Below are 58,972 nucleotides of genomic sequence, written 5' to 3' on the forward strand. Positions count from 1 at the left end.
ATGTCTTTGGAAAAATGTCTATTCATGTCTTCTGCCCATTTTTTAACAGGATTATTCGGTTTTGGGTGTTGAGTTTTATTAGCTGAGGAAATTTTAAAAAATTTAATGTTTATTTCTTTTTGAGAGAGAGAGACACACACACACAGAGTGTGAGCAGGGGAGGGGCAGGGAGAGAGGGAGACAGAATCCGAAGCAGGTTCCAAGCTGTCAGCACAGAGCCCGATGCAGGGCTTGAACTCAGAAACCGTGAGATTGTGACCTGAGCCGAGGTCGGTCACTCAACCGACTGAGCCACCCAGGCACCCCTGGTTGAGGAAATTTTTAAGCAAAGTGTTGAAGGTGCAGCCTGGTTTTTACTTGCTGCTTATAGTAAAAAGTGAGAGGAGAGAAAATGAAGGAAGAACTACTAAGTAAAAAGGAGCCAGCACTTGATGATTTAGGAAATCCTCAGCCTATCAAGATTGCAGAAGGTGCTAAAATTAGGAGATTCACTGTCAGGAAAGCATGTTCTGGAGATGGGGCCAAGGGTGTGGCCATAGAACCTTCTGCTATTACTGAAGAGATTAAGCATGTGATTCATGGAGCCCCTCAACCTTCACAGCAGAAGCCAGGAGTAGAGAGGGGATTAATGAAGAAAAACCTGTGGACGTTCCTCTTCTCTAATGATGTGAATCCCTGTGACATACACGGGAGACCTGCAAGGTTTTTGAGAATGTTAGACCGTCAGAAACACTGCCAGTGTGGACCAAAAGGGACAAAGATAGAATAACGTGAAGAAAGGCTGTCAGAGTCCTAAAACCAAAAAACAGTTATAAAACTACTCAGCTTATTTTTTTAATGTTTGTTTGTTTTTGAGAGGGAGAGACAGAGCGTGAGTAGGGGAGGGGCAGAAGGAGAGGGAGATGCAGAATTGGAGGCAGGCTCCAGGCTTCGAGAGATCAGCACAGAGCCTGACATGGGGCTCGAACTCGTGAACCATGAGATCATGGCCTGAGCCAAAATTTGGACTCTTGCTTTGGCTCAGGTCATGATCCCACAGTCATAGGATCGAGTCCTACCTATGTCGGGCTCTGCGCTCAGTGTGGAGCTTGCTTGAGATTGTGTGTGTGTGTGTGTGTGTGTCTCTCTCTCTCTGCCTCTCTCCCCAGCTTGCACACACACACACACACACACTCTCTCTCTCTCTCTCTCTCTCTCCCCCCCTCTCTCTCAAATAAAAAAAATTAAAAAGAAGATGATTCTAGAAATGCTAGTATGGTTTAATATTTGTAAGTCGGTCAACATAATTCATTACATCAATACTTTAGAAAAGCTATATAATGCTATTAATATTTCAAAAGTATATGGTACAATTCAGTGGCCATTACATGAATGATTAAAAACTCAAAATAGCAATAGAAGGAAACTACTTAAAATTAACACAACCATTTTCCAAAAATCACCTGAAAACTTTATACTAAATGGTAAAATGTTTAAATTATTTCCATTAAAATTGGCAACAAGATAGGGATGTTCTCTACTACATGTATTATTCAACATTATTTTGGGTTTGTTTTTGTTTTCTTAATTTTTTTATTTTTTATTTTTTTAGCATTTATTCATTTTTGAAAGGCAGAAAGAGACAGAGTGCAAATGGGGGAGGGGCAGAGAGAGAGAGGGCGACACAGACTCTGAAGCAGCCACGGACCGTGAGATCATGACCTGAGCCAAATTTGGCCGCTTAACAGACGGAGCAACCCAGGCGCCCCTGTTTTCTTAATTTTTGTTTAATGTTTATTTATTTTTGAGAGAGAGAGAGAGAGAGAGAGACAGAGAGAGACAGAGTGCAAGTGGGAGAGGGCCAGAGAGAGAGGGAGATACAGAATCTGAAGAAGGATCCAGGCTCTGGTCTATCAGCACAGAACCCAATGCAGAGCTTGAACCCACAAACCATGAGATCATGACCTGAGCCAATATCGGATGCTTAACCGACCGATCCACCCAGGCGCCCCTCAACATTATTTTGAAGGCTGTATTTCAGCATTGTCCAATACCACTGTCCAGAAATGTTTTATATTTAGTGCTGCCCAAGACAGTAGCCACTAGCCATATGTAGCTATTGAACATCTGAAATGTGGCTAGGTAACTAAGAAACTGAATTTTAATTTATTTGGCTTAAATAAATTTAAATTTATTTGTTTGTTTATCTATTTATTTAGGCTTTTAAAGTTTTTATTTTAATTCCAGTTAGTTAACATAGAGTGTTATATTAGTTTCAGGTGATTCAACACTCCCATACATCACCCGGCAGTCATCATGACAAGTGCACTCCTTAATCCCCATCACCTATTTAACTCATCCCCCACCCCTTCCCCTCTGGTAATCATCAGTTTGTTCTCTATAATTAAGAGTCTGTTTCCTAATGAATTTAAAGAGCCACATGAGCCACACGAGCTACTGTGCTGAAAAAAGAAGAAATAATCACACCAAATATTGGATAAAAGAGAGAATATTATCTGTATCTGATATCACTGTACAATTAGAAAACTTTAGCAACTATACTAAGAAGCTACCAGAATTGGTAGGTAGTTTTGGTAAGGGGATGGATACAAGATAAAATTATAAAAATAGGTATTTTCATCCTATACTAACAGTATGCAGATAGGATTAGCCAACATAAGCCTTGACAATTACAACGAAGGTATAGTAAATACCTAAGAACAAATTTAACCAAAAAAGACGATGGACTTATAAGAAGACTACAAAATGTCATTGCAGTATATAAGACATAATCAAATAGAGACACATGAAATAAAAAACAGTAACTCTTCCCAAACTATTATATTAGGGTAATAAGCTCCAATCAGAATCCCAATAGTTTTGTATTGTTTATTTATTTTGAGAGAGAGAGAGAGAGAATCCCAAGCAGACTCTGGGTTGTCAGCACAGAGCCCGATGTAGGGTTTGCATACACGAACCATGAGATCATGACCTGAACAGAAACGAAGAGTCGGACGCTTAATGGACTGAGCCCCCCAGGCACCCCAACATTCATTTTGAAACTCCATCTCAAACTTCAGAGAGTTCTTAGAAAAATAAATTCGCAAGAAACAAAAATCCTTTGAAATTCGGTTACAGACACAACAGAGTTCAGATCAAGCAAAACATACTTACAATGTTGTATGACAAAAGTGATATTTCATTCAGTGGATACAGGGCAGTGTGTCCCATGAACAGTGCCAGCTGATACTGCTGAATTTTTTTAATATCTTTTTTATTTTATTTTTTTAATGTTTATCTATTTTTGAGAGAGAGTGAGTGAGACAGAGTGCAAGCAGGAGAGGGGCAGAGAGAGAGTGAGACACAGAATCCGAAGCAGGCTCCGGGCTCTGAGCTGTCAGCACAGAGCCCGACGTGGGGCTCGAACTCACAAACCGTGAGATCATGACCTGAGCCGAAGCCAGACGCTCAACCAACTGAGCCTCCCAGGGGCTCCTACTGCTGAATTTTACCTGAACCTTGTGATCCTGGAAAACAGCTTACTGCAAAGAACGCCCCTTCCCTACGTGACTTAGGACTCATGGATGCTCCTGTTGTTTACCTATGACAAGGACAGACACCTTCCAAATTCCCATTCCTTGCCTCAGAAACACTGATTTAATCAGAACAAGATGCTGGTAGCCAAACTTCAGTTGAGCTCCTCTCTTTCCTACAGGCTCCTGAACTCTGCTCGTCCCCGCCCCTGAGAAAACACAAGAACATGTGGAGCACTGCTCCCTCTTCTCAGCCTCTCCTGGGTGGGAATCCATTGACCACAGTGGGCACTTTCCAGTCAGATTCTACTGGCCATTCCCCTGCTTAAGCAGCTTCTCCTCTTACAGATTCTGCTTAGCTCGGCTTGCCTCCCCCTTGCCCTATCTATAAAGGAGAAGCCTTTTTGTTTGGTTTGGAGATAATTGCAGATTTCTGAAATGGAAGCTTTCTCCCTTTTTGGAACAGTCTTTATAATTAATATCTCCCAATCTAAGTCACGACTTGTTTTTGACGCAGCAAAAACAAAGCTTGACCTTGACCTCATACCGTAGGCCACAGTAAATTCCAACTAGATTAAAGGTTTAAGTAGAAACAATTAAAGCAATACAAATCAAATAAATGTTAAGACTATCTTTTTAAGCCTACCTGGAACGGAGGAGGAGGACCACGCTAGACAGGAAATAGAGAAGCCAGGAAGGAAAGCGTAGACATTTCTGATGAGAGAATACATTTTTCTAATTACATATCAAAGGACACCTATAAAATGCAAAGGAGAAAAAGAGTGAAGGGGGAAATACTACAATGCAACTCACAAAGGGTTGATATCCCTAATGCACAAAGAGTTTCTACAAACGGATAAGAAAACCACAAATCAAAGTAAATTGGACAAAGGATATGAAGACTTACAGAAGAGAAAATCTAAGTGGTCAACAAACAGGAAAAGATCCTCAGTTGCACTAGTAATCAGGAAAAAGCAAATTAAAGCAAATTAAATACTACTAGCCCCCAGACTGGCAAACATTAAAGACAGCATCAACATCCAGGGCTGAGAAAATTTGCCTCTGTGAACTCATATGTTGCTGGTGGGAGTAGGAATGGTACAGTCTTTTGGGAAAGTGATTTGGCTGTATCTATTCGACAACAAAATATCCTTACCTAAATTTAATAATAAACTTCAAAATATAGGGAGCAAAAATTGACTAGCACAATGAAAACCTGACTTAGCAATACAGTGGGAGAATCTCTCTCCTTTCTAGGAACTCAGCGCACAAAGAAGAAAGTCATCAGGAAGGAAATAACACATTTTTAAAAAGTATTTATTTATTTTTGAGAGAGAGAGAGTAAGTGCATGTGCACTCATGTGCACACAGGGGAGGGAGAGAATCCCAAGCAGGCTCCATGCTGTGGGCTCCATCACAGGACCATCTGGAACCCTGAGATCGTGACCTGATCGGAAATCAAGAGTGAGAGGCTCAACGGACTAAGCCACCCAGGTGAACAAAATAACACATTTTTAAAGACCCAACTAACAAGCTTGAGCCAACAAACACATACGCTAAATGCCACAACTGGAAAATAGCCATTTTTTCTTAAAAAAAATTTTTTTTATGTTTATTCATTTTTTGAAAGACAGAAAGAGAGTGCAAGCAGGGGAGGGGCAGAAAGAGAAGGAGACACAGAATCCAAGGCAGGCTCCAGGCTATGAGCTGTCAGCACCGGGCCATACACTGGGCTCAAACTCACAAACCATGAGATCGTGAGCTGAGTCAAAGTCGGAGCCACCCAGGCGCCCCAAAATAACCGTCTTTTCAATGAAGAGATGAAACATTTTTGAAAACTGGGCCCATACTTGAGCCTTAAGACAAGTTTCAACAAATTTCAAACACTCAACATCATACAGACAATGTTCGCAGATCACAATGCAATTAGGTTAGAAATCAGTAACATTGGATTATCCTGGTGTTTGGGAAAATGAAAAACGGTGTAAGGAACTGTAAAATTTGCTGCACTCCCTCTAAATCCGCCGTGGAGTCATTAAATTTTTAGAGGAGTATGTGACAGACTGAGATGAGTCAAATCGCAAACAGCTCCTTCCGGGCAGCATTTCTTTCAACACGTGTGGACCAAAGCCCACCATACGTGCAGCTGGCACTCAGCCGCTTTTGTTTCCTTCCTCTTATAAAACTCCCAAGGCTCCAGGAAACTCTGGGCTGGGCTGTTCTCCCTGTGGGCAGCAGTCTAAATAAAGTACCCATTCCGTTACCCTGTGTGTCCTGAAGTTTTGCAAGTTGGACAATGGACTTCTCAATAATTCATGGATTAAAAGGGGGGAGGGATTTACAAATGAGCACTTGAAACCGAACACGGATGGAAATAAATCAAAACTCGGATCTTTGGTACTTTTTAGCCTTAATGCTTATATAAGGAGGCCAGGAAGGTCGATGCCTCGATTTTTTTAAACTGGAGGAAATGCCCCACCACTGATGTCACAGGTCCCGCAATTAGTCGCTCCGCAGACACTTGGTCCCTGGCGCTAAATCACCTCCGCTCCCCGCGCCCAGAGTGGTTAAACTCTCGCTGCGGGCGACTTCCGCTTCCTGGCCTAAATCTGACACGTACTATTCCCCCCACCCCGTGGGAACCACCCAGGGTCGGTGACAGTCGAGGAGCCCGGCGATGCCCTCAGCCGACGGGGCGGACAGAAGCGCCGGCAGGTGGGCATGTCGCGGCGCCCCGGGCCGTCCGGGGCCTTTTCCGTTCCCCCGAGCGGGGGAGCCGGGGAGGAGGCCGGGGCGGGGGCGGGCCGATCTCTGGGCCTGCCGCTCCGCGGTGTCTTGCCAGCGAGGACCGGGCGGCGGGAGACGGAGGGCGGCCCAGCGGCTTTTGAAGACGCCGCGGCTCCCCCCCTCCCCGCCCCCGGGGGGATGCGGCCCGAGGGCGGGGCCCCCTGAGCGCTGGGCAGGGCCTGCGCCCGGGCGGCCGCCGGGGAGGATGCGGCCCCGCGGCGGGAGGAGTCCCGGCGGCCCAGCGCGCGCTCCGGCCGGCTCGCTCTCCCCGGCAGATCTCGCAGGGGTGGATCGGGCCTGGGACCCGGCGGCCCCGCGACCGAAATGACCACCCTTCCAAGATGGCGACTCCCGTAGAGACACTCCCGAGGGGACAGCCATGTTAGTTGCCTGACAAAGTCACTAAAGAACACTTGAAAGCCCGCCTCTCCTCCGACACGCGCACACGCGCTGGCACCTCGCGAGTGCACCCCGTGGGGTTGCGGGCGGCCGGCCGCTCCCAAGCTGACACTGAGCATGTGCACGGGGAAGTCCAGACACGGAAGAGTCCCTCAGAGGTAGTTTCAACACTTAGGGGCCCGGGACGGAGTGTAACAGAGGCGGCACAGTTGGGCCAGTAAAGCAATTGATATGATTATGAGGCTGTTACGACATGGATTTCGTACGCAGTGATGGTACTCTTTAGGGCCAGTGATGATGAGGCTTCTCTGAGGTCCCTAGGGAGGAGGTGTGTAGAGGGAGTGACAAGGGTTTGGGGGTGAGTGATGGGGTCAACGGGGAAAATGGGTAGTCTGTGGGATGAGTGATGGGAGAACTGTGGGGTGACTATTGGCAGGTCTATGAGGTGAGCGATGAGGAGTCTACGGGGTGAGTGGTGACGACTCTCACAGGTCACTGAGGGGGTCTGTAGAGTAAGTGATGGAGGTCTGTGGAACAATGATGGGAGTTCTGAGGGGTAAGTCATAGCGGGTTGGTGGGGTAAGTGATAGGGGGTCTGCAAGATGACTGATTGGAGTTCAGTGGGTGAGTGATGAGGGCCTTTAAGGAGTAATGAAATGGTCTGTGGAGTAAATGGTGGAGAGTTTGTGGGGTGAGTATTGAAGAATCAATGAATGAATGAATGATTCCGACCGTGAGGTGAGTGTTGCATGGTCTATGAGGTGCGTGATGGGATTTATTGAGTGGATGGTCAAGGTTTCTGTGGTGTCATTGATGCATTTATTTGGGACTAGTGACAGAGGGGCCAAGGGAATCAGATATGATGCTTCATGGAGTCAGTCAGTGATAGGTGGTCTGAAACTGACATGGGATTGTTTCAGAACCCCACTTTGACTTTGTTGGGCCTCCTGTATCTTTTTCTTCTAAGTCATTAATGTCTCCCCTTGGTTTCATTATTTATCTTCTTTGGGGTTTTTTTTTTTTTCTTTCACGCGTCTTTTTATTTTTTTTATTTTTTTCAACGTTTTTTATTTTTTATTTTTGGGACAGAGAGAGACAGAGCATGAACGGGGGAGGGGCAGAGAGAGAGGGAGACACAGAATCGGAAACAGGCTCCAGGCTCCGAGCCATCAGCCCAGAGCCCGACGCGGGGCTCGAACTCACGGACCGCGAGATCGTGACCTGGCTGAAGTCGGACGCTCAACCGACTGCGCCACCCAGGCGCCCCCACGCGTCTTTTTAAATTCCTGACTTGAATGCTTATCTCGTTAACGTTCAATCATTTTCTTTTATAATATAAGCATTAAGTTGATGAATTTTCCCCTAAGAACACTTTAGCTCCATGTAACGCATTTTGATGTGTAACAGTTTCACTGTAGTTTACTTCTAACGTTTTCTGATTTGTGTTGCAGTTTTCTCTCTGACCCTCATATTTAGATAGGAGATTTCAGTTTCCCCAAGAGTTGACATTTTGGTTATTGATTTCTAAACTATACTCAAAGGGCTCATTCTAATATCGTCTCCTACACTGAATATTGCTGCTTTTCTTCATTTTCCCCATTCTGAGGGCCAAACAGAATGGTATTTGTCTTTAGTTTCGTAAAGTAAATGGTACCTAGTATCTTATTTTACTTTGATGTGCATTTTCCTGGCAACTAGTGGTTGAATATCTTCTCGTATTTATTGGCCATTGAAATGTATTTTTTAATGTTGTGTTTGTTTTTTTTTTTTTTTTGAGAGAAAGACAGAGAGTTAGTGGGGAAGGGGCAGAAAGAAAGGGAGAGAGAACCCAAGCAGGGTCCATGCCATCAGCACAGAGCCCGATGCAGGACCCCATCCCACCAACTGTGACATCATGACTTGAGCCAGAATCAAGACTCAGATGCTTAACTGACTGAGCCACCCAGGTGCCCCAAAATCTATTTTTTTAAAGTTTTCATATTCCTTGCTCTTTTTTCCCTTCAGGTGGTTTGTCTTTCTAATTTGTGAATATTAACCTTCTGTTATTTACTGTGATTTTTTTCCCCTTGATCTCTCTTTATATCTTGATTTTTGAAAGATGTCTTCACATAGAAAAAAATAATCATCTGATTAGAGCTCTCTTTTTCCTTTTCATATTATGAGTATCTTGTCTTGCCTACTGAGTTCTTCCTGCTTTGTGCTTCCATAAATACATGCCTTAAAAAAATAAATATATATATGCCTTAAATTTAACATTTTTATTGTTTTAATTTTTAAAGTTAAATTTCAATCAAACTGAAATTTACTCTGGTGTGTGATGTGAGATGAGATCAGTGTTTGTATCTTCCATTTGGATAGGAAATTTGCCAGCACCAATCATTAAAGGAATATACTTTTCTAACTCAATTAAATGCCTCTTTTGTCACAAATTTTTTTTTATTTTTTAAAATAATTTATTATTATTATTTTAATGTTTATTTGTTTTTGAGACAGAGAGGCAGAGCATGAGCAGGGGAGGGACAGAGAGAGAGAGAGAGAGAGAGAGAGAGAGACACAGAATCCGAAGCAGGCTCCAGGCTCCGAGCTGTCAGCACAGAGCCTGACGTGGGGCTCGAACCCATGAACCACAGGATCATGACCTGAACGGAAGTCAGACGCCCAACCGACTGAGCCACCCAGGTGCCCCTGTCACAAAAACTTTTAAATGTATATCACTGTTTCTGAGCTCTATTTTTCCTTCTGATATATGTATCTATTCCCTTTCAAAAAATTGTATTGACTTTAGAAATACTTTAATAGCCAACAGTGCTAGTCCCCTCACTGTTCTTTTTCTTTCTTTCTTTTTTGGTTGTTTTCTTTAGTATTCTTAGCATTTATTCTTCTATTTGAATGTTAAGACCATTTTATTTTGTTTCAAAATGACCATTAAAGCTATAGTATTTTATAGTTTTCTTCTTATAGACCCAGCACCTTTTTCTTAAAAAAAAAAAAATTACATTCTTAGATATTTTACATTTGTTTTTGTCACCAGGGTGAAGAGCATATTTTTTCTATTTCCGTAGGGAAAAAAAAATTCTGTCAATTTTTCTTTTTCTTTTTTGTATTTTATTTCTTATCCAATGCAATCATTAGATTCTCATGTGAATTCTAGTTGCTTTTTATAGTCTCTTCGTTTTCCTAGATAGAATATCAGTCCATCCAATTAACAATGATACTCTCTCTTCCTTCCAAATATTTATGCAGATTACCTTGCCTTCTCTTACACTAGCCAGAGCTTTTGGAACAATGTTAAATGATACTTGATAGAGGGAATCCCTATTTTGTTACTAATTTGAAAGTGAAAGGTGTTCATTCATTCATTTATTCATTCACTCAACAGTTATTGAGTACACATTTGTGTACAAGTTTTTGTGTGGACATACATTTTCATGTCTCTTGGGAGTGGAACTCATTAAGTGTTGAGTGAATGAATGGGAGTGGCATTGCCAAACTGTTTTTCAAAATGGCTGTGCCATTTTACACCCCACTGGGAATGTATGAAGGTTCCAATTAGTCTCACCCTCACCAACACTTGTTACTGTATTCTTTTATTCTACTGTTTTTTTTTTTAAGATTTATTTATTTTTGAGAGAGAGCACACGTTGGGAAGGGGCAGAGAGCGAGGGGGACAGAAGATCTGAAGTAGGCTCTGTGCTGACAGCAGTGAGCCCGATGTGGGGCTTGAACTCACGAACCGTGAGATCATGACCTGAGCTGGAGTCAGATGCTCAACCTACTGAGCCACCCAGGCACCCCTTTCTTCTTTTATTCTAGCCATCCTAGTGGGTGTGAAGTGGTATCTCATTGTGGTTTTGATTTCTATGTCTCTAATGACTACTGATATTGAATGCCTTTTCGTGTGTGCAATGGACTGAATGTTTGGGTCCCCCCCAAAACTCATATGTTGAAATCCTAATTCCCAATGTGATGGTATTAGGAGATTAGGCCTTTGGGAAATGATTAGGTCATAAGGGTGGAGCTCTCATGATGGGATTAGCACCCTTATAAAAGAGACCCCAGAGAGTCCTTTCCCCCTTTTTGCCACGTGAGGACACAGCAAGAAGATGGCCATCTATGAACCAAGAAGCAGTTCTCACCAGATACCAGATCTACTGATGCTTTGATCTTGGACTTCCCCATCTCCAGCACTGTGAGAAATGTTTGTTGTTTAAACTGCCCAGTCTGTGGTAGTTCATTATAGCAGCCCGTAATCACTGACCATGTGTTTTTTGCCCATTTGTGTATCTTCTTTGAAGGAATATCAGTTCAAAACCTTTACCTATTAGTAATTGAGTGATTTGATCTTTTTTATTATTGAGTTGTAAGCCTTCTTTATATATTCTGGATGCAAGTCCCTTGTCAGCTATGTGACTTGCATTTGTTTTCTCCCATCTTGTGGGTATCTTTTCACTTTCTTGGTGGTTGACTTTGTAGCACGAATTATTTAATTATATTGGGGCGCTCGTCTAAAATCAATTGACTGTAAATATAAGGGTTTATTTCTGAATTCCCAATTCCCTTTCATTTATTTATATGTCTACCCTTCTGCCAATACCACACTGTATTGATTTGTGTAGCTTTGTAGTAAGATTTTTTTAAATGTTTTATTTATCTTTAAGAGAGCAAAAGCAGAGGAGGTGCAGAGAGAGAGGGAGACAGAGGATTTGAAGTGGGCTCTGTGCTGAACAGGAGATCATGACCTGAGCCAAAGTCGGACGCTCAACGGACTAAGCCACCCAGGCGCTCCTTTAGTAAGTTTTGAGATAGGGAAATGTGTGTCCTCCAATTATGTTCTTATTCAATATTTTGGCTATTCAGGGTCCCTTGCATTTCCATATGAATTTTAAGATCCACTTATCACCCTCTGTACAAATTCCAGCTTGGATTTTGACAGGGGCCATGTTGTACCTGAACATCGTTTTGAAGAATATTACCATCCTAATGATATTAAGTCTTATGATCTGGGCATTCTTTAGCCTAATGTTTTCTGGTGACTTTTTGGTAGCCATTATAATATTTAAGTAGCTTTTTATGTTCCCATTTTAATTTGTATTTTTATTAGGAATGGCTCCCGAATTGTGTCAGATGCTTTTTTTAAAAATGTTTTTTTTCTTTTTTTTTTTTAATTTTTTTTTTTAACGTTTATTTATTTTTGAGACAGAGAGAGACAGAGCATGAACGGGGGAGGGTCAGAGAGAGGGAGACACAGAATCTGAAACGGGCTCCCGGCTCTGAGCTGTCAGCACAGAGCCCCACGCGGGGCTCGAACTCATGGACCGCGAGATCATGACCTGAGCTGAAGTCAGCCGCTTAACCGACTGAGCCACCCAGGCGCCCCTAAAAATGTTTTTTTAAATGTTTATTCTTGTGAGAGAGAGACAGCATGAGCAGGGGAAGGGCAGAGAGAGAGAGAGGAGACACAGAATCCGAAGCAGGCTCCAGGCTCGGACCTGTCAGCACAGAGCCCGACGCAGGGCTTGAACTCACCACGAGATCATGACCTGGGCTGAAGTTGGACGCTTAACTGACTGAACCACCCCAGGCGCGCCCAGATGCTTTTTGATGTTACTAGTCTTATGGTGTTGTTCTCTTTAATTGACTGTTGTAATGAATTATACTGATATGTAGTGTGGCCCCATCTTTGACTTCCTGGGATAATTCTGTTCGGTTAGGAGGAATTTTTCTTATGAGACATGGTTGGATTTGAGTTAGTAATATTTTATTTAAAAATTTTGCCACTAGAAGAAAACTGTTTATACTTTTCTTGTCTTTGTACTATATTTGCATGTGTCGATATTAAGGTTCTGCCACTTTTTAACAAGAATCCAAGAGATTTATATCTTTTTATATGTTAAAATGGCATAGAGATTATTTTCTTTAAGATTCAGCCATTTTCTTTGTCCATTCATCCATGCATGGACACGTGGGTTGCTTCCATATCTTGGCTATCGTAAATAATGCTTCAGTAAACATAGGGGTGCATATATCTTTTTGAATGAGTGTTTTCATTTTCTTTGAGTATATACCCAGTAGTGGAATTACCAAATCATATGGTATTTCTGTTTTTCAGTTTTTTGAGGAATCTCCATACTGTTACCACAGTGACTGCACCAATATACATTCAGCACTGGTCTTTTAAAATCCGAAAATTGTAATTATTTTCTTTTCTCTGGTTACTGGTCTTAACAGCCTTTGGGGGCGGGGGGATTAATTTCGGTAGTTTATGTTTGCTGGGGATTTTATATTCTCATAGAGCTGCGTGCGATACTCACATTATTTTGTTCACTCCCACCTTATTCTTCTCCATTAATACTGCTTTCGCTATTCTAGGGGCTGTGCCTTTCCATAGAAATTCTAGAATATGCTTGTCTGTGGATGTTGAACATATTCTCTGGTGCTTATTTGTGCCCCCTATATCGTGTTTGGTGAAATCTCTTCATGTCTTTGGCCCATTTTCTAACTGGATTGTTTTGTTCCTTTGGTATTGAATTTTGAGAATCCTTCATACGTTGCAGTTATGAGTCTTTGCCAGATACTTTCTCAAAGTCTGTAGCTTGTCATTTCATCCTCCTCACAGTGTCTTTTGCTACAGTTTTTAATCTGGTGAAATCAAATATATGTGCATTTTCTCTTATTGATCATGTTTTTGGTGTCGTATCTAAGACGTCTCACTAAGCCTTAAGTCCTGATGATTTCCCCCCACGTTGTCTTTTAACACATTGACAGTTTTACATTGTGCATTTGAATCTATGATCCATTTCAGGTTAATTTTTTATGAAGTGTGACATTTCAATCGAGATTCATTTTGTTTTTTCCTTATGAATGATCCAGTTACTCTGGCACCATTTGTTGAAAAGACCTTCCTTCATCCATTGAATTGTTTCTGCGCCTTTGTAAAAAAAAAAAAAAGTTGGCTCTACTTGTGTGGGGCTATTTCTGGGTTCTCTCTTCAGTTTCACTGATGTGTGTGTCTGCCCTTCATCAGTACCACATTGTCTTGAATCCTGTAGTTAAATAAAATGTCTTGAAATCAGGTAGATTGATTTCTCCTGTTTCTTTGTCAGAAATGTTTTAGCTATTGTAGATCCTTTGTCCTCCCACATAAATTTTTTTTTTAATTTTTTTTTTTAACGTTTATTTATTTTTCAGACAGAGAGAGACAGAGCATGAACGGGGGAGGGGCAGAGAGAGAGGGAGACACAGAATCGGAAGCAGGCTCCAGGCTCTGAGCCATCAGCCCAGACCCCGACGCGGGGCTCGAACTCACGGACCGCGAGATCGTGACCTGAGCTGAAGTCGGACGCTCAACCGACTGAGCCACCCAGGCGCCCCGTGTCCTCCCACATAAATTTAAGAATACCTTTGCCCAGGGGCTCCTGGGTGTCTCAGTCAGTTGAGCGTCTGACTCTTGGTTTTGGCTCGGGTCGTGATGTCATGGTTTGTGGGTTCGAGCCCCACGTTGCGCTCTGTGCTCACAGTGCAGAGCCTGGTTGGGGTTCTTTCTCCCCCTCTCTCTCTCCCCCTCCCCCGCTTGTGCTCGCTCTCTGTCTCTCTCAAAATAAATAAATAAACATTTTTTAAAAAGAGGGGCTCCTGGGTGGCTCAGTCAGTGAAGCATTCATCTTTGGCTCAGGCCTTGATCTCACGTTTTGTGAGTTCGAGCCCCACATTGGGCTCTGTGCTGACAGCTTGGAGCCTAGAGCCTGCTTCGGATACTGTGTCTCCCTCTCTCTCTATCCCTCTCCTGCTCACACTCTGTTTCTCTGTCTCAAAAATAAATAAATGTTAAAAAATTTTTAAAAGAAAACAATAACTTTGCCTATGTCTACAAAAACTTCTTGTCGAGATTTTAATAGGAATTCTATTAAGTCTGTATGTCAACTTGTGGAGAATTGATATTTTTACTATGTTAAGGCTGCCAAACCATAAACACAGTAGCTCTCTCCATTTATTTAGATCTCTGTTGATTTCTTACATCAACATTCTCTAGTTTTCAGCATGCGAGCCCTATACATGTTTTGTTACATTTACACCTAAATATTTCATTTTCTGAGTGATGTAAATTATTGTATTTGTTTCATCATGTTCATTTGTAGTATATAAAAGTACAGCTGATTTTTGTGTATTGTTCTTGTGTCCCATAACCTTGTTGAAGTCATTACTTCTAGAAGTTTTTGTGTAAGTTCCTAGGGATTTTCTATCAGGACCATCATATTATCTGCAAATAGGGTCAGTATTATTTCTTCCTTTTCAATCCGTATGCCTTTTATTCCTTTTTCTTGCTTTATTGCACTGGCTAGAATTTTCATTACTATATTGAATAAGAGTGGTGAGGGGCACCTGGGTGGCTCAATCAGTTGAGCATCCGACTTCAGCTCAGGTCATGATCTCATAGTTCATGAGTTTGAGCTCCTCATTGGGCTCTGTGCTGATAGCTCAGAGCCTGGAGCCTGCTTCAGATTCGGTGTCTCCCTGTCTCTCTGCCCCTCCCCTACTCACACTCTGTCTCTCTCTCTCTCTCAAAAATAAACAGAAAAAAATTTTTAATTAAAAACAAAAGTGGTAATAGTCAACATATTTGCATTGTTCCTGATATTAGGGGACATTCGGTCTCTCACTATTAAATATGATGTTAGTTATAGTTTTTTTTGTAGGTCTTTTTTTATCAAGTTGACAAAGTTTCCTTTTATTCCAAGGTTCTAAGAGTTTTTCTTTTTTTTTTTTTGTCATGAATGGGTGTTAGATTTTGTCAAAATCTTTTTCGGCATTGATATGATCATGTGATTTTTTCTTCTTTGGCTTGTTAATATGGTAGATTACATTGATTAATTTTCAAATATTGAGTTCATCTTGCATTCCTGCAATACCCCCCCTTGGTCACGGTGTACAATTCTCTTTGTATATCGCTGAATTATATTTGCTAATATTTTGTTAAGAATTTTTGCATCTGTGTTCATGAAGGATATTGGTCTGTAGTTTTTTTTAAGACTTTTTTGGTTAGGTAATAGAATAATTCATCAAGAAACATCCTATTTTCAAATACAGCTGATGACAGAATGCAAAATTTGCTATGCAAACCAGGTATAAACCCAGTGGGAAAACATTAACACATCAACAGTGTCTTTTTTGTACTCTTTGTCTCATTTTGGTATCAGGCTTTAGGGAATGAGTTAAGAATTCTCTCTTCTATTTTCTGGAAGAGATGGAGTGGGACTGATGTTAATTCTTCTTGAGAAGTTTGTGGAAATCTCCAGTGAAACCATTTTAGCCTAGACGTTTCTTTTTTCTTTTTAATTTTTTTATTTTTGAGAGAGAGAGCGCACGAGCAAGGGAGAGAGAGAGAGAGACAGAGACAGAGAAATAGAGAATCTTAGGCAGGCTCCACACATGTGGAGCCTGATGTGGGGCTCAATCCCACAACCCTGGCATCATGACCTGAGCTGAAATCGAGAGTCGGATGCTCAACTAAGTGAGCCACCCAGGCACCCCAGGTACCTATTTCAAGCATTATTTTTAAAATCACAAATTCAGTTTCCTTAATAGTTACGAGGCTATTCAAATGAACTATTTCATAGTGGAAGAGTTGTGGTAGTTTGTACTTTCCGAGGAATTAGTCCATTTCATATAAGTTGTCAAATTTATTATTGTATTTCTTTATTATTCTTTTGATGTCTTCAGGGTCTATAGTGATATCCCCTATTTCCTTCCTAATATTAATCATTTGTGTCTCTGACTTTTTCATTATCAATATTAATAGAGGTTTGTTTATTTTATTATTCTTTTTGGAAAACCAGCCCTATGATTGATTGTTTTTCTCTATTGTTTTTCTGTTTTCAGTGTCCTTGATTCCTGCTCCTATTTTATTATTTCTTTTCTGCTGTTGGCTTTGGGTTTGCTTTGTTCTTCTTTTCTAATTTCTTTTTTTTTTTTTTTCGGATTTTATTTCTGAGTACTCTCTACACCCAACATGGGGCTCTAACTCACGACCCTGAGCTCAAGAGTTGCATGCTCTACCGACTGAGCCAGCCAGGCACCCCTTCTTTTCTAATTTCTTGAGATGAGGGTTTAGATTACTGACTTGAGGCTTTTTCTCTTTTTACTTGTAAACATTTAGTGCCATAAATTTCACTTACAGCACTCCTTTAGTTTATGGAGCAGTGTCTTGGGCACTGGTTATCAATCCCAGGGGAGGACTCCAAACACTTCTGCCCACTGCACTTTGGTATCAGAGTCACCAAGGAAAACACAACACAGTCAAGCATGGAATGGAACAATGCTTTACTCACACGGAGAAGAGACAGAGCGAGATCAGCATCAGGAGTGTGCATTCTTTTCTCATAGCTAGCAGGTCCCCTCGCAGCCAAACGGCAAATAAGCATCGGAAGAGATCCTTCACTCCATTAGTTAGCAAGGAAATAGAAATTAAACTAAACTTAGATACAATTCACACACCTCTCATGTCACAGTGGAAGCACCTCACCCCCTCCCTTGCAGAGTCTGAAATACTGAAAGCTGGGGGCCATTGATGTACAAAAGTTCAGCAGAAAGAAATAGCACACACTGGGGCACCTGGGTGGCTCAATCAGTTGGGACTTTGGCTCAGGTCATGATCTCACCGTTGTGGGTTGGAGTCCCGCATCGGGCTCTCTGTGCTGACAGCTCGGAGCCTGGACCCTGCTTCGGATTCTGTGTCTCAGTCTCTCTCTGCCCGTCCCCTGCTCATGCTCTGTCTCTTGTCTCTCTTTCTCTCAAAAATAAACAAACATATAAAAAATTTTTAAAAAAGGAACAGCACACACTCAGTCTGAAGTAGGGAAAAATATTCCCACACAAGGCAATAAACCCAACACAGGCTATGTGAGCTCTTTGTCTTTTGGGAAGGAAGTGTTCTAGGCCCAAGGTCAATGCTTAGGTCATCAAGTAGGGATTAAAAGATTATATGCCTGAGATTGTATCCTACAAATTTTGATATGTGGTATTTTCATTTTTATTTAGTCCCATGTATTTTTTTCTTTCTTTTTTTTTTTTTAAATTTAATGTTTATTTAATTTTGAGAGAGAGAGAGACAGAGCATGAACGGGGGGGAGGGCCAGAGAGAGGGAGACACAGAATCTGAAGCGGGCTCCAGGCTCTGAGCTGTCAGCCCAGAGCCCGACGCGGGGCTTGAACTCACGAACCGCGAGATCATGACCTGAGCCGAAGTCGGCCGCTCAACTGACTGAGCCACCCAGGCGCCCCCCATGTATTTTTTAAAAATTTCCCTTGAGACAGGGCACCTGAGTGACTCAGTCGGTTAAGCGTCCAGCTTCGGCTCAGGTCGTGATCTCACGGTTCATGAGTTCGAGCCCTGCGTCGGGCTCTGGGCTGACAGCTCAGAGCCTGGAGCCCGCTTCAGATTCTGTGTCTCCCTCTGTCTGCCCCTCTGCTGCTTGCACTCTGTCTCTCGCATTGTCTCAAAAATAAATAAACATTAAAAATTTTTTTTTTTTAAGTTTCCCTTGAGACTTCCTCTTTGGCCTGTGGTTTATTTAGAAGATGTTGTTGAGTTTCTGAGTGTTTGGGGATTTTCCTGTTCCTTTTTGTTTTGATTACTGGTTTCACTCCATTGTTGTCAGTGAGCATACTATGTGTGATTTCAATTCTTCTACAGTTGTTGAGGTTTGTCATGTTGTCTAGGATATGGTCTTTATGGTCTATTTTCTGTGGACATTTAAAAAGAATGTATATTCTGCTACTGTTGGGTGGAATGTTCTATAAATGTTGCTCAGATCCTGTCGGTTGATGGTGTTCATGAATTCTTTTTTTAACCTTGCTGATTTTCTGTCCAGTTGTTCTGTCAGTTGCCGAAGGAAGGGTATTGAAGCCTCCAACTATAATTGTGACTTTTGTCTATTTCTCCTTTCAGTTTCATCAAATTTTGCTTCATATATTTTGCAATTCTATTGCATGGTGTATACACACTTAAAATTGCTATGTCTTCTTGGCGGATTGACCCTTTTATCGTTATGTAATGTCTCTGTATGTCCCTGGTAATTTTCTTTACTCTGAAGTCTACTACTCTATCCAATATTAATAAGTTCACTCCTGCTTCCTTTTAATCAATGTTTGCATGATACAGCTTTCCTTTTCAATTTTTATTATTTTATTTTTTTTCAAATTTTTATTTAAACTCTAGTTAGTTCAACCTACATATATCATCATATTTGAAGCACATTTCTTGTAGGCAGTACATAATTGGGTCACGATTTTTTATTTTTTATTTTTTTATTTTAGAGAGAGAGAGAAAGAGCTCCACACTCAGCATGGAGCCCAATACGGAGCTTGATCCCACAGCACTGGGATCATGACCTGAGCCTGAGCTGAAATCAAGAGTCGAACACTCCACTGACTGAGCCACCCAGGTGCCCCTGGATCATGATTTTTTAAATTGAATCTGCCAATTTCTGTCTCTAATTAGTGCATTTATACCATTTACACTTTATATAACTATTTATATGTTAAGGTTGGAGCCTGTCATATTTTGTGTTTTCTGTTTGTTCTCTCTGTTTTTGTTTTCTCCTTTATTTTTCCCCTTTCTTTGGGGTATATGGGCATTTTGAAGAATTCCATTTTGATTATCTAGTATTTTCAGGAGGATCTCCTTATGGAGCTTTTTTTTTTTGCCAGATGTTTTATGTATTGTGTAATATATACACAACTTATCAATGTCTATTGGTATCATTTTACCACTTTCAGCGAAGTGTGGAGATCTTCCTTACCCCTTTTCTCTTTATCCTCCCCTATTCATTGTCTTAATATAATTGTCTTATATATTTCCTTTATATGCATTGAGCACCACATTAGATGGGGTTATAATGTTTGCTTCAACTGTCAAACCTATTTTAGAAAACTTAAGAGAAGGAAAGCATATTATATTTACCTATATTTTTTGCTCTTTCCATATTCTTTCTTCCTTACTGATGGTCCATTTTCTTTTATCATTTCCTTTCTGGTTAGAGAACTTCCTATAGCCATTCTTTTTTGGTAAGCCTGCTGGTAATAAATTCCTACTTTTCCTTGACCTGAAAATGTCTCAATACTTCTTTCATTCCTGAAGTATCTTCTATGGGCATGGGATGCTAGGCTAACAAGTCTTTCCTTTTAGCACTTGAAACATGTTGTTCGGGGCGCCTGGGTAGCTCAGTCGGTTGGGCATCTGACTTCAGCTCCCGTCATGATCTTGTGGTTTGTGGGTTCAAGCCCCACATCAGGCTCTGTGCTGACAGCTCGGAGCCTGGAGCCTGCTTCTGATTCGGTGTCTCCCTCTGTCTCTCTGCCCCTTCCCCACTCATGCTCTGTCTCTGTTTGTCTCTGTCTGTCTTTCTCTCTCTCTCTGAAAATAAATAAACATTAAAAAAATTTTTTTTTAAAGGAAAGATGTTGTGCCATTTACTTCTGGTCCTAAATGGCACCTTCTTCCAATAGAGGGTTGTTTCGTCTACATTGAAAATCTACTGTTTAGTGTGGCCACCTTCCTTATCTGAGCTAGAGCTTCTGGATAATTTGCTGCAGCTTCTATATCAGCACCCACTGCTTTGCCTACACTTGTATGTTATGGAGGTGGCTTCCTTCCTTAAAATGCATGAACCGACCTCTGCCAGCATCAAACTTTTTTTCTGCAACTTCCTCACCTCTCTCAGCCTTCAGAGAATTGAAAGGAGTGAGTGCCTTGCTGGGGATTAGGCTTTGGCTTGAGGGAATGTTGTGGCTGGTTATATGGAGGTGGCTTGCGGCACCCCAAAACCATTATTATAATAGTAACGTCCAAGGTCACTGGCCACAGGTCACCACAATAAATATAAGAATAGTGCAAAGGTTTGAAATATTACGAGAACTATATTACCAAAACGTGACACAGAGACACGAAGTGAGCAAATGCCTATATTTCTTCGCTGAGGTTTTCTATTGTCTCATTTGTGTTAGGCATTCTTCATAATTGCCCAGTGAAGTGTGTTTACGATGGCTGCTCTAAAATCCTTGTCAGGCAGTTCCGGCATCTGTTGGGGTTTCAGTGTTGGCATCTGCTCAGTAATCTTTCCTCCTTCCAGCTGAGGTGTTCCCGGTTCTTGGTATGACATCTGATGTTTCATCGTGTCTAGGACATGTGGGTATTAAATTAAGAGGCTCTGGAATTCATTTAACTCTCATGTTTTCACAGGCGTCCTTTGACAGACCTCCGTTGGGTGAAGGGAGATGTCAGCTCATTACTCCACTTGGCTTCTTTGCGGTAGGCGGGGGGTGTCTCTTATATTGCCCGGTTGGGGTAGGAGTTCATGCTTCCCCCTAGGCCTCTGCTGATGCCACCCTGACTGGGAGGGAGATAGGTGCCTTGTCACTGCTTCCCATTTGATGCCCCTTGACATTGTTGGCAGAAGTGGCCTAGTTACTGCTGAGCCTTGGTGACAGCTCTAGTAGGCCTCCTCTGACATCACTCAGTGGGGAGAAGGGAGGACACTGTGTTAGCTCTGGGTGAGGATGGGAGCCCAGACTCCTCACATTGTCTCCACTGTCACCAACGGGTGGGAGAGGAAGAGGCAGTGGTTATTATTGCCCAGCAAGGCAGAAAGCTCCAGCACCCTAATGGGCTTTCTCTGATACCGCCTTGGCAGGGGGCAAGGGTTGTTGGGCTGGGGGTACTGTAAGAAGTTACAGTTTGTCAAGGGTGGGAATATGGGCTCTCCACTTGGCCTTTGCTGTTAGTGATGGTGGTGGGACCCCAGTGTTTTCTGTGGTGCTTGGCTTGAGTAGAGCCATCATTGTCTGAAAGTTTTCTATCTTCCTAGACTGCCTCTTCCCTGGTCCTTTGACTAGAGAGAGCAGGCTTTTCTTTGGGCACTTTTTGTCTGCACCCATTGGCCTTTCTAGGTTGCTGGCTTCTCTAGCACCAAGTCTAGGATATCTGAGGCTAAAAGAAAACCCCGTACTGCCACATCGTTTTTGGGGTCTCAGGATCCCTAGCCAATATGCCTTCTTCATTTCTTTCAGAATCTTCCTATGTTTTATATATGATGTCCACACTTGTTAGTTGTATGTAGCAGAAAAAACAGTTAAACATATCTACTCCATCTCCACAAGAGGAAGTCTCCATAATTATGATTTTTAAGACTTCATGTGGTTTTGGGGTACCTGGGTGGCTCAGTTGGTTGAGCATCCGACTCTTGATTTTGGCTCAGATCATGATCCCAGGATTGTAGGATTGAGCCCCGCATTGGGCTCTGTGCTGACTGAGCATGGAACCTGCTTGGGATTCTCTCCCTCCCTCTCCCTCTGCCCCTCTCTCTGACTCGTGCTCTCTCTCTAAAAAAAAAAAAAAAAAAAAAAAGACTTCATGTGAGTTCATGCATCTGTGCTAGTTTTATTTGTATATATTGAATGACCACTAAAGGTTTATGCAAAGGTTTACATCCTTCTTTATTGTATATTTTATTATTAAAAATGGCCCCCTTTGTTAATGTATTGAGCACTTTGGGCTTAATTTCCACCTCAATCATCATATTTCTAGATGTGCTTGCATTTTCTTGCACTTGCCTGGTGTGTCATATGTTTTTTAAATGTTTAATTATAATACAGAAAACTGCACAGATTATGCACATTTAGCTTGATGATTTTTTAACAGACTGAGTGAACACGCACAACCACCACCTAGATTAAGAAATAGAACGTGACTAGCACCCAGAAGACACCCCCTTGTGTTCCTTTCCAATCCCCAACCTCCTCCCAACAGGGGACCAATATCCTGCCTTCTAGCGGCAATAGAATGGTTTTACATGTTTTCGAAAGTTATATAAACACAATCGTACAGTGTTGACTCATAGCTCTTTTGGGTCTGGCTTCTTTGGCCGATGCATCAGATGAGATTCATGTGTGTTGTCTGTAGTCACTTGTTCATTCCTGTTGCTGTATAGTACTTCCTTGTATGACTGTAAGACCACTTATTTATCTAGTCTGATGTTGATGGGCGTTTGCCTAATTTTCAGGTTTGAATAAAGCCATCCTGAACATATCCTGTCTTTCAGTGAACATGTGTTCGCATTTCTCGGGAGTACACTCCTAGGAGGATATTGCCTATGTTCAGCTTTCGTAGATAATACCACACCCAACAGCTCTGCAAAGTGTTTGTACTCTTTTGTGCTCCTTAAAAACAACTTACGGGTTTCCGCCCCTCGTATCCTCACCGGGTCTCTTGGTTATTTGCCATCGTTTTCGTTTTAGCCATTTCTGGTGGGCATGAAGGCATGTCTGATTGCAGTTTATATTTCCTTGCTAACTAATGAAGTTGAGCATCTTTTCCTCGGCTTACTCGCCACTCGGGTATCTTCTTCGGGAAGTTCCTGTTCCTTTTGCTCTTTTCCTCTGGCTCCTATTGGTTTCTAGGAATTCCTGATACATTTGAGACATGAATTGTTTGTCAGATACAGGTATTGCAGTTAACTTCCCCCACTGTGGGATTTGCCTTTACACTCAAAGTTTTGGGGTTTTTTAAAATTTTTATTTATTTTTGAGAGAGAGAGACTATGTGTGAGCAGGGGAGGAGCAGAAAGAGAAGGAGACACAGAATCCGAAGCAGGCTCCAGGCTCCGAGCCATCAGCACAGAGCCCGACGCAGGGCTGGAACTCACGAACCGCGAGATCATGACCTGAGCCGAAGTCGGACGCTCAACCGACTGAGCCACCCAGGCGCCCCTACACTCTTAATTTCATCTTCTGATGAACAGAGGTCTTTAATGTTAGTGTAGTCTAATTTAATAACCTCTTATTCTACCAGATAGCAAAACCTGATATGAGGCACATTAATTAAGACACGGTAGTGCTGTTCCAAGAATAGACAAATAGACCAATGGAAATACAGAGTTCAGGAATGAACCTCCACATATACAGTCACAGAGCAACATTGCAGAGCAGTGGAGAAAGGGTAGTCTTTTCAATAAGCCATGCTGGATCACCTTGATATCCATGTGGAAGAAATGAATCTTGACCCTAACACATACCAGGCACCAAAACCCTTCCCGAGAGGACTATAAATCTAAATGTGAAAGAACAATAAAAATTAAGAAAACATGGGACATCTTTATGACCCTGAGGTAGGCAAAGCTTTCCTAACTAAGACATAATGAGTGCTGACCATAACAGAAAGAATGATAAATAGCACGGCATGTTTCTGTCCAGTGCTTCATCTCACATCTTTGTCTTTTTTATTTAGATGTGTGGCGACTGTATTTTTGTTTTGTTAACCGGTCCCATCGTCTTTACCTTTTATGGCAGGATTCAGCTCATTCAGTTTAGTTGAATTGTAACGTATTAAATTTCAGGGCGCCTGGGTGGCTCAGTCAGTTAAGTGTCCAGCTCTTGGTCTCGGCTCAGGTCATGATCCCACGGTTTGTGAATCTGAGCCCTACATCGGGCTCTGTGCTGATGGTATGGAGCCTGCTTCAGATTCTGTCTGTCCTTCTCTCTTCCCCTACCCTGCCTGTGCTCACTCTCTCTCTCTCTCAAATTAAAAAAAAAATAATTTGGGGCGCCTGGGTGGCTCAGTCAGTTGAGCATCCTATTTTGGCTCAGGTCATGATCTCACCGCTTGCGAGTTCGAGCCCCATGTCGGGCTCTGTGCTGACAGCTCAGAGCCTGGAGCCTGCTTCGGATTCTGTGTCTCCGTCCCTCTCTGCCCCTCTCCTGCTCGCACTCTGTCTCCCTCTCTCAAAAATAAATAAATATTTAAAAAAATTTAATAAAAAATAATTTTTAAAAGGTCTTAATATCTTGGGCTTCTGATAGTTTGGAGTTTTGATTATTTTTATCAATTTCTGCTAGTAGTTGCCTTCACCTCTCTTACAGGTATGATGATCTATATTTTCTCTATTACTAGATCCGATAATGTTGTACTAGTATTTGGATCTACTAATAGAGGTATGTGATTGATTGGCCTTCCCCTCCTCATTTCACTCAGTAGATTTTTCCAGGGTATTTTAAAATTTCCAGTTAGTAATGATCTTATTTATTCAAAATGCCCAATTACATTATTTTTCTTTATTCAGATATAACTGTGTATTATGAGAATCATTTCTCAAGACTGCTTTCCTCTGATTTTGAGGTTTCTGCTACTATTCAGTTTATAATTGTTTAGACTACTCCCTGGAGTATTCTCCTGAGATAGGAATATTGGCATAATGCTGTAGATGCTTTTGTGTCTAAAATCGTCTTTTGCGCTGACAGAAGAATGGTATTGAACTAGGATGGGTTTAAAATTCTCGGATCTCAGCCCTTTTCTCTCAATAATTTGTAGATGTTTTCTTCTAATATGATTCCTATTGGTGCCAATAAAAAGTCTAGTGCCATTGTGAGCCCTTTCCGTTGTAAATAATGTGTTGTTTCTTCCTGGAAGTGTTTTGGGTTTGCTTTTTATCCTTTAAATTCAGTGCCAAATCAGATATGGGGTTGATTTGGTTCCTCTGGGAGTCCAGGATTGGGGGGATTTCTGTGGGGGAGGATCAATGAGTTAGGGTCCATTAGGATTAGATAATCTAAAGCCTATAGATGTGATTCATATTGGAGCAGTGAGTGACAATCGGGAAATTCTTGAGGTTTTATAAGAGTTGGAGATGTAAATATCTGAAGGCATCGATTAGCCCATGCGAGTTATTGATTGGAACGTGGAGGTGGTGAATGATTGATTGCAAGCCTGGGGTTACAAATCGTCGGGAGTCAGTTTCGGTGGCCCTATAGGAGTCATTGATTGGGACCTGTGGATATCTCTAAATGCAGGACTGTGCGAGTTAGTATGTGAAGGACTGTTATTGAAGGTTTGATGGGAGTCCCTCATTCTATATATGGGCTGTGAGTTATGGGGTCCTCTAGGAGGTCAGGTTTGGCCCTCAAAGGGCATTGAGTAGATCAGTGATTGGTTTTCTACTGAGGGTCAATTGCCTGTATTGGTGATTATTTGAGGAGCCTATGGAAACCAGTTGATGGTGCCATCTGGGACACGGTTTTGTCAAGCAGTGGGGGTTACAGATTTAGGAGCCTATGCAGACATGCTGGTTTTCTGGACCCAGGTGGGAGCTGGGGAAGGGAGGCAATGAGTTTATGTTTTCATCTATGGCAGAAGAGGGTGGGCTTTATAAGTTGCCCAGAACATACACTGAATTATACAGAAACTCAGTTTATACACATGTGACATGATCATCCCCTAGCCAGAGCACTTTAAGGGCAGCAGGAAATGGGAATCATGTTTTTTATGACTCTGCCATGTACAGAACACCATCTGGCATGGTAGTTAAGAAAATGTACTGTAGAGCCCGGCGTACCTGGCTTCGAGTCCCTGTCCTTCCCCCTAATCTGAGTGATCTTGGGGCAGATTTCTTGATATTTCTGAACACCTCTATCTGATGATAAATGGGAATAATAATAGCAGAATTACCTAGTTCCCAGGATGAGTTTGAAAATTAAATGAGGTACCTGATAAAACATGCCTTGCAACCTTGTAATAATAGCAATATTTAATATCACTGGAATATGTTCCAGGTAGCAAGCAGGGGTGAGTGCTTTAGAGGCTTTATACCATTTATCTCTAACATCCCTATGAGACCAGTGTTTTCATCCTCAATTTTAAGATGAAGGAACTCAGACCAAAGTGACTTGCCCCAGATTCTAGCTAGAACATAGAAGACCTGGAATTCAAAGCCTCATTCATTTTATACCAAATCCTATGAGTATTTTTTTTTCATGTTATATGCTAACGCTTGGTGTCGGTTTTACTAAACTTCTCTCTTTCACAGTATCCAGCACAGAGAGCTGCCCGCCTTGGTGCCCCCAGGAGGCATCTGTGGGGTGGCTGCTGATTGACGGACTGTGTGGACACTGTCTTTCTAGGGTTTCTTGGAGTCTCTGAGGAGCCCCTGGGCCAGACCCCGCAGTGAAGGCTGCAGGACCCACCTCCCGGCCCCAGCAGCTCTGATTGAGTCCACAGGTGTCTACCTGACTTCAAGCTCCTGGGAAGAGTGGAGTCGTCAGCAAGAGAGCCTGAGAGCTGAGGCCCGGCGGGAACATGCCAGCTGACCAGAGTTCTCCCCGGTGGTCCTCGGTCCTAGCTCCAGAGGGACATGGCAGCTCGTGTGAGGTGAGCAGGCAGAGGACCCCAGGGGCAGGAATTCATTCAGTGAGGACACAGCCCAGCCTGTCAGCAGGCCCTCAGGGAAGGGGCAGAGGGGCCACAGAAGTGGCAGATTCTAGGCTATCAGATCACCATCCACCTGCTGTCCCACATCCAGAGCCCTGTGTGTTTCAATGGACCTGTGATGTGGCTGATGGAGGAGAGGTGGGATGGGAGGGCCACCCTACATCTGGGGTCCTAGCCAGAGAGAGACGCTTCCCCCGCCGACCCCTGACACAGGCCCTGCCCTCTCCATTGGCTCTTCGCCGATGCTCAGCTGATCCACACTAGACCCTCCTTTTCCCTTTGTGTCTGGAGATTTGCTGATTTCTCCTCTATCCTGATCTAGGCAGAAAAATCCCTTTTCTTTGGAACTGAGAGGATGGCAGGGAAATAGGGTGACAACATTCTCCAGGGTCCTTCTAGGTCTTCCTCCTCTTTTCGAAGATGGTAATGGCCTGAGAAGGGACATGACTTGCCCCAGCCTCCCAGATTGTGAGTGACAGCACTGGACTGGGACCAGGTCTCCTGAATGTGTCCTCCACCCTTGCTGCACTACAGCCAAACCAAGTTTCCCACTAAAAGTTCCCCCTTGAGGGGCGCCTGGGTGGCTCCGTCGGTTAGGCGTCCAACTTCGGCTCAGGTCATGATCTCACGGTCCGTGAGTTCGAGCCCCGCGTCAGGCTCTGTGCTGACAGCTCAGAGCCTGGAGCCTGCTTCACATTCTGTGTCTCCCTCTCTCTCTGCCCCTTCCCTGCTCATGCTCTGTCTCTCTCTGTCTCAAAAATAAATAAACATTAAAAAAAAATTAAAAAAAAAAAAGCTCCCCCTTGAGAATCTGTAAACAGGGGAATGTGATGAAAGAGCCAGACCCTGCCCGACAGCCCCCTCCTTCGGACCTTCCTGGATGCTGTCACCTCTGGGACAGGCTCCTTGTCACAGGGGCTCAGGGTCATATGGTCATTAGGATCATAGTAAACATTAAAAAATTATTTTGGTTTTATTATTTCACAACTTCACTATTTCCCAATAAAACGTCAGAAAATGCAGGTAAACAAAAAAAAGAGAATAAAACATTACTTGTAATTCCAGCATTACCCAAAGTAAACCATTGTTAATATTAAGCTATATTTCCTTTCAGTTGATTTTTCCTTTGTATGCGCATACGTGCACGTATATGGGTATATGTGTGGGGCTGTGAGTGTGCATACGTACCATATACATATGCATTATATAGCTCAAGTTTGAAAATGGAATCACAGCATTTGGTTGCCTCCTTTCTATTTATTTTTATTTTTTATTTTTAAGTTTATGTATTTATTTTGAGAGGGAGCAAGAGAGAGTGCGTGAGCATGGGGAGGGCAGAGAAAGAGGGGGGGAGGGCGCCTGGGTGGCTCAGTCGGTTAAGCATCCGACTTCGGCTGAGGTCATGATCTCACGGTCCGTGAGTTCGAGCCCCGCGTCGGGCTCTGTGCTGACAGCTCAGAGCCTGGAGCCCGTTTCAGATTCTGTGTCTCCCTCTCTCTCTCTGACCCTCCCCCGTTCATCCTCTGTCTCTCTCTGTCTCAAGAGTAAATAAATGTTAAAAAAAAAAACTTTTTTTTAAAATAAAATAAAATAAGAAAGAGGGGGGGAGACAGAGAGAGAATCCCAAGCAGGCTCCACACTGTTAGTACGAAACCCACCCAACCAAGGGCTTGATTTCACGAACTGTGAGATCATGACCTGAGCCAAAACCAAGAGTTGGATGCTTAACTGACTCAGCCACCCAGGCGCCCAGTTGCCTGGTTTTTAATTTGACAGTTTAACATAATTTTCTAGGCACTAAATACTTTTGTCTTCACGTACACATAACACACCGCATTATGTCCTTTGGATAAACTTTAATTTAACCCCTCCACTGTGTGTGCATTTAGGGTGTTTCACGTTTTCTGTTGTGATTAACACTGCTGTGGTAAAATTCCTACGCTTAAATCTTTTTGCCCGAGTCACCAAAATTATATTTGGGTCAAAGGAATAAGGGCGTTGAATGGCAAATGAAATGCTGCCTAACTGCAGTGCACTTGTACCCGTGGAGGCGTTTAGGTTCTGCTCCGTCATCTCCATCACAGACCCACAGTTTGGGGCCACAACAACGTGGTCCTCCCCAGTCTTTCTACAAGTGGCCTCTTGGCCAGCAGGTGTGTGGGAATTTCTAGATGAATGATTCTGGGCTGTACGAGGCACATTTCTCCACTCATCTCTTCCTTCCCAAGAACAGGACCAGGAAATAGTGGCTGGAGCTGGAAAAACAGGCAGAAGGGTCAGTGAGAGAAAGAGGGATGCGGAATAGCCCCAGGCACCTGCTGAGGGAACCATGGTGCACTTGCTGGAGACAGAGGATCGCCAAGGGGCCCCGGGCACAATTGAGAACGCAGTGGAACAAACAGGGGAAATGGGAAACAGAAGCCCAGAAGCCAGGGGCAGCAGAGAAACCAAGAAACAGTCACTGGGGCTGGAGAAATGGAGAGCAAGGAAAAGGAAGCTGGTCCGAGAACAGTAAGAGGGGGCTCCAAATAGGAGCAGGGATCAGAACGTAAAGGAACCAGGTAGCAGCCACAGGGAGCAGGGACCATCCAGAGGGATGAGAAAACAGAAGATTTGGCTCTAAAATGGAAAAAAAGCAGGTGGGTATGGTGTTCTGGGCAAGAGCCTGTGAGACAAGCAACTTCTCAAGGCACCAGGGTTTAGGGGGGAATCTGAGGGGATGGGGAAAGGCAGAGGTACCAGGGAACAAGGAATAGGAAAGAATGGGAAGGGACTAGATAGCAGCCAGAGGAAGCAGGGACCAGCTGCTGAGGCTGCAGAACAGGTGGAGGGGTGGGGAAGGGACTGACCCATGGGACAGTTGGAAGGACAAAGAAAGGCCTCCCAGGCTGAGGAGTAGCTGAGGAAACCAGGAGCCACATGGAACAAGGAATAGTCTCTGAGGTTGGGGAACAGCCAGAGGGAACAGGAAAGCTGTGCTGGGCACTGGGTGTCTACTAAGAAGTCCCAGGGGCTAACCAGAGGACAGAGACACAACGAAGTGGGCATTCAAAGTTTACCTGGTGTTGGAGAGCGACTCGAGTGACCAGAGAGCAGCAAGAGGGACTAGAGAACAGCTGAAAGGCATAGTAGCCATTCCTGAAGCTAGTTGCCAGCCAGAGGCCCCACGCAACAGGCACTGGGGTGAAGGGACAGTTGCAGAAGCTGGAGAGAGGCTGAGGAACCACCAGAGTTCCCTGGAATAAGGTGACAGGGATTTCCTGGGACGTGGGACTTCACTGCTAAAACAGAGGAAGTCCTAGACAACTGGAACAGTTGGTCACCCTACCCAGGAGGCAACCAGAGGAACCAGCAAATAGTCAGACATGATGGAAACGATGGACAAGGTGAAAGTACAGAATCAAGCATGGTGCAGAGTGCACAGAACCAGTAGACTTTGGTGGTCAAGAGCCTAGGCCAGGAGCCAGGTCGACCAGCTCTCCGCAAAGTGTGGTCCCCGAACCAGATGTGGGAGCATCAAGTGAGGGTGTCTGAGAAATGCATTCCAGGACTGCGCAAGGCACAGGAAAGAATTGGGACTGGGCGGCAGTCAGAGGGCTCAAAGGGCAGTCAATCTGTGTCAAACAGAAGGAACAAGTAAGGCTCATCAGGACCAGGGAACAGCCAGATTGACTAGGGCACAATCAGAAGAAATGTACCACAGACTAAGGATCAGCTCAAGGGAAAACTGTCCAAGGAAAACACAGAACAGTCGGGGGCAGCAGGAAGCAGTCAAAGGGAAGAAGAAACAGGAGGCGTGGAACAGTTAGAGGAATCCAGGGGCAATCAGGAAAGAGGCCAGGGACAACCTACATTAAGAGGGAACAGGAAACAGAGGGACCAAGGAAGAGTCAGATGGGGACTATGCAGACAGAATAAGGACCAGCAGAGGGAGCAGCAGGGAGAAGTGAGGCACAGTAGTGGGCAGGAGAAGCAGGGGAAAGCCAGAGGGAGGAGCATAGGGGCACCAGGGAACGGGAATAGCCAGAGGGAGCAGAAAGGATCCGAACAACCCCCGCCAAGGGCAGACATACAGAGAGGCTGGGTATCTGCCCTCTAGGGAGGGCACAGTGAGCCAAGAAGTCACCGCACACTTTCAGCCGGCTCAGCGAACATGCTGGAAGCCCTTCTGCTAGGCTGGGACAGGGTGTAGAAAGGCAAGATCATATATCACAGGAGGTGATACAGAAATGTTCTCGGGCACGAGTGAGGGCAGCCCCCAAAGTGGGAGGACCCAGCCCTAAGCCAGCTGCAGGGTGGGACAGAGAAGGTGGCAGGGACACAGTGGGTAGTGAGCGGGCAATCCCGGCAGCCCAGCACGCCCTGGGGATGAGAGCGCACAGTGTGCCGGTTCCAGTGATCCCGAAGGGAGACATTGCTGTGTGGGTCGCTGGAGAGCCATGAGGAGCTGGAGTGGGGACCCTCACCTAGGATGAAGAAGTCCTTGTAGGGGTCCTGGTGGTGATAGGGACACATGCCATCCTCCATGGTAGAAATGGGCCAGAAAATCAAACCTTCTCATATGTGGCAGATGAGAATGGAATCTGGGTGAATCTGTACCAGCTACTTTCTACCCAAATTCCTAGTACCAAAATGCCCCCTCCCAAAGCTTCTATTTTAGTGGGGAAAGGATCAAAGAGGGGCAGCTGTGGGCAGCGTACCTTGCGTGTATTCATCTTGTGTCAATGCTCGTAATGCCTATCATGGTCTTTGTACACTTTCCCTGAGAATGTGGCCTTAGTGACTCCCAGGGAGGGGAGAGAGAGATGAGGGTGGTCTTTCATCCACCAGCTTGGGCCACTGGAGTTGTTAAAATGTTTGAGAGTGTAAAATGATGGAACATCTTCATTCATTCCTACTGGTGGGTAAATAGCCACTCCTGTCCTGCTGCTTGAGGCTCTTCCCCTGTGTTACCCACACACCTGTGGGCCTGTCCTGGGTAGCCGGCAAGCTGGTGGGTTGGATGGGCAGGCAAAATGAGAGCTTCGCTCAAGCCTGACCCCAGGGCTCTCCCTGGTTGACTGCTCTTGGGTGAAGAAGGGGGCACAAGTCAGGGGGTGTTGCTAGGGGCCCAAGTGGAGGTCCTGCTCTCAGTAACCCTCAGGGCCGTGCTCAGGAGAGCTGGTGGGTGGAGAAGTGCTGGGCATGTTCTGGTGCTTACGGATCTGCCTCCAGGAGCTATTGGTGGTGGAGAACGTACTGTGAGTTCCCTGCCTGCTTGGTGCCCCTGAACATTCACCAACAAAGGGAGGGTGACCCAGGCCCCCAAAGTGAATAAAGGCTCCTCATTTCCTCATAGTCAAATCATTGGATCTCTTCTTTGATACTTAGCATGGTTTCTGTCTTGTTTAGGACATCCTCACCTACCCCAAGGCCTGAACAAACATTTACCTAAATTTTATTTATTTATTTATTTATTTATTTATTTATTTCTGTTTTAGAGAGAGAGCACGCAAGCAGGGGAGAGGGGCAGAGAGAGAGAGAGAGAGAGAGAGAGAGAATCTTAAGTATATTCCACATTCAGTGCGGAGCCCAACTCAGGGCTCGATCCCACGACCCTGGGATCATGACCTGAGCCAAAATCAAGAGTCGGATGTGCAACCGACTGAGCCGCCCAGGTGCCCCTCACTTACATTTTCTACTAGGAGTTTCAAAGCTTGGATTTTCTTGAAACTTTTGATTCTTTTGAAATCATTTTAAAATTAAGAGAAGTTACAAGAATAGTAACATCTTGCCACATTTGCTTTTGCTGTCTCTTGACTTATGCATGTATGTTTGTGTGTGCGTGTGTATATGTTTATACACACAGATATAGTTAAAACTTTATTTTCTGAACCATTTGAGAGTAATTTGCAGACACAATTCCCCTTTACCCCTAAATACTTCAATGTGTATCTCTCGAAACCAAGGACATTCTCTTCCATAACCACAGTACAGTTACCAGAATCAAGAACTTTCATACTGATGTTACTACATACCATGAGGGTACTAACATACCATGTATTATCTAATTATCTGACATCTCATGTGTAATATACAGTTTTCCCAGTTGTCACAGTAAGGTCCTTTAGAGCATTTTCCCCTGATCCAGGATCCAATCCAGCTGCCTGCATTGTGTTTAATTGTCATGTCCCTTTCGTCTTTAATCGGGAACAGTTCCTCAGCCTTTCCTTGATTTTCGTGACACTGAACATTTGGAAGAATGTCCCTCAATTTGGATTTGTTCCTGCTTCCTCATTTGATTTAAGTTATTCATTTTTTTTCTCAGAAATATCACAAAAATGATGCTGTGTTCCTCTCAGGGCTTCATGTCAGCAGGCATTCAATATCAATGTAACCTTTCTTGATAATACTAACTGATTACCCACGACTACAATGGTGTCCGTCAAGTACTATAACATGACCATCTTTCCCTGCGTAATTAAAAACCATTTTGTGGGGGGATAATTTGAGACTACATAAATGTCCTGTGTCTCATGTTCTCTGATTTTAGCATCCTGTGGTGATTCTTGTGTGTAACAGTTAATTACTGTACTGTTTCCCTAATGATGTTCTAATCCCATCATTTCTCCTACATTGATTAGTTGGCATTCTACTATAAGGGGAAAATATTCCTCTCTCTGACCGCTGGAAGTATAATTACATGCCAGGCACAGTGAGCACACCTTGATTTGTCATTAGTCACCAAGAACTAGAGCTTTTTGGAGAAAAGACAGACTCCAGGGCTAGAGCAGAGAGAGTACAAAATGATCCTGGAAGAACTCATTGTTCCGGAAAGTAATGAAGTGTTCAAAAGATGGGGACGAGTCGACAGGACACAGGAGCTACCTTGAAGGAACTCCCTCTGGTCCAATTTGGGACAATTTGAGTAGCAAAGTATAATAAAGATAGCAATAAGTTATAACCCACGGCATAAAGTAGGAAGTCACCAGTCCATTTAATAGGTAAATAGGTTTGTAGGTAGGCAGACAAGGGAGAACTGAGTGCTTCTTTTTAATAGCATTCTGATCTTTTCTGGTGAGTGCTTCTTTTTAATAGCATTCTGATCTTTTCTGGTGAGTGCTTCTTTTTAATAGCATTCTGATCTTTTCTGGTGTGTCCATTCCTCCGGTCCTTCTGAGGCTCATATTGGTAGTTTGGTATTCTTTGGAAATAATTACAGATTTACTAGAAGTTGCAAAGATAGTAGAGAGAGGTCTCATGTATCCCTTTACCCAGTTTCCCTCAGTGGTTACATCCTGCATCACTAGGAAACTGACATTGCTACAGTGTGTGTGTGTGTGTGTGTGTGTGTGTGTGTGTGTGTGTGTGTGTAGTTCTCTGCCAACCATGCATTGATCCCTGGGCAATAATACACATACAGCACTATTCCATCACCAAACAAGTCTACTGGTGTTAAAATTTTACCAGTTAAAGTATAGAAAACTCAGCTGCCTTTAAATCCCTTTACCCTCAAAAAAAAAAAAAAAATCCCTTTACCCTCACCAGTTTTTATTATAATACAGTTGTCTTAAATATTTCCCTTACATACATGGAGATCCACAATAGACAATGTTAGACTTTTTGGTTTGGCCCTCAAACATAGTTTAGGAAAAAACTCAAGAGGTGGGGTACTGGGTGGCTCAGTTACATGTCCGGCTCTTGATTTTGGCTCAGGTCATGATCTCATGGTTCATGGGATCAAGCCACATGTCAGGCTCTGTGCTGACAGCATGGAGCCTGCTTAGGGTTCTCTCTCTTGCTCTCTCTCTCTCTCTCTCTCTCTCTCTCTGCCCCTCCCCTGCTCACACACACTCTCTCTCTCAAAATAAATAAATAAAAATTAAAAAAAGAAAGAAATCTCGAGAGGAGAAGCAATGTCTACTGTCTTTACTCATAGTTTTGCTTTTTCCATTTTTTCTTCTTTCCTGATGTTCCAATTCCTTCTCTTATTATCTCCTTTCTGTTTTGAGAACTTCCTTTAGCCATTCCTTCAGGGTAGGTCTGCTGGCAACAAATTTTCTTAGTTTTCCTTCATCTGAGAATATCTTGATTTCCTTTTCATTTCTTCTTAGTAACAGTTTTACTGAAATAATGACTTCCATACCATACAATTTACCCATTTAAAGTGTACAACTTACTGTTGTTTATATTTATGGGTAGGAGCAACCACCACCACAATCAATTTGACAACATTTCCATCACCTCAAAAAGAGGCCCCATTTCCTTTAGCCATCATTCCTCCCCACCCCACCCGTGTTCCCTGCCTCCCTTAACTTTAAGCAACCACAAATACACTTTCTGTCCTCTAGACTTCACTATTCTGGACAGTTCACATGAATGGGATCATATAATCTGTGGTCTTTGTGTCTGGCTTCTTTCACTCAACGTAATGTTTCAAGGAGCTCCCTCTGGCCAAATTTGGGACAATTCGAGTAGCAAAATAAATAATGATAATCATCGATTATAACCTGATGAATAAAGTAGGAAGTCACCATTCCATATGATAGGTGGGTAGATTTGTACATAGGCAGACGGGGAAGAATGTAGCATGTTGTGCGTGTACATGTTGTAGCATGTATCAGTACATCGTCCCTTTTTATGGCCGAATAATATTCCATTTTATTGGAAATGTTGATGGGTCAACATTTTGTTTATCCGTTCGTCATCTGATGTACATGTTGGTTGTTTCCACCTTTTCGCTATGATGGGTAATGCCACTATAAACATATGTGTACACATTTTTATGTGGACATATATTTTCATTTATCTTGAGGATACATATACCGAGGAATGGGATTGCTGGGTCAAGTGGCAACTATGTTTGACCATTTGGGGAACTGTCAGACTGTTTCCCCAAAGCAGCTGTACCATTTTACACTCCCCCAGCAATATATAAAGGCTCCAATTTCTCCACATCCTCACCAGCACTTGTTGCTATCTGACTTTCTGATGCTAGCCATTCTCGTGGGTGTGAGGTAGTATCTCATGGTAGTTTGGATTCATATTTCCCGCATAATTAATGATGCCAAGCACCTTTTCATGTATGTATTGGCCAGTGCCACTTCATTTCTTAAGGATAGTTTTACCAGAGCCAGATATGGAATTCAGAGTTGACAGTTCTCTTCTTCCAGCCCTTGAAAACTGTTGGGCCACTTCCTTCTCTCCCCCATGGTTTCTGATGAGAAATCCACTGTCACTTTAATTGTTTTTCCCCAATAGGTAAGTTGTGGTTTCTCTCTTGCTGATTGCAAGATTTTTTTCTTTGTCTTTAGCTTTCCGGAGTTTGATTATAATGTGTCTTGGTGTAGATTTCTTTGGCTTACCCTTTTGGGGTTCGCTCAGCTTCTCGAATCTCTAAGTTGATACTTTTGCCAAATTTGAGAAAATTCCGGTCAATTTCTTCAAATACTCTTTCAGCCCCACACTCTTTCTCCCCTCCTCCTGGGACTCTGATGACACCAATGCCAGATCTCCGATTATAGTCTCACAGGTCCCTGAGGCTCTGCTCATTTTTTTCCAGCCAATTCTCTTTCTGTTCATATTGGATCATTTCCATTGTTCCATGGTCAAGTTCTCTGAGTCTTTCCTCTGTACTGTCTATTCTGCTGCTGAGCCCACAGTTGAGTTTTAAATTTTTAGTCATTGTATTTTTCAGTTCTGAAATTTCCATTCAGTTTGTCTTTATATCTTTTCTTTCTCTGCTGAGACTTTCTATTTTCAAATTTAAGTGTATTGAAACATTTTTTATGATAGCTGCTTTAAAATTCTTGTCAGATAATTCTAACTTCTGTCTCATCTCAGTGTTGGTGTCTGTTGATTATCTTTTCTCGTTCCAGTTGAGATTTTTCTGCTTCTTCACATGATGCCTGATTTTCAATTATGTCCTGGATATTTTGGGGAACTATGAGACTTTGATATTATTTAAATCTTGTGTTTAATAGGCCTCCTCTGACACTGTTCTGCTAGAAAAGGAGAATCTTTTTCTGAAGAGAATTCGGAAGAGGATTCAGAAAAATCCTCCTTACTGCCACGTGGAAGTGGAAGTTCAAGTTCCCCACTTGGACTCCTTTGACACCCCAGAAGGGGCCAAGCACCTTGTTGCTACTGGGAGGGGGTGGGTAGAATTTCAGGCTTTCCACCAGACCACCTCTGACACCACCCTGGTGGGAAGACAAGACTGACACCTCGTTTTTTGAGTCAGGGGTGGAGTCCAAGATCGCCACCTAGCCTAAATTGACGCTGTGGGGGAAGGGTCTCATTACCCACAGGCTGGAATGAAAATCTAGCCTCCCCATTCAGCCTTTACTGATAAGAATGGAAGTAGGGGGCACAGTTATTTCTGTGATGCCTGGCTGGAACAGGGCAATATGATCTAGGTTTTTCTCTCTTGCTACGTTGCCTTTTTCCTGGTACTTGAACTAATGAAAGCACATTTCTCTGGCTGTTCCTGCCTGTGCCAGTTGGCATTCTAAGTTGCCAGTTTCTCTAGCACCTGAGGATCACGACAGGTTTGCCTCCCTCTCTCCAACGGCCAGAGTATTCTTATCTTTGTTTTATATATAATATCCAGGGGTTTTAGCTATACTTAGCAGGAGACCTAGGAAGAATTATGTCTATTCCATTTTGGTCCCATTGGTAATTTTTAACTTATTTTTTTTAAGTTTTTAAATGTTTGTTTATTTTTGAGAGAAAGAGAGAGACAGTGAGAGAGAGTGAGCGAGCACGAGCAGGGAGAGGCAGACAGAGAGGGAAACACAGAATTGGAAGCAGGCTCTAGGCTCTGAGCTGTCAGCACAGAGTCCGATGCAGGGCTCAAACGCACGGACTGCAAGTTCATGACCTGAGCCAAAGTTGGACCCTTAACCGACTAAGCCACCCAAGCACCCCTAACTTAATTTTTGAATAGGTAATACATTCACATGGTTCCCTCCTTCAACTCCCCAGATCTCTCTAGCAGAAAACCGGTCTTGGTTAGTTTGTGAGTGGGTGGGGTATATGCTTAGAGATTATGCAAATGAAAGCAACTAAGAAACTATTCTTAATATTTTTCACAGAGTAGATATTGTTACTATTATGTTGAACACTGATTTTTTTAATTACTAATTTTTAACTTTTTATCATGAAATATTACACACATTTGAATAGTGCTGCCATAAATATTCTTGACCATGCCTCTAATTGCACATGTATGCATATTCAGATTGGGCATATTTCCATGAATGGAATCACTGTGTCCTAGCGTATGCATGTTTCAACATTACCCAATAAAGAAAAAATGCCTTCTAACGTGGTTGTGCCAATTTACACCATCAACAATATGAGAGTTCTCATTGCACCATATTCTCCTCAACACTCCATACTATCAGTCTTTTTTATTGAGGACATTCTAGAAGTCATATAGTGGTGTCTCACTGTGGTTTAAATTTACATTCCCTGGTTACCAAGGTTAAGCCCTTTTCATGTTTATTGAAACCTTGGATTTCCCCTTTTGTAAAATGCCTGTTCAAATGCTTTGCCCACTTTTCTACTTGGTGCTCTCTTTTCTTCTTATTGGTTTGTAAGAGTTCTTTACATCTTCTAGATATGAACCCTTTGACAGTACTATGTGTTGCAGATATCTTCTCCTTTTCCGTGGCTTTCCTTTTGTTCTCTTATAATGCTGTCTTTTAAATAAATAGAAGTTTTAAAACGTGTTGTAGCCAGACATCAGTCTTTCTTTATGGTTAATGTTTTTTGCATCTTGTTTTGAGAATTATTTTCCTAATCCGAGATCATGTCTTTTTTCTGCATTTTTTTTTTTTTTTTTTTGGTGCCAAAACCTGGGAAGGAATTTTCTGCATTAATTTTAAAGGCTTTATTGTTTTGCCTTTTCCCCTACGTTTCTTTTTAGTCAATTCTAGTTCATTCAATTCTATGTTGCCATGGCTGGCACATAATCAAGCAGTAAATGTATATAGTGCCCACATTAACTAGCGGATTTAAACAAAGCCTAATTTAATCCTCATTTTTGAAAAAGAATGACTGCATAAATCAATGAATAAATGTACTACATACGTAATGAATGCTAAGATACTTCAACAAGTTTTTTTTTTTCCTCTCATAAAATACAAAACCAGACACTGAGTGCAAACCCTGTGTGATACATTATGTCATTATGTCATATACAGATACGTCATTGAAAACAACTTCCTATTTGCCTTCTATCCAACCCCCCCAGTGCTGACCATATTGCCTTGAACAGGATTGTGTTGTTACAGGTCTCCGTGTCATTCGAGGATGTGACTGTGAACTTCAGCAGGGAAGAGTGGCAGCATTTGGACCCTGCTCAGAGACGCCTGTACCGGGATGTGACACTGGAGAACTACAGCCACCTGCGCTCAGTGGGTAAGCACAGCTGCCCTGTGTGTCTGCCAGGGGCGTCAGTGTGCTATTTCCATTCTCAGCTGCTGAGTGTTCTGGAACATCTTAAGTGTGTGATGGTGTCATCCTTGATTGGTCCAAGATTCTTCATTCCCTTTCCATGACTATTATTATTACCCTGTTCCCGGTGCAATGCGTGTTCTGAAGGGCAAATGGAAATGTCACTGAAAGTCCCCTGAAACCCAATTAGCTGGACCCAATCCTGTATCATGTCCTGTCAACAGGGTACCAGGTTCCCAAACCAGAGGTCATCTTCAAATTGGAGCAAGGAGAGGGGCCATGGACATTGGAGGGAGAAACCCCACATCAGAGCTGTTCAGGTGAGTGTGATCAGAGCAGACGGGGGACACAAAAACAAATCGACTCTTTCTAGAAGAGGCTGTGAAGATAACCGGCCTTGAAAGTTCTAAACGTTGGTCGTTTATTGGAGATGGTTGACAGAAGCGTCTTTGATACCTAAACAACGTCTCTAAGTACAACCCTCGCAAAAAGCCATTGTCTTGGTTGTTTGGCTTTTTGACAGGAGAGCTGTCTCTAGTCTCTGCACCCTGGATCACACACGTGCCGCCTTATCTTAGCTAAAGCCTTTTTATTCTTTCTACTCCACTCCCACCCCCTTTATCTTAGATTCTTTCCTTGTACGTTCAGGTATTCTAAAATGTCTTCCCTTTTATGCCAATTCCACGTGCTCCTTCCCTACATGTCCTCCCAGGGGCAACTGACCTACTGCGTCTGGTCTTTGAATTTGTGCGGTGGTCTTTTAAAGCCTAGAGGGTTGGTGTGTGAGTAGGTGTTCTTAGTGTATGTAAATTGTGTTGCACCACGTGTCTTAATTCTGTTCCTCTTTCTCACTCATCCGTGAGGTCTGTCCATACTGCAGTGTATTCCGCTGGCTGCCCTCCTTCAGACTGCTGCAAAGCATCCCCCCTGTGCCAGCAGCACATCTTAACCATTCACCCTGTGGCGGAACCTAGGGTTGTTGCTAAATGAAGCTCCCAGCTAATACAAACAGCTCTGCGAGAACTTTCTACAGCAGTGTTCCCTTATGGAGGGTGAGAATGTCTCAGGGGATGTTTACAGAAGAAGGGATTTGCCTGATCATTGTATATTTCCATCCTGAATTTGACTGAGTGCCACCATATTGTTCTCAGGTTGACTGAACGAGTCTATACTAGCAACAGTTTCTGCCAACGATTAGTAGAACCAGGCTTTCTCATCTTTTGGCCAACAATGGGTATAAAGTGGCATCTCATTTTTTTATTGCACATCTCTCCAATACCTAGTTTCAGCCTTTCATGACTGATCTGTTGTGGTCTGTTTGAGTTTCCCCTTCTATGAGTGACCTTGTTGATGTTCCCCGTGTTTTGCTTGAGTTTCCTGTCTGTTTCTTTTTTTTTTCTCTTCAATTCTATATGTTCACATTTTTATTGTTACCTTCTTTTTTCCTCTTTTTTCTTTCTTTTTTAAATTTATTTTAATCCAAGTTAGTTAACATATAGTGTAGCATTGGTTTCATGAGGAGAATTCAGTGATTCATCACTTCCATACAACACCCAGTGCTCATCATAACAAGTGCCCTCCTTAGTACCCATCACCCATCTAGCCTATCCGCCCCTCACCCACCTCCCCTCCAGCAAACCCTCAGTTTGTTCTCTGTATTTAAGAGTCTCTTATGGTTTCCTCGGTTTCTTACTGGTTTACATCCAATTTATTACCTGCCCTTTTTCCCAGTCTTCTCCTCTTCCTTATCCCCATACGTGAGGTTGCCCTAGGGACCCTGCCTACTGTTCACCAGTCTTTCCTTCATATACATGCAAGGATTCATCCATACTGAATTCTGATGACTCTGCTTTTGACATCCCCAGTCCGGTTTTCTCTGGCACTTTATTTATTTACTTACTTATTATTTAAAATTTTTTTCATGTTTATTTTTGAGAGACAGAGAGAGAGACAGAGTGTGAGCAGGGGAGAGGCAGAGAGAGAGGGAGAAACAGAATCAGAAGCAGGCTCTAGGCTCTGAGCTGTCAGCACAGAGCCCAATGCGGGGCTCGAACTCACAAACTGTGAGATCATGACCTGAGCCTAAGTCCAATGCTTAACTGAGCCATATGGATACCCCTATTTACTTATTTTTATGGTTATTTATTTTGAGGGGGGAGGAGAAAGATAGAGAGCAGGGGAGGGGCAGAGAGAGAGGGATAGAAAGAGAATCCAAGGCAGGCTCTGTACTGATGATGCAGGGCCAAAACCCATGAACCGCAAGATAATGACCTGAGCCAAAACCTAGAGTCCGATGCTGAATGGACTGAGCCACCCAGGTGCCCCTGGTACGTTATTTTTTTAATTTATTTTTTAATTTTTAAATTTTATTTTAGAGAGGCAGGCGTACGAGCAAGGGAGAGGGGCAGAGAGAAAGAGAGAATCCCAAGTAGGCTCCATGCTCAGCAGGGAGTCCGACACAGGACTCGATCCCACGACCCTGGGATCATGACTTGAGCCAAAATCAAGAGTCTGAGACTCAACCAACTGTCCCACCCAGGTTCCCCTTCACTGGTACTTTAGTACTAGATTTAGCTTCCTAGAAAGTTTCCTTGAGATGTTTCTCTTGATCCTCCGTACATAAGAAATTTGAATCATCATCTCACGCATTACCTTCTCACCTTCAAATTCTGTCACAGTCTGTCAGTGCTTCTTAAATCTTTTAGTCTTTTTTTTTAATTAATTACCTGCAGTTCCTAGTGCCTTTCCATTTTTGCAAATATCATTTTTGGATCTCAGCTCATCTTCTCAATTCCCAGTAATACCACCTAAAACCAGCTTCTTATTTTCTTATGCTTGGATTACGATGATTCGATTCCTGATTGAATTTGCTGATTCCATTCTTTTTATTAGTTCACTTTAAGTGCTAATGACAGATGTCATTACCTAAAACATTCCATTTATGTTGTCAGCTTTATGGAATAAACCCAACAATTACTCCCCATTACTTAGTATGTCATAATTAAACTCTTCTTTCAAAGAGATAAACAATATGGCCACATATTTCCAATTCAAACTTGTATCTGTGTATTTTCTATAACCTCTACTCATCTCCGTTTTAAACAGTTTTATGGTTTATTGATATTGCTATCAGTAATTGATATTAATAATTTATCAATGTAAATAATTCTATGTGTTTTGATAAATGCGTACAGTCCTATAACCACCACCACCACTGTCAAGAATATAGAGCAAAAAATTACACCACACCCCTTTGTTGTCACTCCTTCCCACTACTTCTGGCCCTGAAAAATACTCATCTTTTTTCTGTCCTTATAAGGTTTGCCTTTTCCAGAATGTCATATATATGGAATCATATAGCACGAAGCTTTTTGAGCCTGGCTTCTTTCACTTAGTATAATGCATTAAAAACTCATTCATCCTCTTGTATGCTTCCATTGTTTGGTATTTTTTTATTGCTGAGTGGTATTCCACTGTATAAATGTACCACGGTTTGTGTATCCACTACTTTGGATGGTTTCCAGTTTGGGTGATTATAAATAAAAGTGCTATGAAGTCTATTTACTGATTTTGTGTGATGAGAAGATTTCAGTTCTCTGGGGTAAATACCTAGGAGTGGGATTGCTGGGTTGTACAGTAAGTGTATGTTTGATTTTATTAGAAACTGCCAAACTGAGTTTTAAAGCAGCTGTAAAATTTTACATCCTAGCCAGCTATGTATGAGAATTCCAGTTGTTCTACATCTTTACCAGCATTTGGAATTGTCCATTTAAAATGTTTTTAGCCATTTTAGTAGGTGGGTGGTAGTATCTTACTATGGTTTTAATTAGCACGTTCGTAATGTCTAATAGTTAACATCCATATATCTTCCCTGATGGAGTATTTGTACAAATATTTTGTCCAGTTTTCTATAGGGAACTTTGTGTTCTTATTGAGTTTTGAAAGTTCTTTGTATATTCCGAACACAAGTTATAGGATATGTGTTTTGCAAATTTTTCTTTTTATTTTATCAGTGTCTTTCATGAGACATTTTATTTTATTTTTTTTAAGTTTTCATTAAAATTTTTTTAATGTTTATTTTTGAGAGAGAGAGAGAAAGAGAGAGAGAGAGAGCATGAAGTGGGGAAGGGACAGAGAGAAGAGAGAGACACAGAATCTGAAGCAGGCTGAAGGCTCCAGGCTCCGAGCTGTCAGCACAGAGCACAACGCCAGGCTCGAACTCACGAACTGTGAGATCATGACCTGAGCTGAAGTCGGATGCTTAACCGACTGAGCCGCCCGGGCACCTCTCATGAGACATTGTAAATTTTGACAAAGCCTAATTTATCTATTTTCTTCTTTTACAGAGTGTGCTTTGGGGGTTGTATCTATGAACTCTTTACCTAATCCAAGGTCACGGAAAATTTAGATTTTATATTTAGTTCTGTGATCTCTTTTCTGTTAATTTTTTATGTGATTCAAGTATGGATCGAAGTTCACTTTTTTACACATGGCCATCCAATTATTCCAGCATCATTTATTTTTTAAAAAATGATGCTGGGGCTCCTGGGTGGCTCAGTTGGTTAAGCGTCCCACTTTGGCTCAAGTCATGATCTCACAGTTTGTGTGTTTGAGCCTTGCATCAGGCTCTCTGCTCTCAGTACAGAGCCTACTTCGTATTCTCTCTCTCTCTCTCTCTCTCTCTCTCTCTCAAAAAGTAAACATTTTAAAAAAAGATTAAAATAAACGATCCTTTCTTGGGGCACCTGGTTGGCTTAGTCAGTTGAATGTCCAACTTTGGCTCAAGTCATGGTCTCTCAGTTCATGAGTTCAAGGCTTATGTCAGGCTCCTTGCTGTCAGCATAGAGCCCGCTTCAGATCCTCTGTCCCCTTCTCTCTGCCCCCTCCCACTTGTGCTCTCTCTCTCTCAAAAATAAATAAACATTAGAAAGAAACATGATCCTTTGTCAACTGATTTGCCTTTGCACGTTTATTGAAAATCAGTTGCCATATGTGTGTGGATCTCTTTCTGGAGTCTTTACTCCATTCCTGTGATCTATTCATTTATCTTTATACTATTCCACACTGTTTTGATTAGTATATAATAAATTTGAAATCATGCAGTGTTAGCCCTCCAACCTTGTTCTTCTCTTTCAATTGTTTTGGCTATCTGAGTACTGTGTATATCCATTTGAATTTTAGAATCAGTGTTTCAATTTCTACAAAAGTGAATTTTGACTGGGATTATGTTGACTCTGTGGCTCAGTTTGGCTCAGTTTGGAGAGAACTGACATCTTAACATTATTGAGTCTTCGAAGCCATGAATAAGTTATACATTTCCATTTATTTAGGCGTTCTTTACTTCCTCTCAGTGATATCTTCTACCTTTCAGTATAGAGGTTTTGTGCATCTTTTGTCAAATTTATCCCTAAGTATACCACATTTTTACTGTTTATTTATTTTTGAGAGAGAGACAGACAGACAGAGTGCAAGTGGGGGGAGGCGTAGAGAGGGAGGGAGACAGAATCCGAAGCAGGCTCCAGGCTCTGAGGTGTCCGCACAGAGCCCAACACGGGGCTCAAACTCACGAACCATTGAGATCATGACCTGAGCCGAAGTCAGACACTTAACCAACGGAGCCACCCAGGCACCCCCTAAGCATACCACATTTTATGCTATTTCCCCCCAGCTTTATTGAGATATAAGTGACACATAACATTATATAAGCTTAAGGTATACAATATGTTGATTTAATACCTTTATGTATTGCAAAATAATTAACACCATAGCCTTCGCTAATATCTCCATCCTGTCACATAGTTACCAATTCTTTTTTGTGGTGAGAACATTTAAGACTTACTCTCTTAACACCTTTCGAGTGTTTGATACAGTATCGTGAGCCCGAATTACCAGGCCGTATCTTAGATCCTCAGAACTCGTTCATCATAGAACCTAGAACTGGCAGTTTGTACCCTTTGACCAATACTTCCATTTCCTTCACCCCCAACCCCAGGTAACCACCACTCTACTCCGAGTTTGACTTTTTTGAGATTCCACATAGAAGTGATAATACCATACAGTATTTGTCTTTGTCCGACTTATTTCATTTAGCATAAATACCCTTAAGATTCAGCCAGGTTATAACAAGTGGCACAATATTTTTCTCGTGGCTGAATTATATTTCCTTGGGGGTATATATATATATATATATATATATCTTCTTTATCCATTCAACGTTGACTGACAGATTGTGTCCATATCTCGTTATTGTGAATAATGCTGCAATGCATACGAGAGTGCAGATATCTCTACGAGATCCTCATTTCTGTTCTTATGGATATATACCCAGAAGTGGGATCGCTAAATCATGTGGTAGTTCCACTTTTAATTTTTCAAGGAAGCTCTATACTGTTTTCCATAGTGGCTGTACCAATTTGCATCGCTACCAACAATGCACAAGGACTCCCTTTTCTTCACACCCTCACCAACACCTCTTCTCTGTCATCTTGATGTAGCCACTGTAGCAGGTGTGAGGTGGTATCTCATTGTGGTTTTGACTGGCATTTCCCTGGTGATTAGTGATGTTGAGCACCTTTTCATGTACCTGTTGGCCATTTGGATGTCTTCTTTGTGTTTTTGTTTTAAAATGTTTATTTATTTATTTTGAGAGAGAGAGAGAGCGCCAGAGAGAGTGAGAGTGGGGGAGGGGCAGAGAGAGAGACGGGGAGAGAGGGAATCCCAAGCAGCCTCCTTGCTGACAGCATGGAGCCTGACGTGGGGCTCAGTCTCACAAACCGTGAGATCATGACCTGAGCCAAATGAAGAGTCTGACGCTTAACCGACTGAGTCACCCAGGAGCCCCATTTTGATGTCTTCTTTGGAAAACTGTCTGTTCAGTTCTACCCATTTTTAATCGGTTTATTTATTTTTTGCTATTGAGTTGTATGAGTTCTTTATATTAACTCCTTATCAGATATATGACTTGCAAAAACGTTTTCACATTACAGAGGTTGCTTTTTCATTTTGCTGATTGTTGTTTTTTTTTTTTTTTGATGTGCATTTAAGAATTTTTACTTATGTCTACCATATGTGTTACTGTTCTATGAATCAGACTCTTTATTCTGTGCTCTGTCTATTCAGTGATACATTTTCACCTGGTCAGATTTCGGTGTTCCATGACATGGCTCAGTGACTCTAGCATATGTGGCTCTTTCCTCTTTCTCACCTTTCTTTCCACAGGAGCTCAGAAAGAAAGCACAGACTTTAGACTATGTGGTAACTGAGGCTTTTACCTCTCTGTTTTTAGAAAGTTCCCAGAACTAAGAGCCTGTTTCTTCTTGTGTAACTCAGGGGCTGAGCAGGAGACAGAAACGACCTACTAATTTGAACAGCGAAAGTATAACATAAAGAATGATTGGCTACGGTGAGATTGAAGTGACGAGAGATTAGCTAGTAAAAGTAAAGAGAAATCTAAAGAATAAAGGAATAGCAGATAAAAAGAACAGCTGGTACCTCTAGGGCTGTGATTGAACACCCAAGGAAGGGCCTCCCTTGCTTCCCAGGGATGAATCCAGAGCTTGATGGGAGGCACAGCCATTGGCTCACAGCACGGAAGAAGAGTGGAACTCGCTGGAAATCTGCTCTCTGGGGTTCCAGAGAAAGCTGATCATGTGGAAGCTTCTCAGCGGAGGCAGCCCCCTACGAATCGTCTGAGAGGGGTGCTAGGGTAAACTGCGGAGTGCTGCTGGCCATGTCGCACTGCACAAGCCCGGAGCTAGAGAAGCTCCCAGAGTTGACGGGAGCTGGGTGCTTGGGAAGCCGTATGAGCCACAGGAGATAGGTGCTCGAAAAGTCGTCCCCACCGCAGGAGCTGAGGTCTAGAGAAGCCACCCACACTGCAAGACCTGGGCGCCCGGGGAGCTAGAAGTGCATCAGCAGCGTGGTGGTGGCGAAGCCACAGGTGGCTGCAGGAAGCCCGGTGGCGGACGAGCTGCCCTTGCTGGGACGGCAGGGGGGCTGCTGAGTGGGCCCACCGGAACCAGGAAGCAAAACCCCTTCCTCCTGCAGCGTTTCTCCATCACCCGGTGCTGAAAAGGGCCAACATCATGCCAGTTGGCAAAGGAAACATATCTAAAGAGACTCACATCCATTTTTGTAGAGCAGGCAAAGGGGAGTGGATTCAGAGCCGAGAGGCAATAGGTTGGTACCTGGCACGTTTATTCTTCAGTTCACTGAGGCAGAGCCTGGAAAATGTTTGGCAAACTTCCAGTTATTGAATTTGGGGAGATAGGCAGCGGAGGATATCTTGCTCTCTTTCGGCAGGATTTTGCAAGTGTCTGCTCAGGGGAATTCAAAGGACCATACATCATACTTGGAAAGGGAAGAAATGTTAACAAGCTCAGCCTTTCTGTTGGAGCAGAAAACTGGGCCAAATTAGGTATCAATATGAGTGGTACCCTGTCGGCTTTCTACACTCACAGCAGATAGAATTTTGAATAGGCAGAGAAACCAAACAACAAACTCAGTATAAATTCTCTTGTGTAAGAATTCGGAGGTGAACGGATGCAGTCAACAGGTCAACTCTACCCCTGACGGGTCATTCAGGGGCCATGTTCCAAGTCATTGCCCTGCCATCCCCCAGGGCACCATGGTCAGCTACGTGGTTAATGTTGGGTCACTGCTGAGTCCAGTGGGAAGGAGAAAGGGGAAGAGAGGAGTTTTTCCCACTGACTTCAGGCCCGGCTTGGAAGCTGCACATACCTCTTCTGCTCATACTTTTCGCTGGTGAGGAAAAAGCGAGGCTGGTAAATGCAAGTGCAATTAGTTGTGGGCGGACGGCTTGTACTTTCTGCCTCAGGTGGCTTTTCCTCTCCTATCTGGCTCTTGTTGAAAGCGTATATCCCTGGGACCAAGGAAAACATGCAGCTGGCTATAGAGTTGGAGCACAGATACCTATTTACTATTTGGATGGTTGATGTTGCAACACTGTTGGGTATAGCTGCAGAGGAATGGATCTCTGAGGCACAGAAATTTAATGTTGGTGCTCCTATGGTTCAGAGGAAAAGCAAGACAAAGCAGAGAGGTTATAAAGGTTCAGAGCAAGGGTGCCTGGGTGGCTCAGTCAGTTAAGCGTTCGACTCTTGATTTCGGCTCAGGTCACGATCTCACGGTTCATGAGATCGAGCCCCAGCGTCAGGCTCGCAGAACCTACTTGGGATTCTCTCCCTCCCTCTCTGTGCCGCCCCCCACTCCGCTCACGTGTACACTCCGGCTCTCTCTCAAACTAAATAAATTTAAAAAAAAGAGAGAGAAAGGTTTAGAGCTGATAAGTAATAAAGACATATAATCTGAAATATTTCTTCCATGCTAGGATTCCCCTTAACAGACTTAGGTTTCTTCTTCTGGTTAGTCTCATTATCAAGACCTCCTACATAACAGATATGAATTCCCAGGGTCACAGCCCATCTCCCTCACTTAATTAGCGATTTGGTCTTCAGCAAGTTACACAACTTCTCTGTACTTCTGTTTTCTCATCTGACTGGTCATGACAGCTGCCTCTTAGGGGTTAGTGAGGACTGAATGAGCTATTTATGCATAAAGCACTAGGAACAGTGCCTGGTGCATCATAAATGCTATAAAATTATTTTGTATATAGTAAGTGCTTTAGAAGAATTTTGTATTACTACATTATTACTATTTTCATTATTGTCATATGGACCCTTCCATTTCTGTGTCCACCTTGTACCCCGTCCACGGCCAGACCACCCCAAACGCGCCCCATCTCGTCTGAACTACATGTACCCTCGGCTGATTGCCCTTTGAGTCATTTTTACGTTCTTCTTTTTCGTTTTAGGTGAGGATATTGGGAAAGTACAACAACAGAGAATTTCTGGAAAAGTTCCACTCCCCTGTGAGAAATTTGGTCAATCTATAAGAAAAGCTCCTTTGTGTTCCATTTTAGAAGAATTGTGGCAAAATAATAGCGAACTAGAGAGATATCCAGGAAGCCAAAATAACCCTTTAAGTCCTGTGAAAGTGCTGAGCTGTGAATGTAAAAATATTGAAAAAATAATTCACGTGAGTTCCAAGCTTGTTCCTTCAATTAAAAGACTCCATAACTATGACACATTTGGAAAGAGTTTGAAGCACACTTTAAACTTACATAACCATAATAAAAGCAATTCAACAAAGAACCTTGATAAGATTTTTGGAAACGATAACAATTTTGCCCACAGCTCTTCCTCCCCTGAGAATGCTGCCACAGGGGCAAATGCCTGCAAAATTAATCAATGTGAAAAGCATCTTGGCAACAAACAAGTTCTCATCCCCCAGCAGCAAATTCAGACCGGGGAGCAACTTTATGTTTGTACTGAGTGTGTAAAGGGCTTCCCCCAGAAGTCACATCTCTTTGAGCATCAGAGAATGCATGCTGAGGGAAAATCCCACGAATGCAATAAAAGTGAGAACGCCCTCACTCAGAAGCCACAGATTAATGGACCTCAAAGTGTTTATACAGGGGATAAACCCTATATATGTACTCAGTGTGGGAAGGCCTTTACTCTCAAGTCAAACCTCATTACACATCAGAAAATTCATACTGGGCAGAAACCGTATAAGTGCAGTGAGTGTGGAAAAGCCTTTTTCCACAGATCGTATCTCTTTAGACATATGAGAATTCACACAGGAGAAAAACCCTATGAATGTAGTGAATGTGGAAGAGGCTTCTCCCAGAATTCAGACCTTAATATACATCAGAAGACTCATACTGGGGAGAAACACTATGCGTGCAGTGAATGTGGGAAAGCCTTTACAAGAAAGTCCGCGCTCAGAATGCATCAGAGAATCCACACAGGAGAGAAACCTTATGTATGCACTGAATGTGGGAAGGCTTTCATCCAGAAATCACATTTCAATACACATCAGAGAATCCATACCGGAGAGAAACCTTACGAATGCAGTGAGTGTGGAAAATCATTCACTAAGAAGTCCCAACTCCACGTGCATCAAAGAATTCACACAGGAGAAAAACCCTATATATGTACAGAATGCGGAAAGGTCTTCACTCATAGGACAAACCTCACTACACATCAGAAGACTCATACTGGAGAGAAGCCCTACATGTGTGCTGAATGCGGAAAGGCTTTCAGTGACCAGTCAAATCTCATTAAGCACCAGAAAACTCACACTGGAGAGAAACCCTATAAATGCAATGGCTGTGGAAAAGCCTTTATATGGAAGTCACGCCTCAAAATACATCAGAAGTCTCATATCGGAGAGAGACACTATGAATGCAATGAATGTGGGAAAGCCTTTATCCAGAAATCAACACTAAGTGTGCATCAGAGAATCCACACAGGAGAGAAACCCTACGTTTGTCCTGAGTGTGGGAAGGCCTTCATCCAGAAATCACACTTCATTGCACATCACAGAATTCATACTGGAGAGAAGCCTTATGAATGCAGTGACTGTGGGAAGTGCTTTACTAAGAAGTCACAACTCCGTGTGCATCAGAAAATTCACACAGGGGAGAAGCCCAACGTATGCGCTGAATGTGGGAAGGCCTTCACCGACAGGTCAAATCTGATAACACACCAGAAAATCCATACCCGAGAGAAACCCTATAAGTGCGGTGACTGTGGGAAAACCTTCACCTGGAAGTCCCGCCTCACCATCCATCAGAAATCTCACACTGGAGAAAGGCACTATGAATGCAGTAAATGTGGGAAAGCCTTCATCCAGAAAGCAACGTTGAGCATGCATCAGATCATTCATACAGGAAAGAAACCCTACGCTTGTACAGAATGTCAGAAGGCCTTCACCGACAGATCAAACCTCATTAAACACCAGAAAACGCACAGTGGAGAAAAGCTATAAAGGCACTGACGGCAAACGCCTTCAGCTGGACCTCACAACTCGGTACGCGTCAGATGTCTCGTAGACGGGAAGAGGAGTGACCGTGACACTACAGCTTCCGTGAACAGAAGGCAGGCAAAGCCAAGTACCCTTCAGTCAACGGGAAGTACAAGTACCTGCATCGCCGCAAGCTGACGCGCAATTAGACGCGCAGGGAGACGCTTTGATAAAGCATTTGAGCAATAGTCCTATTTGGGTGCATGATTCATCCACAGACCCTCAAGCTCCTACAAGCGGTACAAATAGAGACCCCAGGAGATGACTTGGAACCTGTTATGTTTCACTTTTTGGATGAAGGACTTGATAAATTCGGCACTGATGAGTTCTTCGTCCCCCGGGGTGTAAAAGTACTCGATATTGGCCACTTCTTTTTCAGATTCCTAGGGCGGGGAGAAGAGTTTTTAGAGCACCAAGGTCAAGGCAGAAAACTATTTGGGAACGCAGGTCTGTGAGTAGAAGCCACAAGTTTTTGTGATCGTTGACATTTAAGACACAAAAAAAAGATTGCCATGAGGAACTGTTCTGTCTCTTCCCTTCACGATAGAATTTAAAAAATGTAATATTTAAAAAAAATTTTTAAATATTTATTTGTGAGGGCGGGGGAGGGGCAGAGAGAGAGGGAGACACAGAATCCGAAGCAGGCTCCAGGCTCCGAGCTGTCAGCACAGAGCCCAATGTGGGGCTCGAACTCATGAACCCTGAGATCGTGACCTGAGCCGAAGTCAGACGCTCAGCCGACCGAGCCACCCAGGCCCCCCCAAAATATAATATTTTTTAAAAATGAAATAGAATTTTTAAGCTGAAAGTCTCGCTTTAGGTTTAAATTGGCAACTTAGGCACGGCTGTAGTGGATGTTACAGAAATATAGTTGTTAAGCCTTACAGACCTCTGAAGGTGGCAATTGTTCCCTCATTAATTCCATGCTGTGGCAGCAGGCGATTCACATCCAAAAAAGACGTGCATGCGTTCTAACCTGTATCCCAAAAGCTGTCATTTATGGAAGCTGGCAGACCACAGACTTCTCATCCCCTTAGACGCTGACCCTCACCCACTGAGGCTTCTGCTTTCTTTGGGATTCCTGTTTGGAAAGGAGTGGTTGACAAATTGGGTTTCAGTACCTAAAACTTTGATTTGGTTTTCCTTTCAATTTGGATAAGATACATTCGCTTTCTACACGCACGTTAAGAGCAGTTTTGTGTAGATTGCTACAGGATAAAGTCATCTTGCACTGTATTTGGTTAGTCTCGGATATGATTATAGTTGAATAACTGCGAGACTTCTCTAGAAAGAGCACTGCTTTTTTTTAGGCACTGATGTACAGACACTTTCTCATTTTGCCTTAAATGGTTTTTTATGACACTCGTAAGAAAAGGGACTTGCTTTCTCGCATGCAATTTTATTTTGTTTTTAAACCTTCTTATTAAAGTATAATGTACACAGAAAATGCGGATAGCATGAGCAAACAGTTCAGTGATCTCTCACAAAGTGAACATACTCAGATGAAGAAGGAAAACATCCCCAGCACTCCAGAAGCATTCCAGGCCTTGTCCCCCATCCCCAAGGTAAACACTATCCTGACTTGTAACAGCACAGATGGTTTTGTCTGTTTCGTATTTTATATACATTGAGTCCAACAATTATATTTCCTATTTTAGTAATATACTCTTTGGTGTCTGTCTTCTTAAATTCACATTATAAATGTGAGATTCATCCATTTGGTCAAATGTAGTTGTAGATAATTCATTCTCATTGTCACGTTATGTTCCATTGTGTGAATATACTACAGTATATTTATCTATTCCTCTGTTGATGGACATTTGGGTTGTCTGCAGCTTGGGGCCATTAGGAATAGTGGTGCTATAAATATTTTAGTGCCTATCTATTAATGAACATATTTACGAATTTCCATTAGGTATATATATCTAGGATTTGAACTGCCAAGTCATACGGTATCCGTATGCTCAGCTTTAGTTTCTAAAACTACTTTTCAAAAGTGGCTGTACCAATATACACTCCCACCAGCACAGTATACGAGTTCTACTTGTGCTCCACGTTCTTGCCAACACTTGGTGTTTTCTGTCTTTTTCATTTTAGCCCATATATATATATATATATATATATATATATATATACACACATATATATATGTATAGCCCCCCCCCACATATATATATATATATATATATATATATATATATATATATATAACCATATATAACCATTATGGTTGGTATATAGTGATATCTCAATGTGATTTTAATTTTTATTTCTTGTCTTCCAATCTCAACGTAGTATCTCTCCAAGACAGTTAACTGAGATCTGAGACCTCGTCATGGTCCTCGCATGGCTGCACCATTTATATTTCAGCAACAATAGTAAGCCATTAGTAACTTTAAATCTTCCCACACAAAAATGCCTAAAGCCAGATGGTTTCACTGGTTAATTGCATTAAACATTTATAGGAGAAATAACACTGACACTCCACAAAATCTTTCAAAAAGAGGAAGAAGGAACACTCCCCAAGTCTGTGAGGCCAGGATTACCCTGATACTTAAGCCATACCAACACATAACAACAGTCACAAAGACTACAGACCAATATTCTTCATGAATATAGATGTGAAAGTCTTCAGCAAAATACTAGCAAATTGAATCTAGCAACACATAAAAAAATTATATATCATGACCAAGTGAGGTCTGTTCTGTAACACAAGGCTGCCTCAACATTCAAAAATCAGTGTAATCTCCCATATTAACAAGCTGAAGAAGAAAAATCACATGACCTACAGATTCAGTACCATTTTATCAAACTTCCAGCAGCCTTTCTTCCCCCAGAATTGATAAACGAATCCTTAAAATATAGAGAGAAGTAGAAAGGACCAAGAATAGTGAAAAGGAATCTGCCAAACAAAGTGGGAGGACATTTACCTACCAATTTCAGACACATAGATTAACAGAACAGAAAACAGTCCGGCAACAGGCCCTCATACTATGATAAACATGTATTTTCCCCACAAAAGTGTGAAGGCAATTCAATGGGGAAAGAAAAACCTTTCAACATTTGGTGCAGGGATCATTGGATATCCACATGCAAAAAGATAAATTTAAATCTTGCTTCATGCCATTCTAACAATGAGCTCAAAATAGATCACAGACACAAGTATAAAAGCTACAACTATAAAAGTTTTAGTAGAAAACAGGAGAAACTCTGTGACCTTGGTTTAGGCAAGAAATTCTTAGATAGGACACCAAGAACATGATCCATAAGGAAAAAAATCATAAACTGGACTTCCATCAAACCAAAAACCAAAAAGGTTTGTGCTTCAAAAGACACAGCTAAGGAAACGAAAAGACAAAACACAGACTGGGAGAAAACATTTGTAAGGCCTGTATCTGATAAAGAACTTCTATCCAGAATATATAAAGAACACTTACAGCTCAATAAAAAGACAAACAACCCACTTTAAAAATGGACAAAAGACTTGAAGAGACATTTCATCAAAGAGGATATGATGCAAGTAAGCACATGAAGAGATGCCCAACATCATTAGGGAAATTCTAATGAAAACCACAATGAAATAACCACTTTACATGCGCTAAAATGGCTATAATTAAAAAAGACCATCCTAACAAATGTTGGCAAAGATACAGAGGATTAGGAACTTTCATACATTTCTGGTGTAAATGCACGAAAATGGTATAGCCACTTTGGAAAAGGGGCAGTTTCCTTAAAAGTCGATCATAAATTTACCATAGGACCCAGCGATGTCACTCCTAGTATCCACCCAAAATGTATGTAACATGTGCTCACACAAACTTGCCCTTATTGATAATAGCGTAATTTGTATAAGGCAATAAGTACAGACAGTCCAAATGTCCATCAACTGGCAAATGGATACACCAAATGTGGTAGGCAGCAATAAAAAGGAACAAATGCTAATAAATACTACAACATGGATGAACCTCAAAAATAGTATAAGTGAAAGAAGCAAGACACAAAAGATCAAGTATTGTATTTGTATATTGTATTTACATGAAATGTCCAGAAAAAATCCATAGAGATCTGTAGATTAGTGGTTGTCTGGGGATGAAAATTGGAATGGTCATGAATTATAAATTAGTACAAGGATTTTTATCGGGGTCAGAGAAATGTTCTAGAACGTGATCGTGGTGACGGTTGCCCCACTAGGTATAAGTTTAATAAAGGTCACATTCCTTTTTAAACACCTGGATCCCCTGCCATAACATCTGTTGCCGCCTATAGCTAGAATGAACTGTTGTCTTGGAGCTTGTTGTACATTGAAGAAGAAACTTTTGTTTAAAAAAAAGTCATTGACCTGTACAATTTAAATACGGAATGTAAATGATACCAAAATAAAGTTGTTCCTTTTTCAGAATTGCTTTGGCTATTCTGGGTCCTTTACATTTCCATATGAATTGTAGAATAGGTTTGTCCATTTCCACAACAACAAAAAAGCTGCTGTGGTTTTTATTGGAATGACTTTGAATTTGTAGATCAATTTGGGGATAATTGAAATCTTAACAATATTGTTTTCTGACTCATAAATAAGGTCTATCTCTCCGTTGCTTTAAGTATTCTTTAATGTCGTTACATTTGTTACATTTGCAGCTTTCAGCGTATACATCTTTTGTATCTTCTGACAAACTTCCCTAAGCATCTCATATTTTTGATGCTTTTTTACTTGGTGTTGTCTTGTTTCCACTTTATTGTGTGGTGTTGGTTTTCGATTTAAATTTCTTTCTTGGGCACCTGGGTGGCTCAGTCGGTTAAGCATCCAACTTCAGCTCAACTTCGAGCCCCGCATCAGGCTCTGTGCTGACAGCTCGGAGCCTGGAGCCTGCTTCAGATTCTTTGAATCCCTCTCTCTCTGTCCTTCCCCCGCTCATGGTCCCTCTCTGTCTCTCTCTCTCTGTCTCTCTCTCAAAAATAAATAAACATTAAAAAAAATAAATAGGGGCGCCTGGGTGGCTCAGTTGGTTAAGTAGCTGACTCCGGCTCAGGTCATGATCTCATGGTCCGTGAGTTTGAGCCCCGCATCGGACTCTGTGCTGACAGCTTGGAGCCTGGAGCCTGCTTCGGATTTTGTGTCCCCTTCTCTCTCTGCCTCTCCCCCTCTTGCACTCTGTCTGTCTCTCCTTTCTCTCTCTCTCTCTCTTTCAAAATAAAGTAAAAACATTAAAGTAAATAAATAAATAACTTTCTTTTTTTTTTTAATTTTTTTAACGTTTATTTATTTTTGAGACAGAGAGAGACAGAGCATGAACAGGGGAGGGGCAGAGAGAGAGGGAGACACAGAATCTGAAACGGGCTCCAGGCTCTGAGCTGTCAGCACAGAGCCCGACGCGGGGCTCGAACCCACGGACCGTGAGATCATGACCTGAGCCGAAGTCGGACGCTTAACCGACTGAGCCACCCAGGCGCCCCATTCTTTTTTTTTTTTTTTTAATTTTTTCTTTTTTTTTTTTAAGTAAACTCTATGCCCAATGTGGGGCTTGAACTCAGGACCCTGAGCTCAAGAGTCTCATGCTCTACTCACTGAGCCAGCCACACACCCCTTTAATTTAAAATTTTTATTGTTAATCACCAGTATATACAAAGTCAGTTGCTGTTTATATGTTTTTCTTGTGCAGAAGTTAGAGGAAACAGTCCCCACACAAGACTGTCCTCACTTATGACAGCAACTGCAAATTCAGAAGTCTCCAAGACCACCCTCAGTTTCAATAATTCACTAGATGGGCTCTAAGAAGTTACTGAAAGCTGTTATAACTCACGGTTATATTTATTACAGCTAGAGGACAGAGATTGAAATCAGTCAGGGGAAGAAGTGAATAGAACAGAGTCCAGGAAAATAAACTTCCAGTTGGAAAGAACAGCTTCTAGTTGTCCTCTCCCCATGAAATCAAGACATTACTCTCCCGGCATTGATACGTGACAATGACATGGAGGGAGCACTGGCAACCAGGGAAACTCACTCCAGCCTTGGCGACCACAGCCTTCAATGGGGCTCCATCGTGTAGGCATCAGATGACTGCTCACATGGCTGGTTTCAGTTTCCAACCCTCAGGAGGCCGAGCTTCACAAACCAAAGCCCCCACACTTCATTATGTTGTTCATATGACTCTGAGCCCTCACCCTAAATCACGTAGTTATGATCTGAAAGGCATAAAGACCCCACGTAAACAAAGACATTCCTATCAGGCATGACATTCCAAGGGCCTAAGAGATTATTTTCCAGAAGCTGAAGGCAAAGGCCAGGCTTCTCTTTGAGTAAGGTTAAATTATTTACTATACAGGCTACCCCCCAGACCTTTGGCCATGGCTCTTTCGCAGCAAAATATATTTGGGCATCTACGTTTAGCGTTTATATGACATCAGCAACAGTAAAACATCCATCCCATAAGGCCATTATATACATTTTCATGTTTTTATGCTTATTCGATTACTCTTCCCCTTTGGTCCATCTCTATTTGTACCTTATTAAGAACTTTTGGGGGGCGCCTGGGTGGCTCAGTCGGTTGAGCATCTGACTTCAGCTCAGGTCATGATCTCACGGTCTGTGAGTTTGAGCCCCACGTCGGGCTCTGTGCTGACAGCTCAGAGCCTGGAGCCTGCTTCAGATTCTGTCTCCCTCTTCTCTCTGCCTCTCCCCAACTCATGCTCTCTCTCTTTCAAAAGTAAATAAAACTTGAAAAAAAATTTTTTTTAAAAAAAGAACTTTTTGGGGCACCTGGGTGGCTAGTCGGTTAAGTGTCCAACTTCAGCTCAGGTCATGATCTTGCAGTTCATGGCCTGGAGCCTGCCAATAGGCCGGTGTTTAAAAAATAAGGCAACCTGTCATCAAAAGTCATAAATAAGTTATACAATCAGGTGGGTATTTAATACAGATTTTATATAGAATTTTTTATATTCTATATAATATATTTTCTATAATATACATATTTTACAGAATATAGATTTTTTCAAAGGGCAAGCAACAATGGGGTATGTATTATGAGGGCTATCGATAAAGAGATTTTGGGGGGCGCCTGGGTGGCTCAGTCAGTTGAGCATCCGACTTTAGCTCAGGTCATGATCTCACAGTTTGCGGGTTTGAGCCCCGCGTCAGGCTCCGTGCTGACAGCACAGAGCCTGGAGCCCACTCGAGTTCTGTGTCTCCCTCTTTCTCTGCCCCTCCCCCGCCCCTGCTGTCTCACACACACACACACATACACACACACACACTCTCTCTCTCTCTCTCTCTCTCTCTCTCAAAAATAAACATTTAAAAAATAAGGAAACAAAGACATTTTTAAACAAGAGTGTTGAATAAGAACTATGCCAATGGGTGTTTATGAATAGTATTTCTTAATGGCAGACATCTATGGGTGATATGTCAATGGTTTTTATTTCTCAGGGGGGAGACTTGTCAACAGGGGTCATGAATGGAAATATTTTAATGGGTATTTTTGAATGGAGTGATTTTTTTTTCCCCCAAGAGGTTAATGAATGAAAGAGTTGCCAGTGGGTGGGTATTTATGAAAGGGGAGATTTACCAATGGGAATCATAAATGGAGACATGCCAGTGGGATATTTCTGAACAAGCAGATAGCACAAAAGTGGCTACAGTAAGCAGAATTGTGGGAATGACCCCCAAAATTCCAATCCCCCTTACATAAGCTCCTCCCCTTAA

At 42.5% G+C, this 58,972-nt stretch overlaps 1 protein-coding gene across 4 annotated transcripts; it reads left to right on the forward strand.

Annotated features, from left to right (window-relative positions):
* The first annotated feature begins 6,065 nt into the window (after positions 1 to 6,065).
* On the forward strand, positions 6,066 to 51,887 carry ZNF41 (zinc finger protein 41). Of its 4 annotated transcripts, none has more exons than XM_053891670.1 (5): positions 6,066 to 6,227; positions 26,643 to 26,889; positions 39,212 to 39,354; positions 39,615 to 39,710; positions 49,223 to 51,887. In XM_053891670.1, the coding sequence occupies exons 2-5, from the start codon at positions 26,873 to 26,875 to the stop codon at positions 51,241 to 51,243; spliced, it is 2,277 nt and encodes a 758-aa protein (XP_053747645.1). In that variant the 5' UTR covers positions 6,066 to 6,227; positions 26,643 to 26,872; the 3' UTR covers positions 51,244 to 51,887. The 4 variants fall into 4 exon arrangements, with proteins under 4 accessions (XP_053747645.1, XP_019273091.2, XP_053747644.1 ...); XM_019417546.2 differs by having other exon boundaries at positions 6,069 to 6,227; positions 39,228 to 39,354; positions 49,223 to 51,885; XM_053891669.1 differs by lacking the exon at positions 6,066 to 6,227 and adding an exon at positions 6,576 to 6,856 and having other exon boundaries at positions 39,228 to 39,354; positions 49,223 to 51,885.
* The last annotated feature ends 7,085 nt before the right edge of the window (positions 51,888 to 58,972 follow it).

The sequence above is a fragment of the Panthera pardus genome, unplaced genomic scaffold (genome assembly GCF_024362965.1).
Source record: "Panthera pardus isolate Hobbes unplaced genomic scaffold, ASM2436296v1 HiC_scaffold_27, whole genome shotgun sequence".
In the NCBI taxonomy this organism is placed as follows: domain Eukaryota; kingdom Metazoa; phylum Chordata; class Mammalia; order Carnivora; family Felidae; genus Panthera; species Panthera pardus.

Coding starts and splice junctions, on each gene's coding strand:
- ZNF41 (XM_019417546.2), top strand. CDS start 26,818: ATGCCAGCTGACCAGAGTTCTCCCCGGTGGTCCTCGGTCCTAGCTCCA. Junction 26,890..39,227: donor GACATGGCAGCTCGTGTGAG/GTGAGCAGGCAG, acceptor GTGTTGTTACAG/GTCTCCGTGTCATTCGAGGA. Junction 39,355..39,614: donor CAGCCACCTGCGCTCAGTGG/GTAAGCACAGCT, acceptor TCCTGTCAACAG/GGTACCAGGTTCCCAAACCA.